Here is a 72089-nt window from a genome sequence, read left to right on the forward strand (position 1 = left end):
TCAAGCTAATTAGCATTCGCAAAGATCAAAATTCTGCGAATTTCGGCCTTTGCGAATGCTAATTAGACAAATGGTATGTATCAAACAAGTTTGATGCAAAATAAGGAATAGCAAAATTTGCTATTCCTTATTTTGCGATTGCACTGAAGGATTTGCAAATTTTGCGATTACTTAAATGCAATGTATCAAACAAAAAATATGTAAAAAATGACATTAAGGATTTGGAAACTACCACCAACTTCTAGTTGGTGGTAATTTGTGAATTCTTTTCAAAAAGCTTTTTTTCCAAAAAACAAAAGGTGCCATATGACGCCAATACATGCCCTTAGGGCATGTATGTGTGCCATATGCCCCCAAATTTCTTTTTCAGGGGTGCAGCAGGGTGTTCTTGAGACACCCCTGCACCCTTGGAAAAATTCCTAATTTGTGATGAGCTAATTGCTAATCGCAAATTAAACCTTCATTCCTATGAGCCTCCTAGCCCATGGAAATGAATGGGTAATTTGCAATTAGCAATTTGCTCATTGCAAATTAGGAATGGTAAAGAATTGCTATTTATTCCTTAAAATTCGCTATTTAGGAAATGTAAAATAGTTTGATGGTACATATGGCGGTTCATCTGTAACAAGATAAGAAGCTTAGGGATACATTTATGATGACTGGCGCAATAAAGTGGACATTACTTACTTCATTGGTAGGCCTTTACATGTATTATCTCCTCTGTATTCTTTATCAAGCGTAACTTTAATCTGCAATTGTGAGTAGGCCTCACCATAAACAAACCTCTGGATAGGCCACACCTTATCGTCATCCTGGATTAATCATTTAAAATGCTAGGGACAGATTTATGATAGGTGTATGCCTCTTTTGCGCCACTGTGCGTCACTTTTATGATGCAGCGGCGGTGCAAAAGATTTGCTATGAGGCGACAAAATTACAAATTGATGCATTTAGGCAGATGTGTCATGTTGTAAAAAAAACGTGCCACATGAAACCGATGCAGCAGTGATGCAAAAGATGCACCATGTTGCAAGACAGGCCTCACTTGGGGCCATATGTATCAAGCTAATTAGCATTCGCAAAGATCAAAATTCTGCGAATTTCGGCCTTTGCGAATGCTAATTAGACAAATGGTATGTATCAAACAAGTTTGATGCAAAATAAGGAATAGCAAAATTTGCTATTCCTTATTTTGCGATTGCACTGAAGGATTTGCAAATTTTGCGATTACTTAAATGCAATGTATCAAACAAAAAATATGTAAAAAATGACATTAAGGATTTGGAAACTACCACCAACTTCTAGTTTGTGGTAATTTGCGAATTATTTTCAAAAAGCTTTTTTTCCAAAAAACAAAAGGTGCCATATGACGCCAATACATGCCCTTAGGGCATGTATGTGCGCCATATGCCCCCAAATTTCTTTTTCAGGGGTGCAGCAGGGTGTTCTTGAGACACCCCTGCACCCTTGGAAAAATTCCTAATTTGCGATGAGCTAATTGCTAATCGCAAATTGTACCTTCATTCCTATGAGCCTCCTAGCCCATGGAAATGAATGGGTAATTTGCAATTAGCAATTTGCTCATTGCAAATTAGGAATGGTAAAGAATTGCTATTTATTCCTTAAAATTCGCTATTTAGGAAATGCAAAATAGTTTGATGGTACATATGGCGGTTCATCTGTAACAAGATAAGAAGCTTAGGGATAGATTTATGATGACTGGCGCATCACCAGGGATGTGCCAGTCATCCTGCGCCGCTGTTCCGCCACCCATGGTGTGCTGCATTTACAATGCGGGGCATCATGGGGCAAAAATGGCACAGATGCGTGACGTATCTGTGCTGTAAAGGTAGTGATTGCTGGAGTTGTATCGCAAGTGCGATGCAGCTCAAGCAAGGCTCAGGGGTGCCCCATCTCCACAATGTTGCGTCAAGACCTATGCCTGCTTAAAGCAGGCGCAGGGTGTTGACGCAGCTTTCTCCTATCTGATTGTAAATACGGCACACCATGGGTGGCAGAGCAGCGGTGCACGTTAACTGGTGCATGCCTGGGGATGTGCCATTTAACATAAATCTGCCCCTTTACATTTAAGTATGTGCAGGGGACACAGAGTTGGTGAGGCTTATCCAAGGTTAAGAAGAGATGAGTCATGTTCACTGAAAAATTAGACATAGGCTTCACCTGCTCAGCATCGCTGGACATGGCTAAATAATAGCTGCAAAATGTTACTCTTGTTAAACAATTTTACTATTATAATCTCTGAGATTTGTCTCTCACTCTGCAACATCTCATTGTTGTTATCTTTCTTTAAAGATAAAGACAACATCAACATGAGCGACAATCTGCAATCAGTTGATTTTGACCTCATCATTGAACTTGTAATTGAAACATCAGTGGATGTTGATCCCTTGGATGATTTAAATCCTGAGGATGAAGAAGAGCGTGATGAGGATGCAGATTTGTCCGAATTATATGACATAGGGTGGGAAGCTGACCTGATTGAGCCTATGGAACTATAAACATTTATTTTTAAAATTTATAATAACTAAAAAGTAAAAGTGTAAACTGTTTAATTTAAAAATAAAGACACCTTCAAAAACAGGTTATGTGTAGTGTCTTCAATAAAATATTAAAATATGCTCATAAAATTAGATCAGATTCACATATAAAATAGCACAGGTAACATGAACATAAATTCCATTTCTTTTCTGCTATTTCTGTATTGTAAATTTGCCAAGGACTAAAAAATCTTCTATTTAAAATGTCAAGTAGTGTGTTAAGTTTTTGATCACTGTTATTGATTTACTGTTTGGTAATAGTGGTTAATAACATTTTTTAATATATTTTACCACAGATTCAACTGCAGATCATTTCAACATTTCACCATGCCAACGAAAGAAAGAGAGAGAAAGGCTGCAAAACGTCAAAGACAGCAGGCCAATCAAAAGAAGCAGAAGTCCTCTAACAAAAAGATTTGTCAAGTCACGAAGAAAGCACCGGGTAAGAGTACAAAAACATTCATAAGAAATATGTGTAGTAAAAAAAATATTACTACAGAAAATGTTTCAGTCCATAAAAAGAGAACCAATTCAAATGGAAAGGAAAGGCCAATCAAAAATGTTACTGCTAGAGCAAGAGATAACTCTGTGCATGATAGTAGAAGGAAACAACAGTTTAGGGACATTCGTAAACGAATGTTCCGCAACAGGATAATTGGCAATTTGTTAAAAAATATTAAGAAAGGTCAACAGAAAGTGGTTTTTTATAAGAGAAAAAAAAAAGTTGAGAAAGTTATTGATCAGGCATTTGAAATTAAACGTAAGTTATTTATTTTGATAATCAATAGAATTAGGAAGCTAAACAAGGCAATTTATGATTTCAAAAGAAATAGTAGATGGAAGAGAATAGTTAATCGTAGTAATTTTTGTGAAGTTTTTTCTGGAGAATGGATTCATAGTTCAAGCTGTGAGGCATTTTTTAATCAGGAGAGTTATTTCCAGGATAATGATTTGGTGCATGCAGTTGACACCAGTGGTCGTGCTTATGAAGTGAAAGATGGTTGTCCAGTTGAAAAAGAAAAACTTGTGACAACAGAGGCAGAAGAGGTGTTAGGTAATGAGGTTTTAGGAAGACGTGCTAAGGGTCCTGTGTACACCTGGAAGTGTAGTAGTATTTGTAGTGTGCGACAGGATTCCATCAATTTGCTTTGTGATTTTGTACGGTCATTTAATAAGAAAAGTTTGAAGCAGAAAATAAGGTTGTTGCAAGAATTAGATCCTTGCAGAGTGAGAGAAGTGACAAGTTTGCATGGTCATTCACTGGCTTGTCTTTCCAGGAGAGTATGCCAGAGTGTTTTTCATCATTTCAGAATGCTAGCAGTGCATCATAATAAAGTGAGGAAATTAGTTAGAATGTTGTATTATGCTAAGAGTCCAGCAATTATGCTTAAACAATTATGCGCTGCTCTTTTGCATGGTTCTGAAATAGATGTGAAGAATATATGTGAAGAAATTGAGTTTTGTTACTTTGGAAGTAAAGAGGAGAATGTTGAAATTGACCAAGAAGAAGCGGGTAATGTGGAAGATAGTGTACAGGTTTCCAGTACAGATAATTTCCAGAGGGAAATTGTCACATTTCAGGTCAAATCAAGTGAGAGGCCAAATTTCACTTGTGTGTGTTGTCGACGCACTTATTATAAGAATCAGACTAAGTTAGTGGATTTATATGCAAAAAGTGAAAGGGAAAATAATAGTGAATGGAAGGATTTTGCAACATACTTGATGGTAGAAAATTGTTTTGATTTGGGATTGGATCAACGTGTGTGTACTTATTGTTGTTGCAAATTAAATCAAAACCAGATGCCTGCTAGAGCAGTTCATAATAATCTGGAATTGGTTGAGATTCCTTCTGAATTGAAGGATTTAAATACTTATGAATCTATTTTGATTCAAAGTATCCATCCCTTTCAGGCTATTGTAAGAATGGAGCCAAAGACAGGGAAATTGCCTCCATCAGATTTACAGAGAGGATTAAAGGGAAGAGTTGTTTATTTGCCTCTAGATTTGAAGAAAAACATTAACACAATTGGAGTAGAAAAAGTGGAAGAGGAACCTCTGGTTATCTTAGTTAATGGGGTTCCGACAAAGAATAAGAAAATATGGCAAGATTTAGTAGATGTTAGGAAAGTTAAAAAGGCAACATTGTATTTGAAAAAAAATAATAAATACTATAAGAATGTATATGTTGCAGAAGAGGAAGTAAGTGAGGAAGAGGATAGCGATTTGTGTGCTGGTCAAATTGAGAAAGTAGAACCCTCTACTAGTGAAGAAATATATGAACATTATAGTGTTCATCCTTTGCATTCCAAGGAAGTCATGGGGAATGCTATTGAGTTGTTTCAAATGAAACAAGCCAAAGGGAGTCCCATTAGTGTTTGGGAGGAAAGTTTGGAAGCTCGGTGTTTCCCACAGCTTTTTCCAACAGGTCAGGGAGGAAGATATGATGAGCGACCTCATCAAATTCCTGCTTCTGAATACCGGACTTTGCGATTGTATGCAGGAGATGCTAGGTTTCGACAATGCATTCCTTATTTGTTTCATCTCCTGTTTGAAAGCGATCTGTCTGGACTGTCATATGCAGTGAACCACATCTTGAAAAGTGGTATACACATGCAAAACATCTCGGCAAGTGACTTTATGGATAAAGTCAATGTCCAAGACAGTATTTTGGATTCTCACCTGATTAATCTCATGGCGTGTCAGCGTGGTACTAATGAGTACTGGTACCGTCGTCATGGTGATTTAAAATGTATGCTGAGGAACTTAGGTACTCACACATGGTTCCTCACTCTGAGCTGTGCCGAGTATGGCTGGGAAGACTTACTTGAATTTCTACGAGAGGCAAATGCTAACGTAGATAACATCGAATTCAAGACACCCGGAGAACTGTGCTCTTTGGATCCAGTCAATGTATGTAGGTACTTCAATCATAGATTTGAAGCTATGATGTCTTTCATCATGAATAAGAAGAATCCACCTCTTGGAGAGGTGTTGGATTTCTTCTGGAGAAAGGAGTACCAAGCAAGAGGTGCTCCTCATATACATATGTTGCTGTGGATCAAGGATGCACCTAAATTTGGAACGGATCCAGAAGACTCAGTGATGAGTTTCATCCAACAGTATTCTACGTGTGCTGTTCCAAACGCAAAGGAGAAGAAAAGCCTAGGAGAAAAAGTTCTGCGTTTCCAAAGCCATCGATGTGGAAAGTACTGCCGTCGTAAATTCCGAAACAAGGACAAGTTCTACACCAAATGTCGTTTCGGCTTTCCACGACCGGTGATTTCTAAAGGAAGAGTAAACAGTTTGATGTCTTCGCTGCGACATAATGTCATGAAGAAATCACCTAAAAACACATACAATTTGAAGAGGAACGAAGAGTCCAAGTACATCAACGACTACAACCCGGTGATTTTGTCCATGTGGAATGCTAACATGGATATACAGTTTGTGGCTGATAACTGTATGGCTGTGGCTCGGTATGTGACGTCTTACATCACCAAAAAAGAGAAGACAGAATTGAAGGATATGTGGGAGGACATTTCCCATGAAAAGAGCCTCAGCAAGAAGTTGTACAGTTTCAGTCTGAAGATGTTGTCGCATCGAGAAATTGGAGCTTACGAATGCTCTGACCGGTTGTCTTCAGCAAGTCTCTATGCCAAGTCCAGGAGTATCATTTGGGCGAGTCTTGGTCTTGCTGCAACGCGTAATCGAGTTCTGAATCCTGTGCGGGAAATTGAGTATTTGGCGGAAAAGGAGCCAAACAGTACCGACATTTTGAAGACCAACATGTTGGATACATATTATCCAAATAGAAGCAGTCACCTCGACAATGTTTGTCTGTATGAGGTTCTTCAAAATTACATATTCAAGAGGAACATCAAAGAAGATACTGAGAAAGGAGTGTATGCTGTAATAGGAAGTGAGGGATGTCTGGTCAAGCAAAGAAAATGCCACTTGGTAAACCATCGAAAATTGAGTGGCGAATCTCCTGAAAAAAAGGAGTTTTTCTATTTAGCACTTTTGCAACTTTTCAAGCCTTGGCGTGCAGAAGAGGAACTGCTTGGAGATTTCCTCTGTTACGAAGACTCTTTCAATGCCGCCAAGGAGACCATAGAATGTCCTGCTTTTCCCAAATATGTAGAAATGTTGAATGCGGAAATTGAGCAGGAAGCAACGATTGCAGCCGAGATTGCCAGAGACAGTTATCAGGACAGTCAGAGTTCTGCTTCATTGAGTCAGGATCCACTAGGAGGACCTGTTATCGAAAATGAAGCTGCCACTGCCATGAATGAAGTGGAAAAAACCATGGCACATGCTCAGGAGGATGCGGTTAACTTAGAAGAGTTGGAAAGACAACTCAACGTTGAGCAGAGGAAAATATATGACGAAGTTACCATGCAAATTGATCATGGAATAAGTCATGACAAGAAAGAGTGCTCATGTACGTCGTTGAAGCCTGTCCGACTGTACGTGAGTGGAGAAGCGGGAACTGGAAAAAGTTTCCTCATTAAAGCAATTTCATGCTATTTGCAGGAAAGGACAGAGTCATTGCTGTCTTGTGTTGTCACCGCTCCAACTGGACTGGCAGCACATAACATTAAAGGGATTACTTTACATCGTTTACTGATGCTGCCAGTGGAGCATGACAACAAATTACAATATCACAAGCTATCTGGAGATGCTTGTTTTGAAGTTTCAAGAATCTTGAGGAAAATGAAACTTCTTATCATTGACGAAGTAAGCATGGTTTCCAATGTCATGCTTGCCTTTGTGCATTTGAGAATGCAAGAAGTTCTCAAAACAGAGTATGATGTGTTATTTGGTGGCAAACACATCATTGTTTTCGGAGATCTTTTGCAGCTGACACCAGTGAAAGGGCAACCTGTGTTCAAAATGCTCACGCATGAAGATACCAGGAAGTGCCTAGGCAGCATTGGCAACGTCAATATATGGTTAAACTTCAATTATGCTGAACTGCATGAAAATATGCGTCAGGCGAAGGATGAAGTTTACAAGACTATTCTACAAGATGTTAGAATTGGAAAAGTGACCGAGCATGGGAAAGAAGCTTTACATGCACGATTACTGTCAAATTTATATCCAGAACAAGATGTTGTGCCTGAGAATATTTTTCAGAAAATTACTGATAAGAAATCTGGAATATGTTTGATGCCAACTCTTGCAGAATGTGCCAAATTCAACAACAAAATGTTGCATTTAGAAAAGCAAGAGATTGTGAAACTGGAAGCTATTGACAGAGTAGAGCATATGGGATCAACAATTATTTTGTCTGAGAATCTGAAAACAAAATTGGATTCATTAGAGAAGAGTATATCTAAAACTGCAGGTTTTGAAAAGACTCTGAATGTGTGCTTGAACTGCCGTATAATTTTAAGAAGGAATTTACATGTTGAAAGAGGTCTGGTAAATGGATCAATGGGTAATGTTGTTGATTTTGTAAAATACAGAAATAGAGATGGAATTGAATTTTTAAAAATTAAATTTGATGGCATTGAGGAAGTACAGCTAATTGGTCGTTGCTTTGCTAGATTTTTGCTTGTAAAAGGCTTATATGTTTGCCGTAAACAGTTTCCTGTTTGCTTGGCATATGCGGTGACAATCCATAAATCGCAAGGTTTAAGTGTAGACTGTGCATTGGTGAATATTGGCAGTTCTGTGTTCAAGGAGGGTATGGCATATGTGGCATTGTCACGAGTTAGAACTTTATCGGGATTGTACTTGATTGAGTGTGATGTCACAAACATTTGTGCGGATCTAGATTGTGTTAAGGAATACAATAGGTTAAGAAGAGAGTATGCTCCACATTTGCCTCAGTATCCTTTGTTTGAGAAACGTGTGGTAGGCCGGAAACGAAGAAATGTGACCAATACTGGGGAGGATGTAGCAAAAAGACGAAAAGTCGATGAACCTAAAATTACAAGCAGAAACAAAAAGGATTCTGTTGAAGATGTTGTTGGTTTTCAATTTGAAAACAGTTCTGGTGTCAACTGCTATGCTAATGTAGTGGTTAATGTTTTGTTTTCTCTAGAAAATGTAAAAGAAGAGATTGTGGTCAATTCTGATCAAAGATTTTGCAGTTTGTTAAATTCTGTGTTAGAGAAATGTAGCACTGATAGAACAAATATAGAAAGTGTGTCTGAAATTCGAAATCTGTTAGACAGATGTTCAGGCCAAACACAATTCTCTCAAAATATTCAGCAAGATTGTCAGGAGTTTTTAATGTATATGCTTGATGTATTGCATGCTGAAGGTGTAGATGTAGATCAGCTGTTTGGGCTTTCTTATCAATGGCAGCATGACTGCGAGAACTGTATGGTATCAAGTACTACTAGTGTAGACTCAGAAAGATTTATATATTTAACTTTGCCAGACAGTAAATCAGTCTCCTTTAATAAGCTAGTAAAAGCAGCTGATCACAACATGGAGTGTAGCCAATGTAAATCTGAAATGATGTCCACATTATTTATACGAACATATGGCCAGTATGTCATTTTAATGTTCCAACGATGTAGGCCTGATGGAACAAAATTGACAACTTTAATTAAAAGTTTTGTAGCTTCGCAGTTGTCAATATCAGGAAGGACTTTTGTAACTGCAGCAATTATATATCATGACGGCCCTTCAATAACATCAGGACATTACACAGCTTATTTAAAGTCTAGAAATGGCTGGTCATTCTGCAACGATTCTGTTTTAATTTTCAAAAAAAAATTGCCGTATGACCTTAAAAACTCTTACCTGGTGTTTTTAAAACCAACATTTTAGGGAAATAATCTCGGGATGTGCTCTGTGGAATTTCAAGAAGTTCTAATGGCTCCTACACAATTTGGCCTTGAGGATAAGTGTAGTTCAGAGACATAACTTCTAACCATAAGACTGGACGTCATGGAGAAATAAGTGCACTTTGAATGAGTTCAGAAAAACTATTTCTTTTTATAAGCTAATTGAAGCAGCCAATCAAAACATAGAGTAGAGGGAATGTAAGTCTGCAATGCTGTCTACTGTTTTACATTGCTTTGTGATTGAAAGTGATGTAGAGAATTAAATAATTGTACTAGTCATAGAGTTAGTGTAAGTCTGCTTCATAGTAAGCAGTATCAGTGTCATAGGAAATGTAGAACATGACTGAGCAAGAAGAGGAAGATATTACTATTCCTGGATTGTGAAAATGATCTTCAACATTTTAATTCTGAAAGTTGCAGAAATGCCAAATGACGGGATTGGCTTACAAGAAATCCAAGAGTTATAAATGGCTCTGACAAGATTTGGCCTTGTGGAAACTTGTGGTAGAGAGCAAGAAGTCATTTATTGCATGTAACATGTTTTTAAAAACGATGGAGATTTTCTTTCAGAAAGTGGCGGGCTGAAAGTAATAACAGCACAACAGAGTGTAAGCTGTTCATAGGACATCCTTTGACGTCATGGAAAGTAAGTTAACTTTAAGGAGTTCTGAATTCTGATTTGTTATGTTGTATGGGTTTTTTAAACACAATCATTTTGATTGTGTTTTTTTTTCCCCGCTGTTATATGATGAATACCTTCAAGTCACTGTTTTTAGTGAATTTTGATACATTCTGAGAACAGCAAAAATAAACCATTTAACATGTATAATTAATTCTGTACTGTTTGCATTTATGATGTATATGTAGAACTGTGTAGGAGGCATGGAGAAGGTGAGGCTTCTGTAAGTGTCAAAGTTGTTGCATGCAGTGCTGCGCTTCTGCGTATTCTTTCATATGCTAGACTACATCTGCACAATGAGATACCTAAGCAAAGGAAACACAAGTGATGTGATTGTGAAATGAGCAAAATAAATTGCACGTATTTCGTTTACATCACCTGTGTTTCCTATCATTACGAAGCACATTGTGTAGATCAAGTTTAGGTCTGTCCAGGGAAACATAGGAAGTTTGGACTTTGTTCAAGAGTGCAGTGGACATGACTCACTTCATTGGTAGACCTTCACATATATTATGTCCTCTATTCTCTTCAACAACTCGAAATTTCATCTGCAACCCTGAGTAGGCCTCACCTCAAACAAACCTCTGGATAGGAGACATCTTATTGGCATCCTGAAGCAATTATTTAAAATTTTAGTGTCTTGCGACACTTTTCTGAGACAACAGCAATGCAAAAGATGCACCATATTTTAAGATAGGCCTCACTTCATCTGCATCAAGATACTGTTAGTTTACAATGTATATCTTTAGGACTGTGTAGGGGGCCTTGAGAAGCAGAAGCTTCTGTAAGTGTCAAAGTTGTTGAAAAACTGTTTGTCCTTCAATCTTTTCCCTTGTCTTTTGTAATTTTTAAATACATGTTTTAATATTTTTCAAATGTTTGTTCTCTCTTTCACAGATTGAAAGTATAAAAACAAAAAGTGAGTAATTTAACGACAATTATAAGGTAAATGTTTTGTACTCTTTTCGTTACATTTCTATCACATTTAACTTCTATTAGTTCCACTGCTTCATTTCTTTAACCCTCAGTTTCCTGCCTTTGCTACTTCCCTCATTCCTTTCTCTATTACCTACTTACTCAACTCCTTCCACTCTTTTTCTCAGTCCCTCTCTTCTCATAGTTCCTCACTCTTGTTCACTCACTCCGTCTCTATTACTCTTAGTGTCTTTGACTGATCACTCTATCACTATTTGTTCATAATGCTTTTTCTGTGTAGTTGAAGCACACTAAGGGGCATATTATGAACACAGCCAATAAAATTATTGCTCTTTTTATTGGCAGAAAACTGGTGCAAAAGTGGTTTTAGCGGCAGTTTTCTGCCGCAAAAGCAGCTTTAGCGACACATTTCTGCCAATAAAAGCTGCAAAACTTTTATTGCCTATGTTGATGATATGGCTCTATGTTACTTACATTTCTTTGCTATTTCAATTAATCTTTTTCTGTTATTTTTTGTTTTCTGTTTTCTATTTTTTCTCTCTGTTATTCCTCATGTTTTAATCTTATTTTGAACATTCACTCACATTCTCCAAGAAACTCTTCTTTGTTAATGTTATACTCTCTTTTTTTTTCTTTCACTTCGTTATCTATTTTGTTTTTCACAATTATACCCTCTTCCGTCTTTTCTTTGGTAAATAGATCTATTAAACAGTATCTCTTCTTTACTCCCTATAGCTGTCTTTCTTTTAACATCACTCTCTGTTTACTTTCCTTATACTTACTCTTTTTAAAAAAAAAAGAAATAGAGCTTGCCAGAGTGCTAAACATTCTAGCAATTTTTTTTGAAAGGGAAGGTAGTTCTGAAAAGAACTTTTTTTTTATATTTTTGTTGTTTTATATTTTTTTTTATTTTTTGAAAATGTTTTGTTTTTTTGTATTTTTTGAACGATTTTATATATTTTTTGGTTTTTTTGGGGGGGGGGAAACAACAAAAAACAGGCATTGAAAAGGGCTCAACAGGAGCAAAAAAAAAATTACTGGGGGCGGTTAGGGCAATTATGGTGTTCATACGCCAGGTTGATAGCATTTATGCTCATATTGCCACATGCTAACAACGCACGACAGTGCATACAAGTGTGGATCATGTGGCCAAAATTTTCTTGTATGTTTGGCACAGTTTCCCGTGCCTCTGCTGGTGTCAATGAAATGGATATTCTTGATCTGGCCACAGGAGTTGATCTTGGATTTTCCTGCAAATCCCGTATTTCCGCCCGGCTATAATTGAGTGGATGCTTCCTTGTCATGTGCATGTGCATAGTATGGTTGCCATAACTATATTTCTTATCCGTCCCTCTGGATAATTTTTCTTTACAGATGAGGCAGGTGACATACCTCGCATTCACTTTTTTTTGGCCACGAGGGATCGAATAAAACTGCCAGATGAAACTGGCTTTCTTATGGGAAACCCGGGGCACTTCTTCTAAGAACTGTGGTTCTTCTCCCTCCTCTTCATCCATTTCTTCCTCTTCCTCCTCAGTGTTGGTCATCACCTGGGGAGGTGGTCCTCTCTTCCCATGAGGAGGTGGAGGTGGTGGTGGGGGTCCACCAGCTGAAGCAACTACTGAAGCCATTTCTGATATAGTAATAAAGGTCTTCCTCTCACAATGATGAAAGTCAGAGTGAGGAAAGAAGGAGGGGTTTTCATCATTTGGGAAAAACAATACTTCTCAACCAATGAAAAGTGTTATTTTTAGGTCACCTGACCTAGCCTTACATCATTATGAAACCAAAAGTGAAATGAACCAATGAAAAGTTTTATTAACAAGTCACATGACCTCTCACGCTCATGTTACGCGCTGCGGAACGCGCCCCGGTTAGCTTCCGGGTCGCTGAGCTTCGCGCCTCGGTCCGCGCCCCGGGACACTTCCGGGTGCGCTAACGCAGTACGTCACAAGACGCATTACGCGGCAACGCGATACATCGCGCTTTCGCGACGCGCCGCGGATCGCTTCCGGAGAGCTGCGTTTTGCGCCTCGGTCCGCGCCCCGGGGCACTTCCGGGTGCGCTAACGCAGTACGTCATAAGACGCATTACGCGGCAACGCGATACCGTCACTATGTTGATTTCTTACCGGTTCGCGGACCGGGTCGCGGCATCAATTTGAGCTAACGGAAAGCTTCCCGGTTCGCGGACCGGGAGCGAAACAAAAAAATATTTAAAAAAAATTATTAATAAACATATAAAATATATTTTTGGATTTAAAGAAGAATACATTTTACAGCTATAGATATTAGCTTTTAAAAAACCAATGAAATTCACTGAAAAAACCATAGGTTATAGACCATATATAGTTAGGAATTAGCATTTACAAAACCTTGAAAATTCACTGAAAAAACCATAGGTTATACACCATATATAGTTAAGAATTAGCATTTAAAAAACCTTATTTTACTCACACAAAACCAATGAAATTCCATATATAGTTAGTTGTACTAACTATATATCGCGCACCCGCAATCCACTGCTGATCATGTCACATATTACATCATTCATGACATGGTCAGTGACATCACTGATGACATCACTGATGACATCTCAAATGACATCACTGATGACATCACTGATGACATCTCAAATGACATCACTGATGACATCACTGATGACAACATCCAGTGACTGTATTTTTCTGTAAAGTTAAAATATGTCTTACATATTTAAGAATGAGTGGATGTGTAAGTGTCTGGATGAAGGATTTAGTAGGTGCATGACTGACTGTATGAGTGAGTGGCTAAATGTGTCTCACTGAGTGCATGGGTTAGTGACTAAACTGTCTTAATTTGTGCATCATTGTGTCTGTTGTTCTGTAAACTGCTGCATGTGTTGATCAGTAGCTATATGAGTAACTATATGGGTTATTGATTGGTTGCCCAAGCATTTGTATGGGAGACTGAGTGTGTATGTGGGTGGCTGGGAGGTGTATGACTCTGTGCATAGATGTATGGGTTCAAAAGTGCATGTGGAAACAGCTGTATGGGCGGTTGACTGTGTGCATGACTGTATTGGTGAGTGAATAGATATCTCAGTGCTACATGTCAAAGTAAGTACATATGTAAAATACAGTACATGTGAGAGTTGACATATATAAATAACTGTGCATAAGAGCCAGTGAATGTGTGAGTGGCTGTATGGATCATTGTGAACTTGTATCCAGGATTGTATAAGTGAGTAAATATGTTTTAGTATATGTTTGAATAAGTAAGGTGTGTATAACTGTATAGTTGTGAAAATGGAGGTGTGATTGATTCTTTGCATGACTGACTAGGTGTGTAAGTAACTCCATGGATGAGTGACAGTCTGTGAGTGTCTGTTTACACTGAGTGTATCTAAGGTTATATTAGAGTCTGAAGAGGTTCATCGTATTATCACATGAATGATGTCATCAGTGATGTGATCAGTAATGTCAAATGAGATGTCATCAGTGATGTCATTTGAGATGTCATCAGTGATGTCATCAGTGATGTCATTTGAGATGTCATCAGTGATGTCATCAGTGATGTCACTGACCATGTCATGAATGATGTAATATGTGACATGATCAGCAGTGGATTGCGGGTGCGCGATATATAGTTAGTACAACTAACTATATATGGAATTTCATTGGTTTTGTGTGAGTAAAATAAGGTTTTTTAAATGCTAATTCCTAACTATATATGGTGTATAACCTATGGTTTTTTCAGTGAATTTTCAAGGTTTTGTAAATGCTAATTCCTAACTATATATGGTCTATAACCTATGGTTTTTTCAGTAAATATATATATATATATATATATATATATATTACCTACTGGCGGTCGCCAGTAGGTATATATAGTTAGGATTTTTTCTCTATGGGATTTTTGAAAATTCTATGTCTAATAACTTTGGCGTTTGTGGACGGAATTAGCTGAAACTTTCAGGAAAATGGAACATTTTGTTTCTGAGCAGATACTGAAAATTTGGGGGGGTTTGTCAAGGGGGGGCTGAGAAAAAAGGGGGGTCCCAAAACGTGTTTTTCCCATGTTAATTTCCATAGGGCGGTTGGCCTCACTTTTAGCCCGAACGGCTGAATGGATTTGCACGAAACTTGGCAAAATTGTAGGGACTGGTAGCCCGATGTGCCTTTGCTAGGTCTCAATATATGTGATCCAGTGGATTTTGAGAAATTAACGTTCAAAAAAAGATATATATCTGTAAGCGCGCTCCGGGCAGCGCTCCGGTTCGCGTACCTGACGCATAACGGAACTTTGCGTAGCGAAGCTGATTGGCTCTAACATTCTAAACAGTCCGGAGCGGCCGCCATCTTGTCTCTCGGTAGGATTGAGAGACAAGAGGAGGCAAAAACAAAGGGGGAAATGACCATAAGGGGGCATAGTAGATCCTCCCTGACCCCCTAGGTTTTATGTGGAGGCTTTAAAAGGGCTCCGCGGGGCAAAAAAAAAAAAAAAATGTTTTGTTTTTTTTTGCGTGGGGAGCGCCCGGTACGCGCACCGGGAAGCGCTCTGGGGAGCGTACTATAAGGAAAAAAGAATGATAGACTTTTCAAATATTGTATGTTAATTGATTGTTTGTTTTGTTGATTTTTTTTTATTTCTTTATTTTTTAAGCAATTATTTATTATTGTGATTGTGTTTCAAAATTTAATAAAATGTCTAATATTTCACTGTCTGAAATGTCGTTATTTTCATTGAACATAGCTTGTAATGTTTGAGTGTGTAAAATGTCCTCATTTTCAAGGAGGACATCTACTGATTGCACACATTGCAGTAGTTCTTGGTCCCAAGTTTCATCCATAAATTCAATGTCATTTGGATCAATGATTTCTTGGTTGGTCTCTGCAAGGACAATTTCAAATGAAACTTTCTGTTCGTCTTCCATTTTGTCTGAAATTTGCATAAAAAAATATATATTAGTAGAGATAGGGCAATGTTGGGATTAATTTTAGATAGGCAGTTTTTAACAGTGAATTTATCTTTGGGCAGTGTATAGTATCAGAGTGGAAGTAGGAATATAAAAAAGTGTATGTGATTTAACGTAAGTAAATTCATAATTATACAAGAGAAGCCTAAGTCCATCCATAACTATAACAGAGAAGTCTATCTAAATCTATAACTACTACAGAGGGATAGTATATAACTATCAGAAAAAGTTTACCATATTAACTTAAAGTGCACAATATACTTCAGTTTTTAAAATAACAACTTACCTTTAAAAAGAAGTTGAAGTTATTAGTGAAAATCCTATTGAAATGTACACCAGGAAGTAGTAGTCAAAATGGCTGTGTTTCCTTCTCTTCCTTTATATATATTCAGGTACATAACCAATCAAATGTCAGGTAAAAAAAAATAGAAAATGAAAGTAACATTTTAATTGGTTGTCAATTCCAACACTTCAGATGTGTTTTGTGAAGTAATTTACCTCAGGGTATTTAGAGAGGTCTACAGGCTAAATGGCTAAATGGAATTCCAACCAAATTTGTGAAAATGGTAGGGATTGGTATGTAGTATGAGCTAATCTATATTTGGTGAAAGTGTCTCCAGGGTTTCTTCTGTAAATTACTTTCCCACCTTTTTTGATGGAGCGCTTCCCGGTGAGCGCCCCGGTACGCGAACCGGCAGCGTTACGGGAGTCCACCATTTTGTGTTTCGGTCGAATTAAGATACAAGATGGAGGGCAAATAATGTTCAGAATGGGTAGAAGGGGGCACGGTAGACGTATCTTGACCCCCTAGGTTTTCTGAGGGTGGCTGAGGAGGCCCATATGTGTGGAAAAAAAACATTTTTTTTAAAGATTTCGCGTGGTTAGCTTCCGGTTCGCGTACCGGGTAGCGCTCCGGGTAGCGCTCCGGGGAGCGTACTTTGTTGAAAATTTGTGAAAAAAGTTAGAGTGAAATAATAATTGTGAGTGATCAGATGTAGGGTAGCTCTGAGAAGAGCTTTTGGGTTTATGGTACATTTAGGTACTTATAAGTAGGTACCAATGCACAGTCTTAAATTCAAAATGAAAACTCTGTTGCCCTTATCTGAGAAGTGAACTCCATCTCCTCTGTAGATATCTTGCATGTATTATTGTTGTACATGGAGCCCATTCCATGGTCTCTCATGTAAGCTGAAACAGATTTGTTTACATGCTTCCTCGACTTCTCAATTTGTGGACAAAATTGGTTCGACCACCTCCATTTCTGTCTTTGGCATATATTTGAATATACCAAGGCAGTTTGAGGAAAAAGTGCCATCAATTGCTCAAAGGTGTCCTTTAAAAGCATTTCCAGACCTACACCAGTCAAAGTGCCCAAGTCATTTCCTCCACAGTGCACAATTAACAGGTCAGGTTTAGGCAAATGCATAAAGGTTTTCACCAATGGTATCAATTGGTGACATTTTAATCCTCTGTGGCCAAACCACTTAATTTCCACATCTTGTAAATTGAGGTTAGGTAAATTTCTGTTTTCAGCATACCTTTGAGCCCAGTAGATGTAACTATGTCCAACAATCCAGACAGAAAACATGGTGAGAGGAGGTTCTGCTGCAGTCAGATGAAGTGTGGCAATGAAATGGGAGTTGAAAAAATAAGAGTTGAAAATGAAAAAAACTGTGGAGTTTCCGTGTTAAGGAAGCAGTAGCAGTGATTGGTGGATTTTGATTGCTGAAAACAGAAAGTTAGGGTGCATGGATGTGTTGTTTGAAAGGTGTAATTTGAATGGTCAAGAAAAAATCATTTAATGAAAGATTGCACTGGATACGCAGGTGCACTGAGAGTTCAGAGTTCAATTGAAACATTGTTGTGTGAACTTGCAAACATGAGAGGTCTTTCAGGAGGTGGTTGCTATGCAAAAAAGGCAAAAAGGCCAGAGGGGGAAGGGTGTTGATTTGAAAAAAGTGAGGGAAGAGTTTTGATTGGGTGACATGAGAGATATGTGTGATGAGTTACAGCATTTCTGTGCTTTTCATAGCTGCAGACTCTGGAGTGCATACCTTTTGCTCTGCTAAAGACAATTTGGTGTGTTTCTGAGACTGTTTTAAACTCATAAAGTATTTGCTAAGGTGAGAAAAGATTCATTTAATTTAGGTAGAGAATAGTATGGTTTAGGGAGAAAATTATGAAGAAAGTTTTGTATTTAAAATGTTGCTTTGTGTCAAGTGTTTTACAAATAGATTTTGTTTCTTTGTGTTACATAGCCATGTTAAAAGTGATGCAAAAAAAGTGCAAGGGTCTTACAAAAATGCTTTCCTGTGTCTTAGGGTATTTTAACTCACTTCCCCATGAATGTATAAATATAATTGTTTTACAAGATGTGTTTAAAAACTTTTAAAAAATCAATTAGGTTTCTTGATATGTACTGCTAGAGTTTCATAGGTTGCTTGGGGCATATTTTCAAGGCTTTTGACTTCCTTTGATGTAATTTTTCCCATTTTAATTTAAGACCTTTCCCTGTGGTGCAAGGTCCTTGTAAATATGCCCCCATCTGTGCTTGGCAAATTTAGATTTTAATTCTTTGACTAACATAGCCATGTTAAAAGTGACCCAAAAATGTTGCAAGGGCCTTAAAACAAACGCTTTCATGTGTCTTAGGCCATTTTAAGTCATTTCCCCTTGAATGTAGGTATCTAATTGATTTAGTTGATGTGTTTAAAAACGATTTTTGAAATCAATTAGGTTTCTTGATATGTACTGCTAGAGCTTCATAGGTTGCTTGTGGCATATTTATAAGGCCTTCCTGTCTCTCTGATGTTATTTTTCCCATTTTAATTTAAGACCTTTCCCTGTGGTGCAAGGTCCTTGTAAATACGCCCCCATGTGTGCTTGGCAAATTTAGATCTTGATTATTTGACTTACATAGCCATGTTAAAAGTGATCTAAAAATGGAGCAAGGGCTTAAAAAAAAACGCTTTCATGTGTCTTAGGGTATTTTAAGTAACTTCCCCATGAATGTATGAATATAATTGCTTTACAAGTTGTGTTTAAAAACGTTTTTTGAAATCAATTAAGTTTCTTGATATGTAATGCTAGAGGTTCATAGGTTGCTTGGGGCATATTTATAAGGCCTTTGAGTCCCTCTGATGTTATTTTTCCCATTTTAATTTAAGACCTTTCCCTGTGGTGCAAGGTCCTTGTAAATACGCCCCCATGTGTGCTTGGCAAATTTAGATTTTGATTATTTGACTTACATAGCCATGTTCCATACAGTTCTAACCTTCTGCGTAGTCTTTGATATGCTAGACTCCATCTGCACTGTGAGATACCTAAGCAAAGGAAACATAGGTGATGTGATTGTGAAATGAGGAAAAGAAACTCCACATTTTTCAATTACATCACCTGTGTTTCCTAAGTTTACGAATTACATTGTGCAGATGAGGTTTAGGTCTGTCCACAGACACAGAAGAGGTCTGGCCTTTGTTCAAGAGTGAAGTGGACATGACTTACTTCATTGGTAGGCCTTCACATGTATTATCTCCTCTGTAGTCTTCAACAAGCGTAAATTTCATCTGCAACCCTGAGTAGGCCTCACCTCAAACAAACCTCTGGATAGGGCACACCTTATCGTCATCCTGAATCAATCATTTAAAATATTAGGGACAGATTTATGATAGGTGTATGCCTCTTTTGCGTCACTGTGCGTCACTTTTGTGACGCAGCGACGGTGCAAAAGATTTGCTATGTGGTGACATATTTACAACTTGATGCATCTAGGCAGATGTGTCATGCTGTAAAGTCCCGTGCTACATGAAACTGATGCAGCAGTGATGCAAAAGATGCACCATGTTGCAAGACAGGCCTCATTTCATCTCCAACAAGATAAGAAGCTGAATCTTATGTAAATGTCAAAATTATTGTATACACTGCTCAGCTTATGTGTACTCTTTCATATGCTAGAGTCCATCTGCAGTATGAGATACTTAAGCAAAGGAAACACAGGTGATGTGATTGTGAAATGAGGAAAAGAAACTCCACATTTTTCAATTACATCACCTGTGTTTCCTAAGTTTACGAATGACATTGTGCAGATGAGGTTTAGGTCTGTCCATGGACACAGAAGAGGTCTGGCCTTTGTTCAAGAGTGAAGTGGACATGACTTACTTCATTGGTAGGCCTTTACATATATTATCTCCTCTGTACTCTTCAACAAGTGTAAATCTCATCTGCAACCCTGAGTAGGCCTCACCTCAAACAAACCTCTGGATAGGCCTCACCTTATAGTCATCCTGAATAAATCATTTAAAATGTTAGGGACAGATTTATGATAGGTGTGTGTCTCTTTTGCCTTGCTGTGCGTCACTTTTGTGACGTAGCGGCGGTGCAAAAGATTTGCTATGTGGTGACATATTTACAACTTGATGCATCTAGGCAGATGTGTCATGCTGTAAAGTCCCGTGCCACATGAAACCGATGCAGCAGTGATGCAAAAGATGCACCATGTTGCAAGACAGGCCTCATTTCATCTCCAACAAGATAAGAAGCTGAATCTTCTCTAAATGTCAAAATTGTTGTATTCACTGCTCAACTTATGTGTACTCTTTGGTATGCTAGACTCCATCTGCACTATGAGATACCTCAGCAAAGGAAACACAGGTGATGTGATTGTGAAATGAGGAAAAGAAACTCCACATTTTTCAATTACATCACCTGTGTTTCCTAAGTTTACGAATGACATTGTGCAGATGAGGTTTAGGTCTGTCCACGGACACAGAAGAGGTCTGGCCTTTGTTCAAGAGTGAAGTGCACATAACTTACTTCATTGGTAGGCTTTCACATGTATTATCTCCTCTGTACTCTTCAACAAGCGTAAATTTCATCTGCAACCCTGAGTAGGCCTCACCTTAAACAAACCTCTGGATAGGTCACACCTTATCGTCATCCTGAATCAATCATTTAAAATGTTAGGGACAGATTTATGATAGGTGTATGCCTCTTTTGCGTCACTGTGCGTCACTTTTGTGACGCAGCGGCGAAGCAAAAGATTTGCTATGTGGTGACATATTTACAACTTGATGCATCTAGGCAGATGTGTCATGCTGTAAAGTCCCGTGCCACATGAAACCGATGCAGGAGTGATGCAAAGATGCACCATGTTGCAAGACAGGCCTCATTTCATCTCCAACAAGATAAGAAGCTGAATCTTCTGTAAATGTCAAATTTGTTGAATACACTGCTCAACTTATGTGTACTCTTTGATATGCTAGAGTCCATCTGCACTATGAGATACCTAAGCAAAGGAAACACAGGTGATGTGATTGTGAAATGAGGAAAAGAAACTCCACATTTTTCAATTACATCACCTGTGTTTCCTAAGTTTACGAATGACATTGTGCAGATGAAGTTTAGGTCTGTCCATGGACACAGAAAAGGTCTGGCCTTTGTTCAAGAGTGAAGTGGATATGACTTACTTCATTGGTAGGCCTTCACATGTATTATCTCCTCTGTACTCTTCAACAAGCGTAAATTTCCTCTGCAACTCTGAATAGGCCTCACCTCAAACAAACCTCTGGATAGGCCACACTTTATCGTAATCTTGAATCAATCATTTAAAATGTTAGGGACAGATTTATGATAGGTGTATGTCTCTTTTGCGTCACTGTGCGTCACTTTTGTGACGCAGCGGCGGTGCAAAACATTTGCTATGTGGCGACATATTTACAACTTGATGCATCAAGGCAGATGTGTCATGCTGTAAAGTCCTGTGCCAAATGAAACCTGCGTCAGTTTTCATATAAGTGTTTTGTTGCAAGGTATGCATTAATTTGCATGAAAGCCCTGTAAAACTAACACAGTGAAATTTAGAAGATTTCACTGAGTCAGCTTTATAGCATTGTTGAATCAAATCCTTACGCCTGTTTGAAACAGGCATAAGAAGTGATGCACCCTGCAATGTGAGGCTTCCTCCTGTGCATTGCAGTAGACATGTCGCGCTTATGACGTGATTCCTGCAATGTGCTGCTTTTGCGGCACAGATGCGTGACGCATCTGTGCTGTTTTTGCTCAATGGTGCTCCACATTGTAAATGCGGCACACTATGGGTGGCAGAGCAGCGGTGCACATTAACTGGTGCATCCGTGGGGATGCGCCACTTAGCATAAATCTGCCCCTGTACATTTAAGTAAGAGCAGGGGACACAGAGTCGGTGAGGCTTATCCAAGGTTAAGAAGAGATGAGTCCTGTTCACTGAAAACTTGGACATAGGCCTCACCTCCTCAGCATCGCTGGACATGGCTAAATAATAGCTGCAAAATGTTACTCTTGTTAAACAAATTTACTATTATAATCTCTGAGATTTGTCTCTTACTCTGCAACATCTCATTGTTGTTCTCTTTCTTTAAAGATAACGACAACATCAACATGAGTGACAATCAGCAATCAGTTGATCTCGACCTCATCATTGAACTTGTAATTGAAACGTCAGTGGAAGTAGATCCCTTGGATGATTTAAATCCTGAGGATGATGAAGAATATGATGAGGATGCCGATTTGTCAGAATTGTATGACATAGGGTGGGAAGCTGACGTGCTTGAGCCTATGGAACTATAAACATTTATTTTTAAAATTTACAATAAATGAAAAGTAAAAATGTAAACTGTTTAATTTTAAATTAAACACACCTTCAAAAACAGGTTATGTGTAGTGTCTTCAATAAAATATTAAAATATGCTCATAAAATTAGATCAGATTCACATATAAAACAGGACAGGTAAAATGAAGAAGAATTCCATTTCTTTTCTGCTATTTCTGTATTCTAAATTTGCCAAAGCACTAAAAAATATTATATGTAAAAATGTTAAGTAGTGTGTTAAGTTTTTGATGACTGTTATTGATTTACTGTTTGGTAATAGTGGTTAATAACATTTTTTATTATATTTTACCACAGATTCAACTGCAGATCATTTCAAATTTTGAGAATGCCAACTAAGGAGAGAATGAGAAAGGCTACAAAACGTCAAAGACAGCAGGTCCATCATTTACAGCAGCAGTCCTCTACAATAAAAAATCGTCAAGTCACCAAGAAAGCACCGGGTAAGACCACGAAAACATTCATAAGAAACATTTCTAGAAAAAAAAGTAGTACTACAGAAAATGTTTTTGTCCAGAAAAAGAGAAGCAATTTAAACGGAAAGGAAAGGCCAATCAAAAATGTTACTGCTAGAGCAAGAGATAACTCTGTGCATGATAGTAGAAGGAAACAACAGTTTAGGGACATTCGTAAACGAATGTTCCGCAACAGGATAATTGTCAATTTGTTAAAAAATATTAAGAAAGGTCAACAGAAAGTGGTTTTTTATAAGAGAAAAAAAAAGTTGAGGAAGTTATTGATCAGGCATTTGAAATTAAACGAAAGTTATTTATTTTGATAATCAATAGAATTAGGAAGCTAAACAAGGCAATTTATGATTTCAAAAGAAATAGTAGATGGAAGAGAATAGTTAATCGTAGTAATTTTTGTGAAGTTTTTTCCGGAGCATGGATGCATAGTTCAAGTTGTGAGGCATTTTTCAATGAGGAGAGTTATTTCCAGGATAATGATTTGGTGCATGCAGTTGACACCAGCAGTCGAGCTTATGAGGTGAAAGATGGTTGTCCAGTTGAAAAAGAAAAACTTGTGACAACAGAGGCAGAAGAGATGTTAGGTAATGAGGTTTTAGGAAGACGTCCTAAGGGACCTGTGTACACCTGGAAGTGTAGTAGTATTTGCAGTGTGCGACAGGATTCCATCAATTTGCTTTGTGATTTTGTACGGACATTTAATAAGAAAAGTTTGAAGCAGAAAATGAAGTTGTTGCAAGAATTAGATCCTTGCAGAGTGAGAGAAGTGACAGGTTTGCATGGTCATTCACTGGCTTGTCTTTCCAGGAGAGTATGCCAGAGTGTTTTTCATCATTTCAGGATGCTAGCAGTGCATCATAATAAAGTGAGGAAATTAGTTAGAATGTTGTATTATGCTAAGAGTCCAACAGTTATGCTTAAACAATTATGCGCTGCTCTTTTGCATGGTTCTGAAATAGATGTGAAGAATATGTGTGAAGAAATTGAGTTTTGTTACTTTGGAAGTAAAGAGGAGAATGTTGAAATTGACCCAGAAGAAGAGGGTAATGTGGAAGATAGTGTACAGGTTTCCAGTACAGATAATTTTCAGAAGGAAATTGCCACGTTTCAGGTGAAATCAAGTGAGAGGCCTAATTTCACTTGTGTGTGTTGTCGACGCACTTATTATAAGAATCAGACTAAGTTAGTGGATTTATATGCAAGAAGTGAAAGGGAAAATAATAGTGAATGGAAGGATTTCGCTACATACTTGATGGTAGAAAATTGTTTTGATTTGGGATCGGATCAACGTGTGTGTACTTATTGTTGTAACAAATTAAATCAAAACCAGATGCCTGCTAGAGCGGTTCATAATAATCTGGAATTGGTTGAGATTCCTTCTGAATTGAAGGATTTAAATACTTATGAATCTATTTTGATTCAAAGTATCCATCCCTTTCAGGCTATTGTAAGAATGGAGCCAAAGACAGGGAAATTGCCTCCATCAGATTTACAGAGAGGATTAAAGGGAAGAGTTGTTTATTTGCCTCTAGATTTGAAGAAAAACATTAACACAATTGGAGTAGAAAAAGTGGAAGAGGAACCTCTGGTTATCTTAGTTAATGGGGTTCCGACAAAGAATAAAAAAATATGGCAAGATTTAGTGGATGTTAGGAAAGTAAAAAAGGCAACATTGTATTTGAAAAAAAATAATAAGTACTATAAGAATGTATATGTTGCAGAAGAGGAAGTAAGTGAGGAAGAGGATAGCGATTTGTGTGCTGGTCAAATTGAGAAAGTAGAACCCTCTAAAAGTGAAGAAATATATGAACATTATAGTGTTCATCCTTTGCATTCCAAGGAAGTCATGGGGAATGCTATTGAGTTGTTTCAAATGAAACAAGCCAAAGGGAGTCCCATTAGTGTCTGGGAGGAAAGTTTGAAAGCTCTGTGTTTTCCACAGCTATTTCCAACAGGTCAAGGAGGAAGATATGATGAGCGACCTCATCAAATTCCTGCTTCTGAATACCGGACTTTACGATTGTATGCAGAAGATGCTAGGTTTCGACAATGCATTCCCTATTTGTTTCATCTCCTGTTTGAGAGCGATCTGTCTGGACTGTCATATGCAGTGAACCACATCTTGAAAAGTGGTATACAGATGCAAAACATCTCGGCAAGTGACTTTATGGATAAAGTCAATGTCCAAGACAGTATTTTGGATTGTCACCTGATTAATCTCATGGCGTGTCAGCGTGGTACTAATGAGTACTGGTACCGTCGTCATGGTGATTTAAAATGTATGCTGAGGAACTTAGGAACTCCCACATGGTTCCTCACTCTGAGCTGTGCCGAGTATGGCTGGGAAGACTTACTTGAATTTCTACGAGAGGCAAATGGAAACATCGAAAACATCGAATTCAAGACACCCGGAGAACTGTGCTCTTTGGATCCAGTGAATGTATGCAGGTACTTCAATCATAGATTTGAAGCTATGATGTCTTTCATCATGAATAAGAAGAATCCACCTCTTGGAGAGGTGTTGGATTTCTTCTGGAGAAAGGAGTACCAAGCAAGAGGTGCTCCTCAGATACATATGCTGCTGTGGATCAAGGATGCACCTAAATTTGGAACAGATCCAGAAGACTTAGTGATGAGTTTCATAGAACAGTATTCTACATGTGCTGTTCCAAACGCAAAGGAGGACAAAAGTCTAAGAGAACAAGTTCTACGCTTCCAAAGCCATCGTTGCGGAAAGTACTGTCGTCGTAAATTCAGAATCAAGGACAAGTTCTACACCAAATGTCGTTTCGCCTTTCCACGACCGGTGATTTCTAAAGGAAGAGTGAACAGTTTGATGTCTTCGCTGCGACATAATGTGATGAAGAAATCACCTAAAAACACGTACAATTTGAAGAGGAACGAAGAGTCCAAGTACATCAACGACTACAACCCAGTGATTTTGTCCATGTGGAATGCTAACATGGATATACAGTTTGTAGCTGATAACTGTATGGCTGTGGCTCGGTATGTGACATCTTACATCACCAAAAAAGAAAAGACAGAATTGAAGGATATGTGGGAGGACATTTCCCATGAAAAGAGCCTCAGTAAGAAGTTGTACAGTTTCAGTCTGAAGATGTTGTCGCATCGAGAAATCGGAGCTTACGAATGTTCTGACCGGTTGTCTTCAGCAAGTCTCTATGCCAAATCTAGGAGTATCGTTTGGGCGAGTCTTGGTCTTGCTGCAACGCGTAATCGAGTTCTGAAACCTGTGCGGGAAATTGAGTATTTGGCGGAAAAGGAGCCAAACAGTACCGACATTTTGAAGACCAACATGTTGGATACATATTATCCAAATCGAAGCAGTCACCTCGAGAATGTTTGTCTGTATGAGGTTCTACAAAATTACATATTCAAGAGGAACATCAAAGAAGATATTGATAAAGGAGTGTATGCTGTAATTGGAAGTGAGGGATGTCTGGTCAAGCAAAGAAAATGCCACTTGGTAAACCATCAAAAATTGAGTGGCGAAGCTCCTGAAAAAAAGGAGTTTTTCTATTTAGCACTTTTGCAACTTTTCAAGCCTTGGCGTGCAGAAGAGGAACTGCTTGGAGATTTCCTCTGTTATGAAGACTCTTTCACTGCCGCCAAGGAGACCATAGAATGTCCTGCTTTTCCCAAATATGTACAAATGTTGAATGCGGAAATCGAGCAGGAAGCAACGATTGCAGCCGAGATTGCCAGAGACAGTTCTCAGGACAGTCAGAGTTCTGTTTCATTGAGTCAGGATCCACTAGGAGGACCTGTTATCGAAAATGAAGCTGCCACTGCCATGAATGAAGTGGAAAGAGCCATGGCACATGCTCAGGAGGATGCGGTTAACTTAGAAAACTTGGAAAGACAACTCAACGTTGAGCAGAGGAAAATATATGACGAAGTTACCAAGCAAATTGATCATGGATTAAGTCATGAGAAGAAAGAGTGCTCATGTACATCGTTGAAGCCTGTCCGACTGTACGTGAGTGGAGAAGCGGGAACTGGAAAGAGTTTCCTCATTAAAGCAATTTCATGTTATTTGAAGGAAAGGACTGAGTCATCGCTGTCTTGTGTTGTCACCGCTCCAACTGGACTGGCAGCACATAACATTAAAGGTATTACTTTGCATCGTCTACTGATGCTGCCAGTGGAGCATGATAACAAATTACAATACCACAAGTTATCTGGAGATGCTTGTTGTGAAGTTTCAAGAGTCTTGAGGAAAATTAAACTTCTTATCATTGACGAAGTAAGCATGGTTTCCAATGTCATGCTTGCCTTTGTGCATTTGAGAATGCAAGAAGTTCTTAAAACAGAGTATGATGTGTTATTTGGTGGCAAACACATCATTGTTTTCGGAGATCTTCTGCAGCTGACACCAGTGAAAGGACAACCTGTGTTCAAAATGCTCACGCATGAAGATACCAGGAAGTGCCTAGGGAGCATTGGCAACGTCAATATATGGTTAAACTTCAATTATGCTGAACTGCATGAAAATATGCGTCAGGCGAAGGATGAAGTTTACAAGAATATTCTACAAGATGTTAGAATTGGAAAAGTGACCGAGCATGGGAAACAAGCTTTACATGCACGATTACTGTCAAATTTATATCCATAACAAGACGTTGTGCCTGAGAATATTTTTCAGAAAATTACTGAGAAGAAATCTGGAATATGTTTGATGCCAACTCTTGTAGAATGTGCCATCTTCAACAACAAAATGTTGTATTTAGAAAACCAAGAGATTGTGAAACTGGAAGCTATTGACAGAGTAGAGCATATGGGATCAACATTTGTTTTGTCTGAGAATTTGAAAACAAAATTGGATTCATTAGAGAAGACTATATCTAAAACTGCAGGTTTTGAAAAGACTCTGAATGTGTGCTTAAATTGCCGTATAATTTTAAGAAGGAATTTACATGTTGAAAGAGGTCTGGTAAATGGATCAATGGGTAATGTTGTTGATTTTGTGAAATACAGAAATAGAGATGGAATTGAATTTTTAAAAATTAAATTTGATGGCATTGAGGAAGTACAGCTAATTGGTCGTTGTTCTGCTAGATTTTTGCTTGTAAAAGACTTATATGTTCGCCGTCAGCAGTTTCCTGTTTGCTTGGCATATGCGGTGACAATCCATAAATCACAAGGTTTAAGTGTAGACAGTGCATTGGTGAATATTTGCAGTTCTGTGTTCAAGGAGGGTATGGCATATGTGGCATTGTCACGAGTTAGAACTTTATCGGGATTGTACTTGATTGAGTGTGATGTCACAAACATTTGTGCGGATCTAGATTGTGTTAAGGAATACAATAGGTTAAGAAGAGAGTATGCGCCACATTTGCCTCAATATCCTTTGTTTGAGAAACGTGTGGTAGGCCGGAAACGAAGAAATGTGACCAATACTAGGGAGGTTGTACCAAAAAGACGAAAAGTTGATGAACCTGAAATTATAAGCAGAAAGAAAAAGGATTCTGTTGAAGATGTTGTTGGTTTTCAATTTGAAAACAGTTCTGGTGTCAACTGCTATGCTAATGTAGTGGTTAATGTTTTGTTTTCTCTACAAAATGTAAAAGAAGAGATTGTGGTCAATTCGGATCACAGATTTTGCAGTTTGTTAAATTCTGTGTTAGAGAAATGTAGCACTGATAGAACAAAAATAGAAAGTGTGTCTGAAATTCGAAATCTGTTAGACAGATGTTCAGGTCAAACACAATTCTCTCAAAATATTCAGCAAGATTGTCAGGAGTTTTTATTGTATATGCTTGATGTATTGCATGCTGAAGGTGTAGATGTAGATCACCTGTTTGGGCTTTCTTATCAATGGCAGCATGACTGCGAGAACTGTAGGGTATCAAGTACTACTAGTGTAGACTCAGAAAGATTTATATATTTAACTTTGCCAGACAGTAAATCAGTGTCCTTTAATAAGCTAGTAAAAGCAGCTGATCACAACATGGAGTGTAGCCAATGTAAATCTGAAATGATGTCAACATTATTTATACGAACATATGGCCAGTATGTCATTTTAATGTTCCAACGATGTAGGGCTGATGGAACAAAATTGACAACTTTAATTAAAAATGTTGTAGCTTCGCAGTTGTCAATATCAGGAAGGACTTTTGTAACTGCAGCAATTATATATCATGACGGTCCTTCAATAACATCAGGACATTACACAGCTTATTTAAAGTCTAGAAACGGCTGGTCATTCTGCAACGATTCTGTTTTAACTTTCAAAAAAAAATTGCCGTATGACCTTAAAAATTCTTACCTGGTGTTTTTAAAACCAAAATTTTAGGGAAAGAATCTTGGGATGTGCTCTGAGGAATTTCAAGAGGTTCTAATGGCTCCTACACGATTTGGCCTTGAGGATAAGTGTAGTACAGAGACAATAGTTCCTGGAAAAAAAGAAGATTTTCTTTCAGAAAGTGGTGGGCACAGATTAGTTGAAGGACAACAGAGTATTTCCCAAAGCAAACGGTCTTCTTACCATAACACTTGACGTCATGGAAAAATAACTGCACTTTGAATGAGTTCAGAAAAACTGTTTCTTTTTATAAGCTAATTCAAGCAGCCAATCAAAACATGGAGTAGAGGGAATGTAAGTCTGCAATGCTTTCTAGATTATTGGTCCAAACTTTTGATTATAATGTCATTTTAAAAATCCAATTATATAAACCTGATGAAAGTAAGTCTTCAACTTTAATTACAAATGTTGTGGCTACACAGTCGTTGATTTTAGGAAGAAGATTTGTAACTGCAGCTATTATATTGCATGATGGTTATTTGACAAGATCCGCTTATTACACAGGTTATTGAAAATGTAAAAAAATTTGCTGTTTCGGAAATTATTGCCATTTGACTACGATACAATGTTGCCTTTTTACTAAAAAATATTCTTACTTTCTGTTTTCAGAAAAGAGAATTTAGGGTAGGTAACTGGCGTATAATGATTCTAGGGGTTGATATAATTTTATCTACTGTTTTATATTGCTTTGTGATTAAAAGTGATGTAGAGAATTAAATAATTGTAGTAGTCATAGAGGTAGTGTAAGTCTGCTTCATAGTAAGCAGTATCAGTGTCATAGGAAATGTAGAACATGAGTGAGCAAAAAGGGTAAGATATTACTAGTCTAGGATTGTGAAAGTGATCTTGAACGTTTTCTTTCTGAAAGTTGCTGAAATACAAAATGACGGGATTTGCTTACAAGAATTCCAAGAGTTATAAATGGCTCCTACACGATTTGGCCTTGAGGAAACGTGTGGTAGAGAGCGAGAAGTCATTTATTGTATGTAACATATTTTTCAAAACGATGGAGCTTTTCTTTCAGAAAGTGGCGGGCTGAAAATAATAACAGCACAACAGAGTGTAAGCTGTTCATAGGATATCCTTCGACGTCATGGAAAGTAAGTTACTTTTGAGGAGTTTTGATTTCTGATTGGTTATGTTATATGGGTTTTTTAAACACAATCATTTTGATTGTGTTTTTTTTTCCCCGCTGTTATATGATGAATACCTTCAAGTCACTGTTTTTAGTGAAATTTGATACATTCTGAGAACAGCAAAAATAAACCATTTAACATGTATAGTTAATTCTGTACTGTTTGTATTTATGATGTACATTTAGAACTGTGTAGGAGGCATGGAGAAGGTGAGGCTTCTGTAAGTGTCAAAGTTGTTGCATTCAGTGCGTACTCTTTCATATGCTGGACTACATCTGCATAATGAGATACCTAACCAAAGCAAACACAAGTGATGTGATTGTGAAATGAGCAAAAGAAATTGCATATTTTTCAAATACATTACCTGTGTTTCATAACATTACGAATCAAATTGTGCAGATGAAGTTTAGGCCTCTCCAGGGAAACAGAGGAAGTTTGAACTTTATTAGTTGCCCTGCACATGTATTATCTCCTCTGTACTCTTCAACAAGGCTAAATTTGATCTGCAACCCTGAGTAGGCCTCACCTGAAAGAAACGTCTGGATAGGACACACCTTATTGCCATCCTGAAACAATCGTTTAAAATGTTAGGAACAGTTTTATGATGATTGTGCACCTCTTTTGCGCTGCGATTGCGTCACTTTTGTGAGACAACAGCAGTGCAAAAGATGCACCATGTTCCAAGATAGGCCTCAGTTCATCTGCATCAAGATACTGTTAGTTTAAAATGTATATCTTTAGGACTGTGTAGGGGGCCTGGAGAAGCAGAAGCTTCTGTAAGTGTCAAAGTTGTTGAAAAACTGTTTGTCCTTCAATCTTTTCCCTTGTCTTTTCTAATTTTTAAATACATGTTTTAATTTTTTTCAAATGTTTGTTCTCTCTTTCACAGATTGAAAGTATAAAAATAACAAGTGACTAAGTTAACGACAATTATAAGGTAAATGTTTTGTACTCTTTTCGTTACATTTCTATCACATTTAACTACTATTAGTTCCACTGCTTCATTTCTTTAACCCTAACTTTCCTGCCTTTGCTACTTCCCTCATTCCTTTCTCTATTACTTACTTACTTACTCTACTCCTTCCACTCCTTTTCTCAGTCCCTCTCCTCATAGTTCCTCACTCTTGTTCACTCACTCCGTCTCTATTACTCTTAGTGTCTCTGACTGATCACTCTTTCACTACTTGTTCATTATGCTTTCTCTGTGTAGTTGAAGCACACTAAGGGGCATATTATGAACACAGCCAATAAAATTATTGCTGCTTTTATCGGCAGAAAACTGCTGCAAAAGCGGCTGTAGCGGCAGTTTTCTGCTGCAAAAGCGGCTTTAGCGACACATTTCTGCCAATAAAAGCTGCGAAACTTTTATTGCCTATGTTGATAATATGCCCCTATGTTATTTACATTTCTTTGCTGTTTCAATTATTCCTTTCTGTTACTTCTTCTTTTCTGCTTTCTGTTTTTTCTCTCTGTTATTCCACATGTTTTAATCTTATTTTGAACATTCACTCACATTCTCTAAGAAACTCTTCTTTGTTATTCTTCTACTCTCCTTTTTTTCTTTCACTTCCTTATCTATTTTCTTTTTCACAATTATACCCTCTTCCATCTTTTCTTCGGTAAATAAATCTATTAAACAGTATCTCTGGTTTAGTCCCTATAGCTGTCTTTGTTTTAACATTACTCTCTGTTTACTTCCCTTATACTTACTCTTCTTTTTTTTTTTTTTTTTTTTTTTGGTTCGCTCCCGTTTCGCGTACCGGCGAGCGAACCGGGAAGCGAACCAAAAGAAATAGAGTTTGCCAGAGTGCTAAACATTCTAGCAATTTTTTTATAAAGGGGAGGTAGTTCTGAAAAGAACTTTTTTTTTAATGTTTTTGTTGTTTTATATATATATTTTTTTTTTCTGAACATTTTTTTTTTGTATTTTTTGAACAGTTTTATGTTTTTTTGGTTTTTTTGGGGGGGAAACAACAAAAAACAGGCATTGGAAAGGGCTCAACAGGAGCAAAAAATGTTTTTTACTTTTTGGGGCGTTTAGAGCACTTGTGGTTTTCAAATGCTCTGTTTATTAAGTTAATGCTCATATTGGCACATGAGAGCAATGTACCACAATATAAACAGGTAATCTTCATATGGACAAAGTTGTCCTGAATGTTTGGCACGGTTTCCCGTGCCTCTGGCCCCGACAGAGATACCTGTGACGATGTCCTGGCCACAGGAGTTGGTGGATTGTCCTGAAGGTGACGCATCTCTGCCCGGCTGTAGTTTAGTGGATGCCACCTCAGCATGTGACGGTGCATAGTATAGTTGCCGTAACTATACTTCTTTTCTGTGCCTCTAGATAAGTCCTCTTTACATATCAGGCACGTCACATATCGAGCATTAACTTTTTTCTGTCCTTCAGGAAATGAAAAAAACTGCCAAATGAAACTAGTTTTATGATGAGATACCCGGGGCTCCTCTTGTAAAAACGGTGTTTCCTGTATCTCCTGTTCCTCTTCTTCATCCTCTTCCTCCTCTGTGTTGGTAATGAACTGTGGAGGTGGTCCTCTCTTCCTATGAGGAGGTGGTGGTGGGGGTGCACCAGCTGAAGCTACTAATGAAGCCATTGCTCAGTGATCACAAAGGGTCTTCCTCTCACAAAGATGAAAGTCAGAGTGAAGAAAGAAGGAGGGGTTTTCATCATTTTGGAAAAAAAATAGGTCTAAACCTATGAAAAGTGTTATTTTTAGGTCACATGACCTAGCCTTACATCATTAGGAAACCAAAAGTGAAATGAACCAATGAAAAGTTTTATTAACAAGTCACATGACCTGTTACGCTTAAGTTACGCGCTGCGGAACGCGCCCCGGATCGCTTCCGGGGAGCTGCGCTTCGCGCCTCGGTTCGCGCTCCGGAGCACTTCCGGGTGCGCTAACGCGGCGCGTCATAAGACGCATTACGCGGCAACGCGATACATCGCACTTTCGCGACGTGCCCCGGATCGCTTCCGGGGAGCTGCGGTTCGCGCCGCGGTTCGCGTACCGGAGCACTTCCGGGTGCGCTAACGCGGCGCGTCATAAGACGCATTACGCGACAACGCGATACGTCGCGCTTCCGCGACGCGTCACGATGTAGATTTCTAACGCGCCAGTTGCGCAAACGGAACGTTTACTGGTTCGCGGACCGGGTCGCGGCACCACATTGAGCTAACGGGAAGCTTCCCGGTTCGCGAACCGGGAGCGAACAAAAAAAAATAATAATAAAAAAAATTATTAATAAACATATAAAATATATTTTTTGATTTAAAGAAGAATACATTTTACAGCTATAGATATTAGCTTTTAAAAAACCAATGAAATTCACTGAAAAAACATAGGTTATAGACCATATATAGTTAGGAATTAGCATTTACAAAACCTTGCAAATTCACTGAAAAAACCATAGGTTATAGACCATATATAGTTAGGAATTAGCATTTAAGAAACCTTTTTTTTACTCACACAAAACCATTGAAATTCCATATATAGTTAGTTGCACTAACTATATATCGCGCACCCGCAATCCACTGCTGATGATGTCACATATTACATCATTCATGACATGGTCAGTGACATCACTTATGACATCACTGATGACATCTCAAATGACATCACTGATGACATCACTGATGACATCTCAAATGACATCACTGATAACATCTCAAATGACATCCCTGATGACATCACTGATGACATCTCAAATGACATCACTGATGACATCTCATTTGACATCAATGGTCACATCACTGATGATATCATTCATGTGACAATACAATGCATCTCCTCACACTTTAATATAACCTCTGTTACACCCTGTGTTAAATACAGAATATAATTTTTTAAATCATTGACACACCAATACTAGTTACTACATACGCACTCACTGATTCCTATGTCTACACACACATTCACTCATTCACCCATACAATCATTCATACATACAATCACTCATCTTTACAACACTATCATATGCACTCATACACCTATACAGACACTCACACTCTGCCACTGATCCATAAAGCTACTCACACACCTAGTCAGTCCTGTAAAGAATCAATCACACTTCCATTTTCTAATCTATACAGTTAAACATAGAGTACCTTACATTTTCAAACATATACTAACACATACTTACTCTCTTATACAATCATTGATACAAGAACACATTGATCTGCACAGAGTCAGACATCTCCCAGCCAGCCACACACACACTCAGTCTCCCATACAAATACTTGGACAATCAATCAATAACCCATATAGTTACTCATATAGCTACTGATCAACACATGCAGCACTTTACAGAACAACAGACATAATGATGCACAAATTAAGACAGTTTAGTCACTAACCCATGCACTCAGTGAGACACATTTAATCACTTACTCATTCATAAAGTCAGTCACGCACCTACTAAATCTTTTATTTAGGCACTTCTACATCTACTCATTTTTCAATATGTAAAACATATTTAAACTTTACAGAAACACACAGTCAATGGATGATGTCATCAGTGATGTCATCAGTGATGTCATTTGATATGTCATCAGTGATGTCATCAGTGATGTCACTGACCATGTCATGAATGATGTAATATGTGACATCATCAGCAGTGGATTGCGGGTGCGCGATATATAGTTAGTGCAACTAACTATATATGGAATTTCAATGGTTTTGTGTGAGTAAAAAAAAGGTTTCTTAAATGCAAATTCCTAACTATATATGGTCTATAACCTATGGTTTTTTCAGTGAATTTTCAAGGTTTTGTAAATGCTAATTCCTAACTATATATGGTCTATAACCTATGGTTTTTTCAGTGAATATATATATATATGTATATATTACCTACTGGCGGTCGCCAGTAGGTATATATAGTTAGGATTTTTTCTCTATGGGATTTTTGAAAATTCTATGTCTAATAACTTTGGCGTTTGTGGATGGAATTGGCTGAAATTTTCAGGAAAATGGAACATTTTGTTTCTGAGCAGCCACTGGAAATTTGGGGGGTGTTTGTCAAGGGGGGGCCGAGAAAAAAGGGGGGTCCCAAAACGCGTTTTTCCCATGTTAATTTCCATAGGGCGGTTGGCCTCACTTTTAGGCCGAACGGCTGAATGGATTTGCACGAAACTTGGCAAAATTGTAGGGACTGTTAGCCCGATGTGCCTTTGCTAGGTCTCAATATATGTGCTCCAGTGGATTTTGAGAAATTAACGTTCAAAAAAAGATATATATCTGTAAGCGCGCTCCGGGCAGCGCTCCGGTTCGCGTACTTGACGCGTAACGGAAATTCGCGTAGCGAAGCTGATTGGCTCTCTGGTGTCTGTCAACATTCTAAACAGTCCGGAGCGGCCGCCATCTTGTCTCTTGGTAGGATCGAGAGACAAGAGGAGGCCAAAACAAAGGGGGAAATGACCATAAGGGGGCATAGTAGATCCTCCCTGACCCCCTAGGTTTGATGTGGAGGCTTTAAAAGGGCCCTGCAGGGCAAGAAAAACAAAAACATTTATTTTTTTTGCGTGGGGAGCGCCCGGTCCGCGAACCGGGAAGCGTTCTGGAGAGCGTACTATAAGGAAAAAAGAATGATAGACTTTTCAAATACTGTATGTTAATTGATTGTTGGTTTTGTTGATTATTTTTTAATTTCTTTATTTTTTAAGCAATTATTTATTATTGTGATTGTGTTTCAAAATTTAATAAACTTTCTAAAATTTCACTGTCTGAAATGTCGTTATTTTCATTGAACATAGCTTGTAATCTCTCAGTGTGTAAAATGTCCTCATTTTGAAGGAGGTCATCTACTGCTTGCACACATTGCAGTAGTTCTTGGTCCCAAGTTTCATCCATAAATTCTATATAATTTGGATCAATTATTTCTTGGCTGCTCTCTTGCAGGACAATTTGAAATGAAACTTTGTGTTCGCCTTCCATTTGGCCTGAAATTTGGATAAAAAAAATATATATTAGTAGAGATAGGGCACTGTTGGGATTAATTTTAGATAGGCAGTTTTTATCAGTGAATTTATCTTTGGGCAGCGTATAGTATCAGAGTGGAAGTAGGAATATAAAAAAGTGTATGGGATTTAACGTAAGTAAATTCATAATTATACAAGAGAAGCCTAACTCCATCCATAACTATAACAGAGAAGTCTATCTAAATCTATAACTACTACAGAGGGATAGTATATAACTATCAGAAAAAGTTTACCATATTAACTTATAGTGCACAATATACTTCAGTTTTTAAAATAACAACTTACCTTTACAAAGAAGTTGAAGTGATTAGTGAAAATCCAATTGAAATGTACACCAGGAAGTAGTAGTCAAAATGGCTGTGTTCCCTTCTCTTCCTTTAAATATATTCAGGTATATAACGAATCAAATGTCAGGTAAAAAAAGTAGAAAATGAAAGTAACATTTTCATTGATTGTCAATTCCAACACTTCAGATGTGTTCTCTGAAGTAATTTACCTCACGGTATTTAGAAAGGTCTACAGGCTAAATGGCTAAATGGAATTTCAATCAAATTTGTGAAAATGGTAGGGATTGGTATGTAGTATGAGCTAATCTATATTTGGTGAAAGTGTCTCCAGTCGTTTTTCTGTAAATTACTTTCCCACCTTTTTTTGATGGAGCGCCCCGGTACGCGAACCTGAAGCGTTACGGGAGTCCACCATTTTGTGTTTCGGTCGAATTAAGATACAAGATGGAGGGCAAATAATGTTCAGAATGGGTAGAAGGGGGCACGGTAGACTTATCTTGACCCCCTAGGTTTTCTGAGGGTGGCTGAGGAGGCCCATATGTGCGAAAAAAAAACATTTTTTTTAAAAATTTCGCGAGGTTAGCTTCCGGTTCGCGTACCGGGTAGCGCCCCGGGGAGCGTACTTTGTTGAAAATTAGTGAAAAAAGTTAGAGTAAAATAATAATTGTGAGTGATCAGATGTAGGGTAGCTCTGAGAAGAGCTTTTGGGTTTATGGTACATTTAGGTACTTATAAGTAGGTACCAATGCACAGTCTTAAATTCAGAATGAAAATTCTGTTGCCCTCATCTGAGAAGTGAACTCCATCTCCTCTGTAGATATCTTGCATGTAGTAACGCAAGTTATTGTTGTACATGGAGCCCATTCCATGGTCTCTCATGTAAGCTGAAACAGATTTGTTTACATGCTTCCTCGACTTCTCAATTTGTGGACAAAATTGGTTCGACCACCTCCATTTCTGTCTTTGGCATATATTTGAATATACCAAGGCAGTTTGAGGAAAAAGTGCCATCAATTGCTCAAAGGTGTCCTTTAAAAGCATTTCCAGACCTACCCCAGTCAAAGTGCCCAAATCATTACCTCCACAGTGCACAATTAACAGGTCAGGTTTTGGCAAATGCATAAAGGTTTTCACCAATGGTATCAATTGGTGACATTTTAATCATCTGTGGCCAAACCACTTAATTTCCACATCTTGTAAATTGAGGTTAGGTACATTTCTGTTCTCAGCATACCTCTGAGCCCAACAGATGTAACTATGTCCAACAATCCAGACAGAAAACATGGTGAGAGAACGTTCTGCTGCAGTCAGATGAAGTGTGGCAATGAAATGGCAGTTGAAAAAATAAGAGTTTAAAATGAAAAAAAAATGTGGAGTTTCTGTGTTAATGAAGCAGTAACAGTGATTGGTGGATTTTGATTGCTGAAAACAGAAAGTTAGGGTGCATGGATGAGTTCTTTGAAAGATGTAATTTGAATGGTCAAGCAAAAATCATTTAATGAAAGATTGCACTGGATACGCAGGTGCACTGAGAGTTCAGAGTTCAATTGAAACATTGTTGTGTGAACTTGCAAACACCAGAGGTCTTCCAGGAGGTGGTTGCTATGCAAAAAAGGCAGAGAGGGCAGAGGGGGGAAGGGTTTTGATTTGAAAAAAGTGAGGGAAGAGTTTTGATTGGGTGACATGAGAGATATGTGTGAAGAATTACAGCATTTCTGTGCTTTCTATAGCTGCAGCAGCTGGAGTGCATACCCTTTGTTCTGCTGAAGACAAATTGGTGTATTTCTGAGACTGTTTTGAAACTCATAAAGTATTTGCTAAGGTGAGAAAAGATTTATTTAATTTAGATAGAGAATAGTGTGCGTTAAGGAGAAAATTATGAAGAAAGTTGTGTTTTTAAAATGTTGCTTTGTCTCAAGTGTTATACAAATAGATTTTGTTTCTTTGAGAAATTGTAATTGGAGAAAATGCGAAGTATTAGTACTGACAGGGTGTTTTTGTGCATAGGAGCTGTGCAGTGTTTTCAAATTATGACTTGAAAATCGTTTTTGATGAAAAGGAATGCTTTCAAAATTTATGACAAGGACATAATGGTGTCTGCTTCTTTATAAGGCATTTGAGTGTCTCTGATGTTATTTTTCACATTTTAATTTAAGACCTTTCCCCGTGGTGCAAATTCCTTGTAAATATGCTCGCACCTGTGCTTGGAAAATTTAGATTTTGATTGTTTGAGTTACATAGCCATGTTAAAAGTGACCCAAAAATGCTGCAAAGGCAATCAAAAAACGCTTTCATGTGTCTTAAGGACATTTTCAGTCATTTCCCCATGTGCAGTGTTTTCAAATTATGACTTGAAAATCGTTTTTGAGGTAAAGGAATGCTTTTAAAATTTATGACAAGGACATAATGGTGTATGCTTCTTTATAAGGCATTTGAGTGTCTCTGGTGTTATTTTTCCCATTTTAATGTAAGAACTTTCCCCGTGGTGCAAATTCCTTGTAAATATGCTCGCACCTGTGCTTGGAAAATTTAGATTTTGATTGTTTGAGTTACATAGCCATGTTAAAAGTGACCCAAAAATGCTGCAAAGGCAATCAAAAAACGCTTTCATGTGTCTTAAGGACATTTTCAGTCATTTCCCCATGTGCAGTGTTTTCAAATTAAGACTTGAAAATCGTTTTTGAGGAAAAAGAATGCTTTTAAAATTTATGACAAGGACATAATGGTGTATGCTTCTTTATAAGGCATTTGAGTGTCTCTGGTGTTATTTTTCCCATTTTAATGTAAGACCTTTCCCCATGGTGCAAATTCCTTGTAAATATGCTCGCACCTGTGCTTGGAAAATTTGGATTTTGATTGTTTGAGTTACATAGCCATGTTAAAAGTGACCCAAAAATGCTGCAAAGGCAATCAAAAAACGCTTTCATATGTTTTAAGGACATTTTAAGTCATTTCCCCATGTGCAGTGTTTTCAAATTAAGACTTGAAAATCGTTTTTGAGGAAAAGGGATGCTTTTAAAATTTATGACAAGGACATAATGGTGTATGCTTCTTTATAAGGCATTTGAGTGTCTCTGATGTTATTTTTCCCATTTTAATGTAAGACCTTTCCCCGTGGTGCAAATTCCTTGTAAATATGCTCGCACCTGTGCTTGGAAAATTTAGATTTTGATTGTTTGAGTTACATAGCCATGTTAAAAGTGACCCAAAAATGCTGCAAAGGCAATCAAAAAACGCTTTCATGTGTCTTAAGGACATTTTCAGTCATTTCCCCATGTGCAGTGTTTTCAAATTAAGACTTGAAAATCGTTTTTGAGGAAAAGGAATGCTTTTAAAATTTATGACAAGGACATAATGGTGTCTGCTTCTTTATAAGGCATTTCAGTGTCTCTGATATTATTTTTCCCATTTTAAATTAAAAGACCTTTCCCCGTGGTGCAAATTCCTTGTAAATATGCTCCCACCTGTGCTTGGCAAATTTAGATTTTGATTGTTTGAGTTACATAGCCATGTTAAAAGTGACCCAAAAATGCTGCAAAGGCTTTAAAAAAACGCTTTCATGTGTCTTAAGGACATTTTAAGTCATTTCCCCATGAATGTAGGTAGGCCTCACCTTAAACAAACCTCTGGATAGGCCACACCTTATCGTCATCCTGAATTAATCATTTAAAATGCTAGGGACAGATTTATGATAGGTGTATGCCTCTTTTGCGCCACTGTGCGTCACTTTTGTGACGCAGTGGCGGTGCAAAAGATTTGCTATGTGGCGACAAAATTACAAATTGATGCATCTAGGAAGATGTGTCATGCTGTAAAAAAACCGTGCCACATGAAACGGATGCAGCAGTGATGCAAAAGATGCACCATGTTGCAAGACAGGCCTCACTTCATCTCCAACAAGATAAGAAGCTTAGGGATAGATTTATGATGACTGGTGCATCCCCAGGGATGTGCCAGTCATCCTGCGCCGCTGTTCCGCCACCCATGGTGCGCTGCATTTACAATGCGGTGCACCATGGGGCAAAAACGGCACAGATGCGTGACGCATATGTGCCGTAAAGGTGGCGCATTGCTGGAGCTGCATCGCAAGTGCGATGCAGCTCCAGCAAGGCTCAGGGGTGCCCCATCTCCATTTAATCTGCAACCCTGAGTAGGCCTCACCTTAAACAAACCTCTGGATAGGCCACACCTTATCGTCATCCTGAATCAATCATTTAACATGTTAGGGACAGATTTATGATAGCCGTGTGCCTCTTTTGTGCCGCTGTGCGTCACTTTTGTGACGCAGCGGCGGTGCAAAAGATTGGCTATGTGGCGACATATTTAAAAATTGATGCATCTAGGCAGATGTGTCATGCAGTAAAGTCCTGTGCCACATGAAACCTGCGTCAGTTTTCATATAGGTCTTTTGTTGCAAGGTATGCATTAATTTGCAAGAAAGCCCTGTAAAACTAACACAGTGAAATTTAGAAGATTTCACTGACTCAGCTTTATAGCATTGCTGAATCAAATCATTACGCCTGTTTGAAACAGGCATAAGGAGTGATGCACCATGCAATGTGTGGCTTGCTCCTGTGCATTGCAGTAGACATGTTGCGCTTACGACGTGATTCCTGCAATGTGCTGCTTTTGCGGCACAGATGCGTGACGCATCTGTGCTGTTTTCACTCAATGGTGCTCCACATTGTAAATGCGGCACACCATGGGTGGCAGAGCAGCGGTGCACATTAACTGGTGCATCCCTGGGAATGCGTCAGTTAACATAAATCTGCCCCTTTACATTTAAGTATGAGCAGGGGACACAGAGTTGGTGAGGCTTATCCAAGGTTAAGAAGAGATGAGTCCTGTTCACTGAAGACTTGGACATAGGCCTTACCTCCTCAGCATCGCTGGTCATCGCTAAATAATAGCTGCAAAATGTTACTCTTGTTAAACAATTTTACTATTATAATCTCTGAGATTTGTCTCTTACTCTGCAACATCTCATTGTTGTTCTCTTTCTTTAAGATAACGACAACATCAACCATGAGTGACAATCAGCAATCAGTTGATTATGACATTATCATTGAACTTGTAATTGAAACGTCAGTGGAAGTAGATCCATTGGATGATTTAAATTCTCAGGATGATGAAGAACATGATGAGGATGCCGATTTGTCAGAATTGTATGACATAGGTTGGGAAGCTGACGTGCTTGAGCCTATGGAACTATAAACATTTATTTTTAAAATGTATAATAAATGAAAAGTAAAAATGTAAACCGTTTGATTTATAATTAAAAACACCTTTAAAAACAGGTTATGTCTAGTGTCTTCAATAAAATATTAAAATATGCTCATAAAATTAGATCAGAATCACATATAAAATAGTAGAGGTAAAAAGAAGAAGAATTCTATTTCTTTTCTGCTATTTGTGTATTATATATTTGCCAAAGCACTAAAAAATGTTCTATGTAAAAATGTCAAGTAGTGTGTTAAGTTTTTGATGACTGTTATTGATTTACTGTTTGGTAATAGTGGTTAATAACATTTTTTATTATATTTTACCACAGATTCAACTGGATATCATTTCAAGATTTCAGCATGCCAACCAAGGATAGACTTAAAAAGGCTGCAAAACGTCAAAGACAGCAGGTACATGAAATAATGCAGCAGTCCTCTACCAAAAAAACTTGTCAAGTCACCAAGAAAGCACCGGGTAAGAGCACAAAAACATTCATAAGAAATATTTGTAGTAAAAAAAATATTACTACAGAAAATGTTTCAGTCCAGAAAAAGAGAAGCATTTTAAACGGAAAGGAAAGGCCAATCAAAAATGTTACTGCTAGAGCAAGAGATAACTCTGTGCATGATAGTAGAAGGAAACAACAGTTTAGGGACATTCGTAAACGAATGTTCCGCAACAGGATAATTGGCAATTTGTTAAAAAATATTAAGAAAGGTCAACAGAAAGTGGTTTTTTATAAGAGAAAAAAAAAGTTGAGAAAGTTATTAACAGGCATTTGAAATTAAACGTAAGTTATTTATTTTGATAATCAATAGAATTAGGAAGCTAAACAAGGCAATTTATGATTTCAAAAGAAATAGTAGATGGAAGAGAATAGTTAATCGTAGTAATTTTTGTGAAGTTTTTTCCGGAGAATGGATGCATAGTTCAAGTTGTGAGGCATTTTTTAATGAGGAGAGTTATTTCCAGGATAATGATTTGGTGCATGCAGTTGACACCAATGGTCGAGCTTATGAAGTGAAAGATGGTTGTCCAGTTGAAAAAGAAAAACTTGTGACAACAGAGACAGAAGAGGTGTTAGGTAAAGAGGTTTTAGGAAGATGTCCTAAGGGTCCTGTGTACACCTGGAAGTGTAGTAGTATTTGCAGTGTGCGACAGGATTCCATCAATTTGCTTTGTGATTTTGTACGGACATTTAATAAGAAAAGTTTGAAGCAGAAAATGAAGTTGTTGCAAGAATTAGATCCTTGCAGAGTGAGAGAAGTGACAGGTTTGCATGGTCATTCACAGGCTTGTCTTTCCAGGAGAGTATGCCAGAGTGTTTTTCATCATTTCAGGATGCTAGCAGTGCATCATAATAAAGTGAGGAAATTAGTTAGAATGTTGTATTATGCTAAGAGTCCAGCAATTATGCTTAAACAATTATGCGCTGCTCTTTTGCATGGTTCTGAAATAGATGTGAAGAATATTTGTGAAGAAATTGAGTTTTGTTACTTTGGAAGTAAAGAGGAGAATGTTGAAATTGACCAAGAAGAAGAAGGTAATGTGGAAGATAGTGTACAGGTTTCCAGTACAGATAATTTTCAGAGGGAAATTGCGACGTTTCAGGTGAAATCAAGTGAGAGGCCTAATTTCACTTGTGTGTGTTGTCGACGCACTTATTATAAGAATCAGACTAAGTTAGTGGATTTATATGCAAAAAGTGAAAGGGAAAATAATAGTGAATGGAATGATTTCACAACATACTTGATGGTAGAAAATTGTTTTGATTTGGGATCGGATCAACGTGTGTGTACTTATTGTTATAACAAATTAAATCAAAACCAGATGCCTGCTAGAGCAGTTCATAATAATCTGGAATTGGTTGAGATTCCTTCTGAATTGAAGGATTTAAATAATTATGAATCTATTTTGATTCAAAGTATCCATCCCTTTCAGGCTATTGTAAGAATGGAGCCAAAGACAGGGAAATTGCCTCCATCAGATTTACAGAGAGGATTAAAGGGAAGAGTTGTTTATTTGCCTCTAGATTTGAAGAAAAACATTAACACAATTGGAGTAGAAAAAGTGGAAGAGGACCCTCTGGTTATCTTAGTTAATGGGGTTCCGACAAAGAATAAGAAAATATGGCAAGATTTAGTGGATGTTAGGAAAGTCAAAAAGGCAACATTGTATTTGAAAAAAAATAATAAGTACTATAAGAATATATATGTTGCAGAAGAGGAAGTAAGTGAGGAAGAGGATAGCGATTTGTGTGCTGGTCAAATTGAGAAATTAGAACCCTCTACTAGTGAAGAAATATATGAACATTATAGTGTTCATCCTTTGCATTCCAAGGAAGTCATGGGGAATGCTATTGAGTTGTTTCAAATGAAACAAGCCAAAGGGAGTCCCATTAGTGTTTGGGAGGAAAGTTTGGAAGCTCGGTGTTTCCCACAGCTTTTTCCAACAGGTCAGGGAGGAAGATATGATGAGCGACCTCATCAAATTCCTGCTTCTGAATACCGGACTTTGCGATTGTATGCAGGAGATGCTAGGTTTCGACAATGTATTCCCTATTTGTTTCATCTCCTGTTTGAAAGCGATCTGTCTGGACTGTCATATGCAGTGAACCACATCTTGAAAAGTGGTATACACATGCAAAACATCTCGGCAAGTGACTTTATGGATAAAGTCAATGTCCAAGACAGTATTTTGGATTCTCACCTGATTAATCTCATGGCGTGTCAGCGTGGTACTAATGAGTACTGGTACCGTCGTCATGGTGATTTAAAATGTATGCTGAGGAACTTAGGAACTCCCACATGGTTCCTCACTCTGAGCTGTGCCGAGTATGGCTGGGAAGACTTACTTGAATTTCTACGAGAGGCAAATGGAAACATCGAAAACATCGAATTCAAGACACCTGGAGAACTGTGTTCTTTGGATCCAGTCAATGTATGCCGGTACTTCAATCATAGATTTGAAGCTATGATGTCTTTCATCATGAATAAGAAGAATCCACCTCTTGGAGAGGTGTTGGATTTCTTCTGGAGAAAGGAGTACCAAGCAAGAGGTGCTCCTCACATACATATGCTGTTGTGGATCAAGGATGCACCTAAATTTGGAACGGATCCAGAAGACTCAGTGATGAGTTTCATACAACAGTATTCTACTTGTGCTGTTCCAAACGCAAAGGAGAAGAAAAGCCTAAGAGAAAAAGTTCTAGGTTTCCAAAGCCATCGTTGTGGAAAGTACTGTCGTCGTAAATTCCGCAAACAAGGACAAGTTCTACACCAAATGTCGTTTCGGGTTTTCACGACCGGTGATTTCTAAAGGAAGAGTAAACAGTTTGATGTCTTCGCTGCGACATAATGTGATGAAGAAATCACCGAAAAACACATACAATTTGAAGACGAACGAAGAGTCCAAGTACATCAACGACTACAACCCAGTGATTTTGTCCATGTGGAATGCTAACATGGATATACAGTTTGTGGCTGATAACTGTATGGCTGTGGCTCGGTATGTGACATCTTACATCACCAAAAAAGAGAAGACAGAATTGAAGGATATGTGGGAGGACATTTCCCATGAAAAGAGCCTCAGTAAGAAGTTGTACAGTTTCAGTCTGAAGATGTTGTCGCATCGAGAAATCGGAGCTTACGAATGTTCTGACCGGTTGTCTTCAGCAAGTCTCTATGCCAAATCTAGGAGTATCGTTTGGGCGAGTCTTGGTCTTGCTGCAACGCGTAATCGAGTTCTGAAACCTGTGCGGGAAATTGAGTATTTGGCGGAAAAGGAGCCAAACAGTACCGACATTTTGAAGACCAACATGTTGGATACATATTATCCAAATCGAAGCAGCCACCTCGAGAATGTTTGTCTGTATGAGGTTCTTCAAAATTACATATTCAAGAGGAACATCAAAGAAGATACTGAGAAAGGAGTGTATGCTGTAATTGGAAGTGAGGGATGTCTGGTAAAGCAAAGAAAATGCCACTTGGTAAACCATCGAAAATTGAGTGGCGAATCTCCTGAAAAAAAGGAGTTTTTCTATTTAGCACTTTTGCAACTTTTCAAGCCTTGGCGTGCAGAAGAGGAACTGCTTGGAGATTTCCTCTGTTATGAAGACTCTTTCACTGCCACCAAGCAGACCATAGAATGTCCTGCTTTTCCCAAATATGTAGAAATGTTGAATGCGGAAATCGAGCAGGAAGCAACGATTGCAGCCGAGATTGCCAGAGACAGTTCTCAGGACAGTCAGCGTTCTGCTTCATTGAGTCAGGATCCACTAGGAGGACCTGTTATCGAAAATGAAGCTGCCACTGCCATGAATGAAATGGAAAGAGCCATGGCACATGCTCAGGAGGATGCGGTTAACTTAGAAGACTTGGAAAGACAACTCAACGTTGAGCAGAGGAAAATATATGACGAAGTTACCATGCAATTTGATCATGGATTAAGTCATGAGAAGAAAGAGTGCTCATGTATGTCGTTGAAGCCTGTCCGACTGTACGTGAGTGGAGAAGCGGGAACTGGAAAAAGTTTCCTCATTAAAGCAATTTCATGTTATTTGTAGGAAAGGACTGAGTCATCGCTGTCTTGTGTTGTCACCGCTCCAACTGGACTGGCAGCACATAAGATTAAAGGGATTACTTTACATCGTTTACTGATGCTGCCAGTGGAGCATGACAACAAATTACAATATCACAAGCTATCTGGAGATGCTTGTTGTGAAGTTTCAAGAATCTTGAGGAAAATGAAACTTCTTATCATTGACGAAGTAAGCATGGTTTCCAATGTCATGCTTGCCTTCGTGCATTTGAGAATGCAAGAAGTTCTCAAAACAGAGTATGATGTGTTATTTGGTGGCAAACACATCATTGTTTTCGGAGATCTTCTGCAGCTGACACCAGTGAAAGGGCAACCTGTGTTCAAAATGCTCACGCATGAAGATACCAGGAAGTGCCTAGGGAGCATTGGCAACGTCAATATATGGTTAAACTTCAATTATGCTGAAGTGCATGAAAATATGCGTCAGGCGAAGGATGAAGTTTACAAGAATATTCTACAAGATGTTAGAATTGGAAAAGTGACCGAGCATGGGAAAGAAGCTTTACATGCACGATTACTGTCAAATTTATATCCAGAACAAGATGTTGTGCCTGAGAATATTTTTCAGAAAATTACTGAGAAGAAATCTGGAATATGTTTGATGCCAACTCTTGCAGAATGTGCCATCTTCAACAACAAAATGTTGCATTTAGAAAAGCAAGAGATTGTGAAACTGGAAGCTATTGACAGAGTAGAGCATATGGGATCAACAATTATTTTGTCTGAGAATTTGAAATCCAAATTGGATTCATTAGAGAAGACTATATCTAAAACTGCAGGTTTTGAAAAGACTCTGAATGTGTGCTTAAACTGCCGTATAATTTTAAGAAGGAATTTACATGTTGAAAGAGGTCTGGTAAATGGATCAATGGGTAATGTTGTTGATTTTGTGAAATACAGAAATAGAGATGGAATTGAATTTTTAAAAATTAAATTTGATGGCATTGAGGAAGTACAGCTAATTGGTCGTTGTTCTGCTAGATTTTTGCTTGTAAAAGACTTATATGTTCGCCGTAAGCAGTTTCCTGTTTGCTTGACATATGCGGTGACAATCCATAAATCGCAAGGTTTAAGTGTAGACAGTGCATTGGTGAATATTGGCAGTTCTGTGTTCAAGGAGGGTATGGCATATGTGGCATTGTCAAGAGTTAGAACTTTATCGGGATTGTACTTGATTGAGTGTGATGTCACAAACATTTGTGCGGATCTAGATTGTGTTAAGGAATACAATAGGTTGAGAAGAGAGTATGCGCCACATTTGCCTCAATATCCTTTGTTTGAGAAACGTGTGGTAGGCCGGAAACGAAGAAATGTGACCAATACTAGGGAGGTTGTAGCAAAAAGACGAAAAGTCGATGAACCTGAAATTATAAGCAGAAACAAAAAGGATTCTGTTGAAGATGTTGTTGGTTTTCAATTTGAAAACAGTTCTGGTGTCAACTGCTATGCTAATGTAGTGGTTAATGTTTTGTTTTCTCTAGAAAATGTAAAAGAAGAGATTGTGGTCAATTCTGATCAAAGATTTTGCAGTTTGTTAAATTCTGTGTTAGAGAAATGTAGCACTGATAGAACAAAAATAGAAAGTGTGTCTGAAATTCGAAATCTGTTAGACAGATGTTCAGGCCAAACACAATCCTCTCAAAATATTCAGCAAGACTGTCAGGAGTTTTTAATGTATATGCTTGATGTATTGCATGCTGAAGGTGTAGATGTAGATCACCTGTTTGGGCTTTCTTATCAATGGCAGCATGACTGCGAGAACTGTAGGGTATCAAGTACTACTAGTGTAGACTCAGAACGATTTATATATTTAACTTTGCCAGACAGTAAATCTGTCTCCTTTAATAGGCTAGTAAAAGCAGCTGATCACAACATGGAATGTAGCCAATGTAAATCTGAAATGATGTCAACATTATTTATACGAACATATGGCCAGTATGTCATTTTAATGTTCCAACGATGTAGGCCTGATGGAACAAAATTGACAACTTTAATTAAAAAAATTTTGGCTTCACAGTTGTCAATATCAGGAAGGACTTTTGTAACTGTAGCAATTATATATCATGACGGTCCTTCAATAACATCAGGACATTACACAGCTTATTTAAAGTCTAGAAATGGCTGGTCATTCTGCAACGATTCTGTTTTAATTTTCACAAAAAAATGGCCGTATGACCTTAAAAATTCTTACCTGGTGTTTTTAAAACCAAAATTTTAGGGAAAGAATCTCGGGATGTGCTCTGAGGAATTTCAAGAAGTTCTAATGGCTCCTACACGATTTGGCCTTGAGGATAAGTGTAGTACAGAGACATAACTTCTTACCATAACACTGGACGTCCTGGAAAAATAACTGCACTTTGAATGAGTTCAGAAAAACGATTTCTTTTTATAAGCTATTTCAAGCAGCCAATCAAAACATGGAGTAGAGGGAATGTAAGTCTGCAATGCTGTCTACTGTTTTATATTGCTTTGTGATTAAAAGTGATGTAGAGAATTAAATAATTGTAGTAGTCATAGAGGTAGTGTAAGTCTGCTTCATAGTAAGCAGTATCAGTGTCATAGGAAATGTAGAACATGAGTGAGCAAGAAGGGTAAGATATTAGTAGTCCAGGATTGTGAAAATGATCTTCAACATTTTAATTCTGAAAGTTGCGGAAATACAACATGACGGGATTGGCTTACAAGAATTCCAAGAGTTATAAATGGCTCTGACATGATTTGGCCTTGTGGAAACGTGTGGTAGAGAGCGAGAAGTCATTTATTGTATGTAACATATTTTTCAAAACGATGGAGGTTTTCTTTCAGAAAGTGGGGGGCTGAAAGTAATAACAGCACAACAGAGTGTAAGCTGTTCATAGGACATCCTTCGACGTCATGGAAAGTAAGTTAACTTTAAGGAGTTCTGAATTCTGATTTGTTATGTTGTATGGGTTTTTTAAACACAATCATTTTGATTGTGTTTTTTTTTCCCCGCTGTTATATGATGAATACCTTCAAGTCACTGTTTTTAGTGAAATTTGATACATTCTGAGAACAGCAAAAATAAACCATTTAACATGTATAATTAATTCTGTACTGTTTGCATTTATGATGTACATGTAGAACTGTGTAGGAGGCATGGAGAAGGTGAGGCTTCTGTAAGTGTCAAAGTTGTTGCATACAATGCTCATATTCTACGTAGTCTTTCATATGATAGACTACATTTCCACAATGAGATACCTAAGCAAAGGAAACACAGGTGATATGATTGTGGAATGAGCAAAAAAAATTGCACGTTTTTCAATTATATTACCTGTGTTTCCTAACATTACACATCACATTGTGTAGATGAGGTTTAGGCCTGTTCCTGGAGACAGAGGAGGTCTGACATTTGTTCAAGAGTGCAGTGGACATGACTCACTTCGTTGGTAGGCCTGCACATGTATTATCTCCTCTGTATTCTTCAACAAACCTAAATTTCATCTGCAACTCTGAGTAGGACTTACCTGAAACAAATCTGTGGATAGGTTACACCTTATCGGCATCTTGAAACAATCATTTAAAATGTTAGGGTCAGATTTATGATGGCCGTGCGCCTCTTTTGCTCCGCTGTGGGTCACTTTTGTGTAAAAGATGCACCATGTTGCAAGATAGGTTTCAGTTCATCTCCAGCAAGATACCATCAGTTTAAAATGTATATAATTAGCACTGTGTAGGGGGCATGCAGAAGCTGAAGCTTTTGTAAGTGTCAAAGTTGTTGCATGCAGTGCTGCACTTCTGGGTACTGTTTCATATGCTGGACTACATCTGCACTATGAGATACCTAAGCAAAGGCAACACAGGTGATGTGATTGTGAAATGAGGAAAAGAAACTCCACATTTTTCAATTACATCACCTGTGTTTCCTAAGTTTACGAATGACATTGTGCAGATGAAGTTTAGGTCTGTCCACGGACATAGAAGAGGTCTGGCCTTTGTTCAAGAGTGAAGTGGACATGACTTACTTCATTGGTAGGCCTTCACACGTATTATCTCCTCTGTATTCTTCAACAAGCATAAATTTGATATGCAATCCTGAGTAGGCCTCACCTTAAACAAACCTCTGGAGAGGCCACACCTTATCGTCATCCTGAATCAATCATTTCAAATGTTAGGGACAGATTTATGATAGGTGTATGCCTCTTTTGCGCCACTGTGCGTCACTTTTGTGATGCAGCGGCGGTGCAAAAGATTTGCTATGAGGCGACAAAATTACAAATTGATGCATCTAGGCAGATGTGTCATGCTGTAAAAAACCCGTGCCACATGAAACCGATGCAGCAGTGATGCAAAAGATGCACCATGTTGCAAGACAGGCCTGACTTCATCTCCAACAAGATAAGAAGCTAAGTCTTCTGTAAATGTCAAAATTGTTGTATATACTGCTCAACTTCTATGTACTCTTTGATATGCTAGACTCCATCTGCACTATGAGATACCTAACCAAAGGCAACACAGGTGATGTGATTGTGAAATGAGGAAAAGAAACTCCACATTTTTCAATTACATCACCTGTGTTTCCTAAGTTTATGAATGACATTGTGCAGATGAAGTTTAGGTCTGTCCACGGACACAGAAGAGGTCTGGCCTTTGTTCAAGAGTGAAGTGGACATGACTTACTTCATTGGTAGGCCTTCACATGTATTATGTCCTCTGTTCTCTTCAACAACTCGAAATTTCATTTGGAACCCTGAGTAGGCCTCACCTCAAACAAACCTCTGGATAGGACACATCTTATTGGCATCCTGAAACAATCATTTAAAATGTTAGTGTCTTGCGACACTTTTGTGAGACAACAGCAGTGCAAAAGATGCACCATGTTTTAAGATAGGCCTCACTTCATCTGCATCAAGATACTGTTAGTTTAAAATGTATATCTTTAGGACTGTGTAGGGGGCCTGGAGAAGCAGAAGCTTCTGTAAGTGTCAAAGTTGTTGAAAAACTGTTTGTCCTTCAATCTTTTCCCTTGTCTTTTCTAATTTTTAAATACATGTTTTAATATTTTTCAAATGTTTGTTCTCTCTTTCACAGATTGAAAGTATAAAAATAAAAAGTGAGTAAGTTAACGACAATTATAAGGTAAATGTTTTGTACTCTTTTCGTTACATTTCTATCACATTCACCTACTATTAGTTCCACAGCTTCATTTCTTTAACCCTCAGTTTCCTGCCTTTGCTACTTTCCTCATTCCTTTCTCTATTACCTACTTACTCAACTCCTTCCACTCTTTTTCTCAGTCCCTCTCTTCTCATAGTTCCTCACTCTTGTTCACTCACTCCGTCTCTATTACTCTTAGTGTCTTTGACTGATCACTCTTTCACTACTTGTTCATAATGCTTTCTCTGTGTAGTTGAAGCACACTAAGGGGCATATTATGAACACAGCCAATAAAATTATTGCTGTTTTTATTGGCAGAAAACTGCTGCAAAAGTGGTTTTAGCGGCAGTTTTCTGCTGCAAAAGCGGCTTTAGCGACACATTTCTGCCGATAAAAGCTGCAAAACTTTTATTGGCTATGTTGATGATATGGCTCTATGTTATTTACATTTCTTTGCTGTTTCAATTAATCTTTTTCTGTTATTTTTTCTTTTCTGTTTTCTGTTTTTTCTCTCTGTTATTCCACATGTTTTAATCTTATTTTGAACATTCACTCACATTCTCCAAGAAACTCTTCTTTGTTATTGTTCTACTCTCTTTTTTTTCTTTCACTTCCTTATCTATTTTGTTTTTCACAATTATACCCTCTTCCATCTTTTCTTCGGTAAATAGATCTATTAAACAGTATCTCTGGTTTACTCCCTATAGCTGTCTTTCTTTTAACATTACTCTCTGTTTACTTCCCTTATACTTACTCTTATTTTTTTTTTTTTTTAAATGTTTTGGTTCGCTCCCGGTTCGCGAACCGGGAAGCGAACGGGGAAGCGAACCAAAAGAAATAGAGCTTGCCAGAGTGCTAAACATTCTAGCAATTTTTTTTGAAAGGGGAGGTAGTTCTGAAAATAACTTTTTTTTAATGTTTTTGTTGTTTTATATATTTTTTTTATTTTTCTGAACATTTTTTGTTTTTTTTGTATTTTTTGAACAGTTTTATGTTTTTTTTTATTTTGATGGAGGGGAAACAACAAAAAACAGGCATTGGAAAGGGCTCAACAGGAGCAAAAAAAAAAATTACTGTCTGGGGCGTTTAGGGCAATTGTGATTTTCATAAGCTAGGTTGATTAAGGTAATGCTCATATTGCCACATGACAGTAATGCACCGCAATACAAACAGGTAAACTTCATATGGACAAAGTTGTCCTGAATGTTTGGCACGGTTTCCCGTGCCTCTGCTCCTGTCAAAGATATCTGTGATGATGACCTGGCCACAGGAGTTGGTGGGTTGTCCTGCAGGTCACGCATCTCTACCCGGCTGTAGTTTAATGGATGCCACCTGCTCATATGACGATGCATGGTGTAGTTACCGAAGCTATACTTTTTTAAGGTGCCTCTAGATAACTTCTCTTTACATATGAGGCAGGTGACATATCTAGCATTAACTTTCTTCTGCCCTTCAGGGATTGAAAAAAACTGCCAAATAAAACTGGTTTTCCGATGAGAAACCCGGGGCTGCTCTTGTAAAAACTGTGGTCCTTCTGTCTCCTCTTCCTCTTGATCATCCTCTTCCTCCTCTGTGTTGCTGATGAACTGGGGAGGTGGTCCTCTCTTCCCATGAGGAGGTGGTGGTGGTGGTGGGGGTCCACCAGCTGAAGCTACCAATGAAGCCATTGCTCAAATATCAAAAAAGGTCTTCCTCTCACAAAGATGAAAGTCAGAGTGAGGAAAGAAGGAGGGGTTTTCATCATTTGGGAAAAACAATAGTTCTAAACCAATGAAAAGTGTTATTTTAGGTCACCTGACCTAGCCTTACATCATTATGAAACCAAAAGTGAAATGAACCAATGAAAAGTTTTATTAACAAGTCATATGACCTGTTACGCTTATGTTACGCGCTGCGGAACGCGCCCCGGATCGCTTCCGGGTCGCTGCGCTTCGCGCCTCGGTTCGCGCTCCGGAGCACTTCCGGGTACGCTAACGCGGCGCGTCATAAGACGCATTACGCGGCAACGAGATACGTCGCGCTTTAGCGACGCGCCCCGGATCGCTTCCGGGGAGCTGCGCTTCGCGTCTCAGTTCACGTACCGGAGCACTTCCGGGTGCGCTAACGCGGCGCATCATAAGACGCATTACGCGACAACGTGATACGTCGCGCTTCCGCGACGCGTCACGATGTTGATTTCTAACGCGGCAGTTGCGCAAACGGAACGTTTACTGGTTCGCGGACCGGGTCGCGGCATCAAATTGAGCTAACGGGAAGCTTCCCGGTTCGCGAACCGGGAGCGAAGAAAAAAAGATATTAAAAAAAAAAATTATTAATAAACATATAAAATATATTTTTGGATTTAAAGAAGAATACATTTTACAGCTACAGATATTAGCTTTTAAAAAACCAATGAAATTCACTGAAAAAACCATAGGTTATAGACCATATATAGTTAGGAATTAGCATTTACAAAACCTTGAAAATTCACTGAAAAAACCATAGGTTATAGACCATATATAGTTAGGAATTAGCATTTAAAAAACCTTATTTTACTCACACAAAACCATTGAAATTCCATATATAGTTAGTTGTACTAACTATATATCGCGCACCCGCAATCCACTGCTGATCATGTCACATATTACATCATTCATGACATGGTCAGTGACATCACTGATGACATCACTGATGACATCTCAAATGACATCACTGATGACATCACTGATGACATCTCAAATGACATCACTGATGATATCACTGATGACATCTCAAATGACATCACTGATGACATCACTGATGACATCACTGATGTCATCTCAAATGACATCACTAATGACATCACTGATGACATCACTGATGACATCTCAAATGACATCTCAAATGACATCACTGATGACATCTCATTTAACATTACTGATCACATCACTGATGACATCATTCATGTGATATTATGATGAACCTCTTCAGACTCTTATATAACCTTAGATACACTCAGTATAAACATACACTCACAGACTGTCACTCATCCATGGAGTTACTCACACACCTAGTCAGTCATGCAAAGAATCAATCACACCTCCATTTCCTCAACTATACAGTTATACACACCTTACTTATTCAAACATATAGTAAAACATATTTACTCACTTATACAATCCTGGATACAAGTTCACGATGATCCATACAGCCACTCACACATTCACTGGCTCTTATGCACAGTTATTTATATATGTCAACTCTCACATGTACTGTATTTTACATATGTACTTACTTTGACATGTAGCATTGAGATATCCATTCACTCACCAATACACTCATGCACACAGTCAACCGCCCATACAGCTGTTTCCACATGCACTTTTGAACCCATACATCTAGTGAATCAATTGCTCACACATCTATGCACAGAGTCATACACCTCCCAGCCACCCACACACACACTCAGTCTCCCATACAAATGCTTGGGCAACCAATCAATAACCCATATAATTAATCATATAGCTACTGATCAACACATGCAGCAGTTTACAGAACAACAGACATAATGATGCACAAATTAAGACAGTTTAGTCACTAACCCATGCACTCAGTGAGACACATTTAATCAGTCACTCATACAGTCAGTCATGCCCCTACTAAATCCTTCATCCAGACACTTATACATCCACTCATTCTTCAATATGTAAGACATGTTTTAACTTTACAGAAACATACAGTCACTGGATGTTGTCATCAGTGATGTCATCAGTGATGTCATTTGAGATGTCATCAGTGATGTCATCAGTGATGTCATTTGAGATGTCATCAGTGATGTCATCAGTGATGTCACTGACCATGTCATGAATGATGTAATATGTGACATGATCAGCAGTGGATTGCGGGTGCGCGATATATAGTTAGTACAACTAACTATATATGGAATTTCAATGGTTTTGTGTGAGTAAAATAAGGTTTTTTAAATGCTAATTCCTAACTATATATGGTCTATAACCTATGGTTTTTTCAGTGAATTTTCAAGGTTTTGTAAATGCTAATTCCTAACTATATATGGTCTATAACCTATGGTTTTCTCAGTGAATATATATATATATATATATATATATTCACTGAAAAAACCATAGGTTTTATATATATTCACTGAAAAAACCATAGGTTATAGACCATATATAGTTAGGAATTAGCATTTAAAAAACCTTATTTTACTCACACAAAACCATTGAAATTCCATATATAGTTAGTTGCACTAACTATATATCGCGCACCCGCAATCCACTGCTGATCATGTCACATATTACATCATTCATGACATGGTCAGTGACATCACTGATGACATCACTGATGACATCTCAAATGACATCACTGATGACATCACTGATGACATCTCAAATGACATCACTGATGACTACATCCAGTGACTGTATAATTCTGTAAAGTTAAAATATGTCTTACATATTGAAGAATGAGTGGATGTATAAGTGTCTTGATGAAGGATTTAGTAGGGGCATGGCTGACTGTATGAGTGACTGATTAAATGTGTCTCACTGAGTGCATGGGTTAGTGACTAAACTGTCTTAATTTGTGCATCATTATGTCTGTTGTTCTGTAAACTGCTGCATGTGTTGATCATTAGCTATATGATTAACTGTATGGGTTATTGATTGGTTGCCCAAGCATTTGTATGGGAGACTGAGTGTGTGTCTGGGTGGCTGGGAGGTGTATGACTCTCTGCATAGATGTGTGAGCAGTTGATTGACTAGATGTATGGGTTCAAAAGTGCATGTGGAAACAGCTGTATGGGCGGTTGACTGTGTGCATGAGTGTATTGGTGAGTGAATGGATATCTCAGTGCTACATGTCAAAGTAAGTACATATGTAAAACACAGTACATGTCAGAGTTGACATATATAAATAACTGTGCATAAGAGCCAGTGAATGTGTGAGTGGCTGTATGGATCATTGTGAACTTGTATCCAGGATTGTATAAGTGAGTAAATATGTTTTAGTATATGTTTGAATAAGTAAGGTGTGTATAACTGTATAGTTGAGGAAATGGAGGTGTGATTGATTCTTTGCATGACTGACTAAGTGTCTGAGTAACTCCATGGATGAGTGACAGTCTATGAGTGTCTGTTTACACTGAGTGTATCTAAGGTTATATTAGAGTCTGAAGAGTTTCATCGTATTATCACATGAATGATGTCATCAGTGATGTGATCAGTAATGTCAAATGAGATGTCATCAGTGATGTCATTTGAGATGTCATCAGTGATGTCATCAGTGATGTCATTTGAGATGTCATCAGTGATGTCATCAGTGATGTCATTTGAGATGTCATCAGTGATGTCATCAGTGATGTCACTGACCATGTCATGAATGATGTAATATGTGACATGATCAGCAGTGGATTGCGGGTGCGCGATATATAGTTAGTGCAACTAACTATATATGGAATTTCAATGGTTTTGTGTGAGTAAAATAAGGTTTTTTAAATGCTAATTCCTAACTATATATGGTCTATAACCTATGGTTTTTTCAGTGAATTTTCAAGGTTTTGTAAATGCTAATTCCTAACTATATATGGTCTATAACCTATGGTTTTTTCAGTGAATTTCAATGGTTTTTTAATAGCAAATATCATAAGCTGTCGAATGTCAAGTACGTGGTAAGTGAAAACATTTTCGTGTTTATGCACACTGATCTGCTTTGAATGGTGCCCCCCCCCCTCATTTCTATTAGGAGTACTCTCTCTTTGCAGATAGTGAAAGGTAGTTAACGCAGGCCTTTGCCCCCGTTGTAATCCGTCGTGCCTGCTTCTCTCTCCATTTGATTGATTGTTATCCAAGTATTTACTGTTTTAGAATTAGTTCTCTTTGGTTCATTCTCTATTTACAAACAAACACAGAGTCGCAATACTCTGTTTAGTCTTTGCAGATAACGAAAAATCGTGTAAAAAAAAAAGAAAAGGAATCGAGCAAAATCAGTAGGCCACTAATGGGTTCTCTTTTTGACCTCGCTAAAATAGAAACATTAGGAACAACCCCTCATGACAAATACAAAACTAGTGAGATGAACTGAACTCCACACAATGATGGCTGCAAAACAGCTCGGCTCCGCCACCCACCCCGCCCAAAATAACGATAAAGAGCGGCTGCCATGATTGGTTGCGGAATGGCCACGACAGAGCTACGAAATGGTGCTGCTCTCATGCTAACCCCAGCTTCAGTCTGAAACATCCAGAAACACTGTAGACTACCAATTCGATCAGTTCCGGTAGCGCCCCAATGTAACCCGGTAGAGAAGAACTAGCCCTCCCCTCTTTGACTGATGGTTCTTGTTGCCTGTCCCTTCTGTTGTCATTTAACAGAACTATTTAGCCTGCTGAAAGGGGTTGTGTTCCGACCGCTGGTTGGTGGAGACATTTTGACTATATTCTGTACCTGCGTTGTCACGTAATGCGTCATATGACGCGCCGCGTTAGCGCATCCGGAAGTCATCCGGGGCGCGCAGCGCGTAACGTAAGCATAACAAGTCATGTGACTTGTTAATAAAACTTTTCATTGGTTCATTTTACTTTTCTTATTGTAATGATGAAAGGCTTGGTCATATGACCTAAAAATTACGCTTTTCATTACTTCCGAACATTATTTTTTCTTAAATATATGTTATAATGTTCCAGGCTAATGTACTTTCCCGGAAATTTTACAACTGTCCTGCAAGTAAAATATATTCTTTTTTCGAGAAAAAGAGCGTTTCTTCGTCCCATGACGGAGCCGTTGAGCAAAAGAGGGTCGACCTGCTGTCTTAGTCGCCGATACGCCTGAATATGAGATTCTTATCGATCACTTTATGTTGCAGGAATAGAAAACACAAAAACACAACAGCCCTTGACCATTTATCTTTACTGCGTTCCTTCGTATTATACCTTTTACCCTTCATGTAATTGGTCTGCTTTATTTCACTTGCCTTTTAATGATTCTAAAACAGTGACTATTATTAAAAACTTTACCAATGTATATACTACTACCATGTTTTCTTTTAAAAACCTTTATTGTGAAAATTTCATTATACAAATACGAGCCTATAACCACGTGGGCCGGCCACGGAGCAAACTGTAATCGTATATGATGAATAGACATTTACACTGTAGAGGAACGTAACGGGCGGGCCATTAGGTTGCAAGAACTAAGGTGTCTAACAGTTACGGAATCGGTGGACGTACATTTTATAATTAAAATACGACAGGGCCAGTTACAATAAAATTATCTAGATATACATTTGCGGGCAAGTACCATGGGTGACGTTAATTCGAACTTTCAACAGTACAGTAATCAATAACACATCAGAACTTAATATCAATAGGGATGTCGAAATATTCAATCAATTCTCGTCCCCGCCCGCCATGTGCTTCAAAACTGCATACGTATCTCGTGATTTCAAGGTTCTGCAACCAGTACACAACAAGGAGTTATGAGTCCCATTTATTCCGGCGCCATTTTGGGCGAGGACGGGCAGGTCCAGGATATAGTCAAAATGTCTCTACCAACCATCGACTATGATCATGTTCATATGCTGTATTTATTAGAGTAACACTCATCTGTCCACATGAAATTAATTTGCCACAATCTAAACATGTCATTTTAATCTTTCCAAAGTTCTTCTAAATATTTGGGACCGTTTCCCTTGCCTCTGAAGCTCTCAGTGCCACTTCTTTGATGAATGTACTAGCAGGTCAGGGGTTCTCCTCCAAATCTCTCTTTTATGCAGCACTATAATTAATTGGTGCCACCTCTCCATATGACGATGCATGGTATAGTTACCACAACTATATTTTTTTTCGGTTCCTCTGGAGAGTTCATCGTGGCAGATGAAGCGTGTAATGTACCGGGCATTGACCTTTTTTTGCATGTACAGGAAAGGAAAAAAAAATCGAGCGTCCGAGTTCTAAGGTGTCCCAGGGCCATTTTAGTGGACCAGGCCCAAATCCAAAGAACAGGCCGCCATTTTGAGAGTCCTCTTGCAGCCGCCTGTCGCTGTAGCATCAAGAGCAGCCGAAACTCAGCTGAATGGCAACTGAAACGGTAAAGGGGCGCCCCACTACAGCAGACGAGCCTCCACCTAGGAAGGCCCATTCACGCCGGCTCCCCCCCCCTTTGGGCACCCCACGCCGTTATTCGGAGCAGTATTGTAGGATGGCCACACCAGTGCGGCAACTTGCTAGACATCACCTCGGTGGTAACCGAATCTCAACGCCTTGTGGTGTCTTCTATTCAGAAAACATTGTTATGCTGCCTTCGACCTATTCGCCGCAAGTGCGCACACAACTCAACTGCATAGCTTGCTAGACACCACCTCGGTGCCATCCGGATCTTGGAATGTCAGCACCTTTTGGTGTCTTCTCTTCAGAAAATATTGTTGCGCTGCCTTTGGCCCCATTCGCACATCAGTCCGCTACTGATGCCATCTCACAGGCTAATGGGGCGCCCCACGCCGACTTTCAGCATTGTAGAATGACCACACCAGTACAGCAACTTGCTAGACATCACCTCGGTGCCATCCGGATCTCGGCGCCCCACTGCAGATGAAGTGCCTCTCAACTATGAAACCACCACGGTGACATCCGGATCTTGGCGCGTTGTGCTGCCTTCGGCCTATTCGCACATCGGTCCGCTACTGACGCCATCTCACAGGCTAATGGGGCGACCCACGCCGAGTTTCAGCATTGTAGGATGACCACACCAGTACAGCAACTTGCTAGACATCACCTCGGTGCCATCCGAATCTTGGCATCTCAACGCCTAGTGGTATCTTCCATACAAAAAATATTGTTACGCTGCCTTTGGCCCCATTCGCACATCAGTCCGCAACTTAGACATCACCTCGGTGCCATCTGGATCTTGGCATCTCAGCGCCTTGTGGTGTCAGTCAGAAAATATTGTTGCGCTGCCTTTGGCCCCATTCGCACATCAGTCCGCTTCTGACACCATCTCACAGGCCAACAGGGCGCCCCACGCCGACTTTTACCATTGTACGATGGCCACACCAGTGCCACAACTTGCTAGACACCACCTCGGTGCCATCCGGATCTTGGCATCTCAGCGCCTTGTGGTGTCTTCAAATCAGAAAATATTGTTGCGCTGCCTTTGGCCCCATTCGCACATCGGTCCGCTACTGACGCCATCTCACAGGCCAACGGGGCGCCCCACGCCGACTTTCAACATTGTAGGATGGCCACAGAAGTGCGACAACTTACTAGACACCACCTCGGTGCCATCCGGATCTTGGCGCGTTGTGCTGCCTTCGGCCTATTCGCACATCGGTCCGCTACTGACGCAAACTCACAGGCCAACGGGGCGCCCCACGCCGACTTTCAGCATTGTAGGATGGCCACACCAGTGCACCTTACTAGACACCACCACGGTGCCATCCGGATCTTGACGCGTAGTGAAGCTGCAGCAGCTGCAAATAAGCTTCAGACAGTGTTACAACCGCTGCTCAGAACTCTCAACTATGACACCACCTCGGTGCCATCCGGATCTTGGCATCTCAGCGCCTTGTGGTGTCAGTCAGAAACTATTGTTGCGCTGCCTTTGGCCCCATTCGCACATCGGTCCGCTACTGACGCAAACTCACAGGCCAACGGGGCGCCCCACGCCGACTTTCAGCATTGTAGGATGGCCACACCAGTGCGGCAACTTGCTACACACCACCTCGGTGCCATCCGGATCTTGGCATCTCAGCGCCTAGTGGTGTCTTCTATTCCGAAAATATTGTTGCACTGCCTTCGGCCCCATTCACACATCGGTCCACTACTGACGCCATCTCACAGGCCAACGGGGCGCCCCACTCCGACTTTCAGCATTGTAGGATGGCCACACCAGTGCGGCAACTTACTAGACACCACCTCGGTGCCATCCGGATCTTGGCGCGTTGTGCTGCCTTCGGCCTATTCGCACATCGGTCCGCTACTGACGCAAACTCACAGGCCAACGGGGCGCCCCACGCCGACTTTCAGCATTGTTGGATGGCCACACCAGTGCGGCAACTTACTAGACACCACCTCGGTGCCATCCGGATCTTGGCGCGTTGTGCTGCCTTCGGCCTATTCGCACATCGGTCCGCTACTGACGCAAACTCACAGGCCAACGGGGCGCCCCACGCCGACTTTCAGCATTGTAGGATGGCCACACCAGTGCTGCAACTTGCTGGACACCACCTCGGTGCCATCCGGATCTTGGCGCGTTGTATTGCCTTCGGCCTATTCGCACATCGGTCCGCTACTGACGCCGCCTCACGTGCCAACGTATTTTCTCCGCATTTCATACCCTATGCCGCATAACAGGTCATGTGACTTGTTTATAAAACTTTTCATTGGTTCATTTTACTTTTGGTTTCCTAATGATGGAAGGCTTGATCATATGACCTAAAAACAACACTTTTCATTGGATGAAAACTTTTTTTTTTTCCCAAACGATGAAAGCCCCACCTTGTTTCTGGATGTTTCAGACTAAACTGGCGTCAGCATGAGAGCACCACCATCTCGTAGCTCCGTCGTGGTCATTCCGCAAGCAATCATGGCAGCCGCTCCCCACCAGAAGCCTGCAGGAGTCGGGGCCCCCAAAACTTTTGATGAATTCTCAAGGCGGAGGGGACGCTTTCGAGAATGGGGTCCAAGACCTAGCAGACAAGCGTCCGATTTCCAAGGTGTCCCAGGGCCATTTCAGTGGACCAGGCCCAAAAAGGAAAGAGCCTGCCGCCATTTTGAGAGTCCTGTGACAGCCGCCTATCGCTGCACCGCAAGAGTGGGCGCAACTCAGCTGAATTGCGGCTTTTGACACAGTGGACCAAAAACGGACGGAATGGCAACTGAAACGGTAAAGGGGCGCCCCACTACAACAGATGACACTCCACCTGGAGAGGCCCGTTCACGCCGCCTCCCCCGGGGTGCCCCACGCCGTTATTCGGAGCAGCATTGTAGGATACCAAAACCAGTGCGGCAACTTACTGGACATCACCTTGGTGCCATCGTTCTGCTGCCTTGGAACTATTCGCACAACAGTTTGCTACTGATGACCCACCCCCCGCGACGCCCCACGCCGTTATTTGCTGGGTGGCAACTTACTAGACATCACTTTCGTGTCATCTAGATTTCGGCGCGTTCTGCTGCCTTGGAACTATTCGCACAACAGTTTGCTACTGATGACCCACCCCCCGCGACGCCCCACGCCGGAAATCTGGACGTTGTGCTGCGTTGGGACTATTCGCACAGCCGACCGCTACTTCGTTGTTTTTCCCTAAAAATGTTTATATGTTATTACTATTTTTGTTTTCTTGTATATATTTATAAATTATTAAAGTTTTATAATCTTACTACTTTGTCGGAGTGCTATATATTTTTAATGTGACACATAATTGTAAAAACTTTGATGTACAAAGAGTCATCCCTGGAATCTTCCGCTTCACGCTCGGTCCCCTCCCCAATCACAATACAGGATGGTTTTCAGATAATAGCAACGCTTCTGCTGTGACGGATCTCATCGAGTGTGGGCCTTGATCTACTATAACTCCTTTGAAGAGGGGTGATTCTTTACAGCTGTGGCCATAAACTACATCTGCAGGGCTAGCTGATAGCCTAGGACCGGCCTGGACAATCGGACACAGAGGAAAAGGAGTGTCAGAGGGTGCGGTAGTGAATAGGGCGAAAGGGAGGTGTCGGGCGGGCACAGGGTGTGATTCTCAGGGAAGAGCAGCGCAGATGGGGGGAGGTTTATTACCCATGCATAAGACAGAGAGCGGGGGTGACCACTGCCTGGGTGAGATGCTTGCGAGGGTGGGGAGCCATGCTAAGGATCGACAGCGTGCACAGAGTGGGTCTGGTCAAGGCATCTAAAATGGCTGCCGTGCACGACAAAAGTGTGGCATTTGAAAAAAGACAAGATGGCGCAGACAATGTTTTTCAACACTTCCTGATTTCCTTCGAATCGAACGTTAACAGACGTTGGGGCATATTACCAAAGTTAAGCGATATTTATCCCTAACGATGCATTGCAAAGATTTTTTTACCGTCAGAAATTATCGCAGATAAACTTTGCTATTATCAAGGTTTATCGCAAATACGATAAAAAACGACCGCAATGCATTAATATCGCTGAAAACTCAGCGATATTCATGCATTACCGAGCTAATGCTCTTAGCCATGTTATCCACCTCCCATTGGATAACATGGCTAAGAACTGCTCAGGGCAGCTGTTACTTTTTGGAGATATTCGCGCTTATCTCGAATATTTCCAAAAGTTGATAATAGGAGATAGCGATGTTAGCGACTGTTTCCAGTCGCTAACATCTTGGCATGCCCACTTTGCATGTCATTAGTGATAAATATCACTCACATGCAAAGTGGGGCCCAAGATGGTCGCTATCTCCTACTAGCCGTCGCTAACTGGTGTTAGCAACAGCTAGGTAATACAGATATAATTTTATCTCCGTGAAGCGGAGCGCTGTTACAGATATATATCTTGTTTTTGAACGTTAATTTCTCAAAATGCACTGAAGCACATATATTGAGACCTAGCAAAGGCACATCGGGCTACCAGTCCCTAATATTTTACCAAGTTTCGTGCAAATCCATTCAGCCGTTCGATTATTATTATTATTATTTTTTTTTGCCCCGCGGGGCCCTTTTAAAACCTCCACATCAAACCTAGGGGGTCAGCGAGGATCTACTATGCCCCCTTATGGTCATTTGCCCCTTCGCTTTGGCCTCCTCTTGTCTCTCGATCCTACCGAGAGACAAGATGGCGGCCGCTACGGACTGTTTGGAATGTTTACAGACACCGGAGAGCCAATCAGCTTCGCTTCGCAAAGCTCCGTACCGCGAAAAGTACGCGAAGCGGTGCGCTGTTACAGATATATATCTTTTTTTGAACGTTAATTTCTCAAAATCCACTGAAGCACATATATTGAGACCTAGCAAAGGCACATCGGGCTACCAGTCCCTACAATTTTGCCAAGTTTCGTGCAAATCCATTCAGCCGTTCGATTATTATTATTATTTTTTTTTTTTGCCCCGCGGGGCCCTTTTAAAACCTCCACATCAAACCTAGGGGGTCAGCGAGGATCTACTATTCCCCCTTATGGTCATTTGCCCCTTCGCTTTGGCCTCCTCTTGTCTCTCGATCCTACCGAGAGACAAGATGGCGGCCGCTACGGACTGTTTGGAATGTTGACAGACGCCGGAGAACCAATCAGCTTCGCTTCACAAAGCTCCGTTGCGCGAAAAGTACGCGTCCTGGAGCGCTGCCCGGTCCGCTGTTACAGATATATATCTTTTTTTAAACGTTAATTTCTCAAAATCCACTGTAGCACATATATTGAGACCTACAAAAGGCACATCGGGCTACCAGTCCCTACAATTTTGCCAAGTTTCGTGCAAATCCATTCAGCCGTTCGGGCTAAAAGTGAGGCCAACCGCCCTATGGAAAACTCAATGTTAAAAACACGTTTTGGGACCCCCCTTTTTTCTCGACCCCCCCTGGACGAACCCCCCCCCCAATTTTCAGGGGCTGCTCAGAAACAAAATGTGCCATTTTCCTGAAAATTTCAGCCAATTCCGTCCACAAACGCCAAAGTTATTAGACATAGAATTTTCAAAAAACCCATAGAGAAAAAATCCTAACTATATATACCTACTGGCGACCGCCAGTAGGTAATATATATATATATATATATATATATATATATTTATATATAGAGGACCATGTTTCTACAGAAAAAGCTTCGGTGATCTATTAAGCAGGGGCCGAGAAAAAGGGTAGTATAAAAAAATTATTTTCACATGTTAATTGCCATAAACAAAACTGAAGCCTGAACCCCTGAACAGAATTACACCACATTTAGCAGGAAGCTAACTTTTAGTCCATAGATTGTGCTTTTTGTTAATTGGTGTAAATCCGTTCAGTATTTTGTGAGATATTAAAGGATATCCAAATTTGCTTATCTTCGATCATCACTACTTCGTGAAAAATACCGAGCTCATGCAGAGTTCTGCAGAGCTCTGATTGGCTGTCAACACTTCAACCAGGAAGTGTTGGCAGCCATCTTTTGAATCAGCCTCAGAAGGGCCCCAAAACACAAAAATGTGAAAAAAAAGAAAAGGGGAAAGGGTAGAAATACCCTGACCCCCCAGGCCTTGGTCTTGTGGTCCCAGCAGGATAAAAAAGCTGTTTTGTTTTAAATTCACTGTGATTTTCATGAAACATTAGGGGAAATTTGCCACCTATTTTAAAAGAAAAACACAAGTGCTGTCTCCTGCGTGCTTGTTTTTTACTAAGCCCCTGAGTGGGCATGCCTCTTTTATTGAACTAGGAGGGGACGACCTCCATATGCTCCGGGGACAAGCACCTTTCCGGGGCTTACGCTAAATGTAATGTGGGTGGCTGCACGGATGCCCCTTGTGCCCCAAATACTACTACTTCCACTGGGCTATAAATAAAATGATTAGGAACGGCCATGTGGACCACTGAGCCCCGGGAACCACCACCTCTTTGGGGCTACAATTAACATTAAAGAGGGGGTCCATGTATATAGCCGAACCGGAAACCACCACCTCCCCCGGGCTTCAATGAACATTAAGGACAGGGGCCCCCACAGCCCCGCTACTGGAGGTAATTATGGCCCTAGGGACTGCCACCCCCCAGGGTTGGTGTCTGCCAAGACCCGGAAATGCCCACCTGTGGGACGAAGCTGTTTGCTTTTGCACACAGGGAGCTGCATTTTGAGCAGCTCCCTGTGCACAATAGCAGTTCTGCCTCCCGCAGGAGGCAGGGAGCCAATTGGGACCACGGGGGCTTTAAAGCTTCCCCAGTGATCTCATAGTAAACTGGGTGGCTCCAGGGCACCCATGGAAATATGGCTGGGTCCAAAGGGATGGAGTCCCGAAGCCGAATCGGCACTGGAAGGGGCCATAGCTGCCAAGGTTTCAGATTTCGATGTGTGACATTTTCATAATTTCAGTGTAACTATAAGTGACATTTCAAAGACTGTGAGTGACACTTTTTCGGGAGCAGAATCAAGCAATGAAGATGAAGGAAAATCTAAATATAACAGGTATGTGCGCCATAATTTTATATGCAGTTTCTAACTTTGAAAGACCAATAAAAGTAGTTGCACTCTGTTAAGTGTTCTGCTGTCGGACTGACTCACCTATTCCAAATAGAGGTGACTGCCTAGCCAAGCTGATACAGCAGAGAGCATCTTCGATCTTGGGCCCAGCGGTGCTTGGACTCACAGAGATTTAAATTGACTCGTGCCAGGCTAATTGCAGTCACTGAGGCATATGCCAGGTGACCATTCTTGCACTTGGATGGTTATCCATCCACTGCGGCAGGCTGTTTCCTCTCACTGGGCAGCATCGCGGATTACACTGTTACTGTGATGTTCCAGTGACATTGCACTGTACAGAGGAGTCAATTCATGGCACAAAGGTGTTCCTTCAGTGCTTTCTTCTGATGGCGATCATTAGATTGTCTGCCAGACATTGGCTAGGGTGACTGTGGCCCACAGAACTGTACATCTACTTCTGTAAGGTGGTGCCAAAGAGCGCAACCTCTCTGTTAAACATGCAGAAAGGAGCCACTGGGCTATGCCTGCAATCTGAGTGTCTGCCTCTGGTGTGCCTGTCCACTGTGTAAACACAGTAGACAGACACCTTGCGGGAAAATAATAACAGGCATGTCGCTGCCCTCATATCAAAAACACTTTGGTATTAATGGGATTCTTCTGTGCTGTACCAGGGCCGAAGAGGAGAGCAAGAGTTTCCTACATCCGCTAGACAGTTTACAATGGTAGGTACCAATAAATACATGCTTTGCAGTAGCACAATGGGAGTTGATTTGATATTTTCCAAATCTAGGGAACCTAGAGTTCATGATTTATGAAGTGCATTTATAGTTTGCTGCGTACCAGCTGATAACGTGCTAACTGCCAGCGCACTCTCAGCAGCTCCTCACTCTGAGACTTATGAATTCACTCACAGGTCCACTGAGAGAGTCACTCATCCACTCACAGAGCCACTAAGAGACTCATGCACCCACTCACAGATCCACTCAGACTCACACACCCACTCAAAGTCCCATTCAGAGACTCACACAATAACTCACAGAACCACTCAGAGACTCATGCACTCATTCACAGACACAGTCAGAGACTCATGTACTCACTCACGGACCCACTCATAGACTCAAGCAACCATTCACAGGCCCACTCAGACAGTCATGCACACACTCACAGAACCACTCAGAGACTCACACACCAACTCACAGACCTAGTCAGATACTCATATACTCACAGACCTACTCAGGGACTCATGCACTTACCCACATAGTGATGGACCCACTCACAGACCTTCTCAGAGACTCATATACTCACTCACACTCCCACTCACTGACTCACTCAAAGACTCCTCAAAGACTCAAACACCCATGTATAGACCCGCTCAGATACTCATACCCACACTGACTGACCCACACACTTATGGAGGCCGTTGCAAACTTACTCAGACACTCTGACACCCACTCACAGACTCACTCAGATACACACGCAACTGCTCAGACACTAACTGAGACACCCTAGCACCCACTCAGACACTCACGCATCGACTCACAGACCTACTGAGACACTCATACACTCACTCACACACTCACTGACAAAGGTTACTGGTTACAGTTAGAAAATAGAAATTAAAAAACCTTAGAAATACACTGAAAAAACAAAGGGACATTATAGTAAGGGTCAGATTTTACCTGCACAAAACCAGTGAAATTCAGCATTTATAGTTAGCTAAGCTAACTCTAACATATGCCCCTGCAATGCATGGCTTATGACCTCACATATAACAACACTCATGACATAGTCAGTGACATCACTGATGACATCTAAAATTACATCACTAATGACATCATCCACAGAACCACTCACACACCTACTCACAAACCCATACACCCTCTCGTACGCCCACTCACACACCCGTGCAACCACTGAAATACCAATACAGAGACCTATACCAGTACTCAGACATCTACTCACACCTCCATAGAGCCACTCACACAACCAATCAATCACTCATACAGCCACTCACACAACTATTCAAACTATTCACTCAGACCCTCATACAACATGTTATTCACCCATACAGTCACATAACCACACACTTATCCATACAGTTACTCACACACCCATTTATTTACCTACAAAGTCACATAGCAACTAACTCACCAAATCAACCTCTCACCGCAGCCACTCACTCACCCATATAAGCTCTCATACACTCACTCAACCTCTTACATACCCATTCACACATCCATGCAAGATCTCACACCTCCCTGCAGCCATTCAAACAGTCACTCACTGCCCAATACATTCACTCACACACAAAGTTACATAATGGAACACCCACTCAAACAGCCACTCACTCACCCATACAACCACTTACAAACCCAGTCACTGGCACATATATCCATTCAGACACCCTCTCACTCATCCATACAGTAACTACACACCCACTACCCACTGATTGAGCCACTGACACCATCATTCATCCATCCACACAGAAACTCACTCACCCACACAGCTACTCACATAACCCCTTATACACACATACAGTTACTTACAAACCCATACACACAAGGATACATACAGTAACACAGCCACTCACATGATATATATATCAAAAGCAGCATCACTCATTAGCAGTATACCTAGTATAATACTGTAACTTTTGTAGTACCTTAGTATATATCGGTGATACTCAAAATATGGCCCGGGAGCCGCATGTGGCCCTCCTGACCTTTACATTCGCCCTCCCTGAGCAGCAGCAGCACTGGGCTGCTACCTGCTCTACTCAGCACTAACATTACAAAAATGGTAAATATACAGCAATCACTTATTTAAAGGTTAACCGCATTTAAACAAGAGGAAGTAACTAGGACCTTTACTTTAGAAACACCTTCATTTTTAAAGACATTAAAGATGCAATAGTCTTTTCAAAATTAAAAAAGTGTATTTCTTTGACCTGTGAAACCATTTCACCTTTGTAAATCGAACTGTAACAGTGGATTCAGAAGAATTTGTTCCTGTGATGGTTTTTAAATATGAATTTAGAAACATTCATGTCCCTCACCCCACACCTCCACCCCGACAACAATGTCATTAGTGATTACATCATTACATCCAAGCACAGGAAATGGTTTTGTACAGCACTCATACTAAAGTCATGTATTTTGAGGTCCTCTAATATGTGATACTAAAGAAAAAGGAGGGAAATTGAAATAAAACAATTGCCCAAGGTCACACAATTTGGTCAAGTGGAGAAGCCGGGATTCATCCAAGGTTTTCTGGTTTCACATTGTGCAATTGAGTTCAGCCTGTAGATATACCTGCTTCACTTCCCCTACACCCACTTGAAGTAATATGTGAGATCATAAGCAGTGTATTGCGGGGGCGTAAGTTATAGTTAGCTCCAGTAAATATAACTGCTGAAATGTACTGCTTCTGTGCAAGTGAAATCTGACCCTAACTATAACGCCCCTGTAACCTTTGCTTTTTTCAGTAAATATATATATATATATATATATATATATATATATATATATATATATTACCTACTGGCGGTCGCCAGTAGGTATATATAGTTAGGATTTTTTCTCTATGGGTTTTTTGAAAATTCTATGTCTAATAACTTTGGCGTTTGTGGACGGAATTGGCTGAAATTTTCAGGAAAATGGCACATTGTGTTTCTGAGCAGCCCTTGAAAATTTGGGGGGGGTTCGTCAAGGGGGGGCCGAGAAAAAAGGGGGGTCCCAAAACGTGTTTTTAACATTGAGTTTTCCATAGGGCGGTTGGCCTCACTTTTAGCCCGAACGGCTGAATGGATTTGCACGAAACTTGGCAAAATTGTAGGGACTGGTAGCCCGATGTGCCTTTTGTAGGTCTCAATATATGTGCTCCAGTGGATTTTGAGAAATTAACGTTTAAAAAAAGATATATATCTGTAACAGCGGACCGGGCAGCGCTCTGGTTCGCGGACTTTTCGCGCAACGGAGCTTTGTGAAGCGAAGCTGATTGGTTCTCCGGCGTCTGTCAACATTCCAAACAGTCCGTAGCGGCCGCCATCTTGTCTCTCGGTAGGATCGAGAGACAAGAGGAGGTCAAAACAAAGGGGGAAATAACTATAAGGGGGCATAGTAGATCCTCGCTGACCCCCTAGGTTTGATGTGGAGGTTTTAAAAGGGCCCCGCGGGGCAAAAAAAAATAATAATAATAATAATCGAACGGCTGAATGGATTTGCACGAAACTTGGCAAAATTGTAGGGACTGGTAGCCCGATGTGCCTTTGCTAGGTCTCAATATATGTGCTTCAGTGGATTTTGAGAAATTAACGTTCAAAAAAAGATATATATCTGTAACAGCGCACCGCTTCGCGTACTTTTCGCGTTACGGAGCTTTGCGAAGCGAAGCTGATTGGCTCTCCGGTGTCTGTAAACATTCCAAACAGTACGTAGCGGCCGCCATCTTGTCTCTCGGTAGGATCGAGAGACAAGAGGAGGCCAAAGCGAAGGGGCAAATGACCATAAGGGGGCATAGTAGATCCTCGCTGACCCCCTAGGTTTGATGTGGAGGTTTTAAAAGGGCCCCGCGGGGCAAAAAAAAAAAATAATAATAATAATCGAACGGCTGAATGGATTTGCACGAAACTTGGTAAAATATTAGGGACTGGTAGCCCGATGTGCCTTTGCTATGTCTCAATATATGTGCTTCAGTGCATTTTGAGAAATTAACGTTCAAAAACAAGATATATATCTGTAACAGAGCTCCGCTTCGCGGAGATAAAATTATATCTGTATTACCTAGCTGTTGCTAACACCAGTTAGCGACGGCTAGTAGGAGATAGCGACCATCTTGGGTCCCACTTTGCATGTGAGTGATATTTATCACTAATGACATGCAAAGTGGGCATGCCAAGATGTTAGCGACTGGAAACAGTCGCTAACATCGCTATCTCCTATTATCAACTTTTGGAAATATTCGAGATAAGCGCGAATATCTCCAAAAAGTAACAGCTGCCCTGAGCAGTTCTTAGCCATGTTATCCAATGGGAGGTGGATAACATGGCTAAGAGCATTAGCTCGGTAATGCATGAATATCGCGGAGTTTTCAGCGATATTAATGCATTGCGCTCGTTTTTTATCGTATTTGCGATAAACCTTGATAATAGCAAGGTTTATCTGCGATAATTTCTGACGGTAAAAAAATCTTTGCAATGCATCGTTAGGGATAAATATCGCTTAACTTTGGTAATATGCCCCAACGTCTGTTAACGTTCGATTCGAAGGA

This window comes from Lissotriton helveticus, chromosome 4_1 (assembly GCF_964261635.1).
Source record: "Lissotriton helveticus chromosome 4_1, aLisHel1.1, whole genome shotgun sequence".
Classification (NCBI taxonomy): Eukaryota; Metazoa; Chordata; class Amphibia; order Caudata; family Salamandridae; genus Lissotriton; species Lissotriton helveticus.